Source organism: Myotis myotis, unplaced genomic scaffold (genome assembly GCF_014108235.1).
Source record: "Myotis myotis isolate mMyoMyo1 unplaced genomic scaffold, mMyoMyo1.p scaffold_m19_p_12, whole genome shotgun sequence".
Classification (NCBI taxonomy): domain Eukaryota; kingdom Metazoa; phylum Chordata; class Mammalia; order Chiroptera; family Vespertilionidae; genus Myotis; species Myotis myotis.
In genome coordinates, this window is record NW_023416316.1 from 25660257 (window position 1) to 25730684 (window position 70428).

The 70428-nt window shown below is 49.6% G+C and overlaps 2 protein-coding genes across 5 annotated transcripts; one reads left to right on the top strand and one right to left on the bottom strand.

Annotated features, from left to right (window-relative positions):
* Window positions 1-6713: 6713 nt before the first annotated feature.
* IGFBPL1 (insulin like growth factor binding protein like 1) lies at window positions 6714-21236 on the top strand. Its single transcript, XM_036329127.1, has 5 exons — window positions 6714-7155; window positions 16043-16152; window positions 17120-17236; window positions 19426-19579; window positions 21006-21236. The coding sequence occupies exons 1-4, from the start codon at window positions 6714-6716 to the stop codon at window positions 19573-19575; spliced, it is 819 nt and encodes a 272-aa protein (XP_036185020.1). The 3' UTR covers window positions 19576-19579; window positions 21006-21236.
* A 7449-nt stretch (window positions 21237-28685) lies between these two features.
* On the bottom strand, window positions 28686-33187 carry ALDH1B1 (aldehyde dehydrogenase 1 family member B1). 4 transcript variants are annotated; one of them, XM_036330309.1, is made up of 3 exons: window positions 33064-33187; window positions 31713-31775; window positions 28686-31023 (listed from the first exon to the last, which is right to left on the bottom strand). In XM_036330309.1, the coding sequence occupies exon 3, from the start codon at window positions 31011-31013 to the stop codon at window positions 29460-29462; it is 1554 nt and encodes a 517-aa protein (XP_036186202.1). In that variant the 5' UTR covers window positions 31014-31023; window positions 31713-31775; window positions 33064-33187; the 3' UTR covers window positions 28686-29459. The 4 variants fall into 4 exon arrangements, with proteins under 4 accessions (XP_036186202.1, XP_036186205.1, XP_036186203.1 ...); XM_036330312.1 differs by having other exon boundaries at window positions 31713-31767; window positions 33064-33119; XM_036330310.1 differs by lacking the exon at window positions 33064-33187 and adding an exon at window positions 32412-32559.
* Between the last annotated feature and the right edge of the window lie 37241 nt (window positions 33188-70428).

Consider the following 70428-nt stretch of genomic DNA (forward strand, 5'->3'; position numbering starts at 1 on the left):
GTTGTAGCTATGCCTTGGTTGCTGTAGGATCACTGGGAGGAATTGACCTCCAGGGCAACTGGCAGCGAGAATCAGCTGTGTCTGCAGTGGGAGAACTTCTGTGCTGGAGACACCCTTCTGGGGCAAGACTTGCTTCAGTGGGGCTTTGGTGCTCACTGAGACTGCACCCTGAGTGTGTCCCTTATGGATCTGAGGAGTTGTGATCTGGATGGTCCCCCTCTGACCACTGGGTACAGTGGCTCTTGGATCTAAGGAGGTGCTAATTTAGCCTCTGCCTGAGGTTACACAGCAGGAACTACAAAGAGAACTGCAGATTCCCCTTCCTTTTTTTGGAGTTTGGAAGTGCCCTGATGATGCTCAGCTGTGTAGCAATGCAAGCCGCTGTGGGGCCTTGGGCCTTCTCTTGGAAGCTCTGGGTCTATCTGGCCCGGCTGCGGTTAGGTAATTACAAGTTGCAAATGGCCGGGGCATTCATATGCAAAAGCCTCTGCCGCAGCCTGGGCGGGGCGGGGACTCAAGGAATCAAAGGGCGGAGAAAGCAGCTATGGTGGAGCCTCAGCCCCGCCCTAAGGAGTCGCAAGTCCCAGTGTCCCGGCAATGGCTGCAAGCACCTCTGAGGGAAAGCCACTCTCAAGCTCGCCCGCTGCCAGACAGTCCAGTTTCTCCCTGTATGAGTCCTGGGTCCCCAGAGACTTCCCGGAACCAGATTTCAGAGCCGTCGGGAGCTTGTGTCTCCCTCCGGATTCAAAAAGACAGCCGCGTCCTCAGGTGCCAGACCCTTTCCGCGCGCACAAGCCCCCGTACCTCTGCACTCCACCTCCGCAGCTCCTCCCGCTCGCAGTGTGCTTTTCTTTCCTTCTAGTTGTAGAATTTACACTCAGCCAGCCCTCCTGTAGTTCTGGATGATGTCCACCTTGTGTTTTTGATGCATTTATCGATTGTTGGGGGAAGCAGCCGGTGTTTATCTATGCCGCCATCTTAGTTTCTCCCTGATGGTTCTTATCCATCCATTTGTGCCAGAGGGCTCAGGGTGTGGGTATGTCTTGTTCACTTCCTCTTTTTCCTTCTGCCAGCATAGAGTTGGTGTTCAGAATGGTGGAGCCACAACCTGGAAGGAGCCTGGGTCCCTGAATCAACACTGAAGGAGAACAGGAATAGCCGTTTAGATTTTACATGAATAAGCAATAAAATTCTATGTTAGGACCATTATACACTTCGGAGTTGGCTATAGCACCTAGTCCTTATCCTAATCAATACACTATATTTTCCAACCACACTGCCTCTGCCCCAGATCCAGTCCTCTGCACCTCCTGTCTAGACTATGGTAAGAGCTGTCTAATGGCCTTGCAGCTTCTAGGCTCTAGGCTCGGTGCATACATACATACACCTCCCTGCAGCACAACTCAGGTCTGTCACACCCCTGCCAAGCATCGTCCCATACTCTGCACTCCCGACTCGAGCACTCCAATCCAAGCCTTTCAAGAAGTTGCTTTAACCCTCTTTTCCAGCCTAATCTCCACTGGTTTCCTACACACATCTACAGGGTTTTTTAAGTTGCTTATTCTGGATCTTCAGGGAGCAAGGAACAGAGATCCACTCAAATTTCCCTGAGTTAAAGGGGCTTCCTATTACTCTCCGGCAAGGGCTGGGATCCAACCTGGGAAGGTGTTGGAAACTGAGGTTCTTGGGAATAGTTCTTCCCCTCTCGTGGCCAATGGGGTTTCTCTTTCTCTCATCTCTCTCCCTCTTGGTATTTTGGCTTCAATCTATTCTCTCTGCAGTTCAGTCCCTTTGCTTCCTTATGATTTCCACTCTCCCCTGGTTTCAACTCAGCACTGTCCTGACTCTAGCTCACATCATCCTTTCACCTTCTACCCGCAAAATTCACTGGCTCCTTTCCAGGGTTTTCCCAGGTCTAACTACCGGGAGAAAAGATCTACCCCAGTTTATCTTTTCCCCCAGGTAGGACACAGGCTAGTCTATGCTCTTCTGTCTTTGGCTCAATCCCACACCCCTTATATTCATTTTCTTAGAGCTGCCATGACAAAATGCCACACACGGGGTGGCTTAAACAACAGACATTCATTATTTCACAGTTCTGGAAGCTGGAAGTCCAAAATTAAGGTGTCAGCAGGTTTGGTTTCTACTAAGACCTCTTTCCTTGGCTCGCAGAAGGCTGCCTTCTCACTGTGTCCACACATGGCCTTTCCTCTGTGCAGGTGCATCCCTGGTGTCTCTGTCTGTCCTAATCTTCTCTTCTTATGATGCCACCAGTCAGGTTGGATTAGGGCAGTGATGGCGAACCTTTTGGGCTCAGCGTGTCAGCATTTTAAAAAACCCTAACTTAACTCTGGTGCCGTGTCACATATAGAAATTTTTTGATATTTGCAACCATACTAAAACAAATATTTGTATTTTTGATATTTATTTTATATATTTAAATGCCATTTAACAAAGAAAAACCAACCAAAAAATGAGTTCATGTGTCACCTCTGACATAGGTTCGCCATCACTGGATTAGGGCCTACCCTAATGGCCTCATTTTAACTTAATTACCTCTTTAAAGGTCCTATCTCCAAATACAGTCCCATTCTAAGGTATTGGGGTTAGGGCTTCAATATATGAATTTGAGGAGGACACTACCCAATCCATAACACCCCTGGTCTAAGCAGCTCTGGTGGAGTGGGAGAGGGTCATGGAGGCAGTGAGCAGGCACCATCACTGACAAACTCAGGCCATTGGTGTTTGCCCACCTTGATCCCTTTACTCCCACCCAGAACATGCACTTCACCTCTGCTCCCCACCATTGTCTTTGTTCATTAAGTCCTACCTCAAGCATCATATCTGGCATGAAGTGTCTCCTGATCACCAGGTATAATCTTATTTCCCCTGGCTTGGTCTACATCTCTTTCACAGCATGTATTTAGGCCTTTATTTGTTTAATGCATTTAACGCATATTTATGGCGAAGCAGTCTGGTGCAGTGGTTCAGAGTGTGGACCGTGGGGCCAACTCCACCATTTACTAGCTGAGTAGCTCTGGGCAAGGTACCTGGTTAAGCTCGCTGAGCCTCAGTTTTACGTGAGATAAGGCACACCTGCTTGATGGACATGTGAAGCTGAAGTGACCTAATACACATACAACGCTCGGGGGGGCCTCACGCGCAGTAAGTGCTCAGTGGCATTAGCTGTTACTGGGCGCCTGCTCTCTGCCCGGTCCTGGCTGCATGCGACCACACAGTCACGTCCCAGTTCAGGCGTCCAGGTCTCAGCTCCCCTGCTAGATCACAGCGGCTAAGAGGCCACGACTCGACCTGACTCAGCATGACGTCTCTGGGGTACAGGGAAGGCCCCATAAGTGCTGGCTCTCAAAATTGAAAATAATGGAAGAAAAATGAAAAAGACAGAAATATAAAGATCACGTACAACATCACTGTCTTCCTCGATGCCTAGAAACAAAGAAACACTGCAAATGTGTTTTCTCTGGAGCCAGGCCCTCTCTGTTCCTGGAAGAAGCAGTTCCTGGTGCATCCACACCGCGTCGTTCCGGGAAAAGCCTTGCAACGTGCTGCTTCTTCCAGGCGCACGGAGATGCTATCCCTTTGGGGAGCGCCCACCTGCCAGATGCTTCCTGGCTCCACTGCTCAGGCTCAAATGGACATTCTAAACTCTGATCATGCTAGTTCTTCTCACAACTCCTCTCTTCACACCATTAAGGAAGAGTCATTTTGAACTGCACTGACCACCCTGGGGAGGTTGGGAAGGGAGCTACCTTCAAGGGGGAGAAACATTAAGACACTTGTTATGAAGTGTTTAAGTTCAGGAAAATTCCACCCATAGTAATAAGGACCCATTTCTAAGGGGTGACCATGCTGCAGACATGACCCCTTTTGAACCGGAAGTCAAACCTGTGTAATAGATTTCATTTTCCCTCTCCCATACTTTCTCAGTTTAGTGTTGAATCAAAACATAGAACTTACATGGATCCGGAAAATATGTCAATATTTGATTTATTTCTACCATTCTAATCTATTGCCTCTCTTATCCAATGTGCACTGATTCCTTTTTAAGGCTTTGGGGAATTTGAATACTTTTGCGGAATTCATCCAGGTTATTGATAAAAACCTGAATAGAACAGAGCCCTAGGGCACTCCACTAGAGACCTCTTTCCAGGAGCCAGGTAACGATGCTGCAGGCAGCTGGCAACGAGTGGGAAAGAGATGACTGACTACACCCGAACTCGGGTTAGGAAGGGTTACTGTGTTTAGCCCTGTGTTCAGCAGGGTTCAGAGTTCCGGAGACATGACGGAAGGAAAGTCAGTAGTTCATCACAAAGACAATGCTTGTCTCTCAAGTGCTGGGAGCTTATCACAGGACAGCCTCTATTTATTCTGTACACCTATGGCTTAATTATTAAGCTCAGAAACAAAGTAACCAACATATATGGAAGACCTAGTGCAATTTCTTTGCTAGTGATATTGACAGCTTTCTGGGGTGGGTATGACCTTTGACTAAGAACATTTTTCTCTCTTTGAAAAACAATGAAACTAACCTATATTCCTCTCCTGTCCCTTCTCTGTCGCAAACAGGGCTGGCTCCTCCTGCTGGCAGAAGGAAACTCCTTAGCTGGGTATTCAGTGACTTTTGTGATGTGACCTCAATTTATCGTCACAGACTAGACTCAACTCTGGGTAAGTCCACAGGAAAGCTGGACTGACCTCTCAGGTGCCACCCACCTCTCCTGCCCTCACTCATGTCACAAAGCACCCATGTGCCAAGAAGTATGCTAGTCCCTGAGGACAGACACACATCTTGTGCCTCCTTCCCAGGTCGGCCAAGATCCTGGCTTAAGCACAGTATCCTCTCTAGGGAGGTTTTGGTGCTTTTCAGTTTATCTCCGATGGAATACTGAGGAGGGGAGAGATTACTGCACCAGAAGGCAGGCTGGACGAACGGCCGAGGTGGTACTGCACAGGGACAGACAGGAGCAGCAGATCAGACCGAGCCATTTCTAGAGCCCCAGAAGGGGGACCCTTTAAAATGAAGGCCAACCAAACTGAAGCTGGGGTGACTATCTGTATGCATTTCTCTTCTCTCCTCTGGACTGAGAGCGCCTTGTCCCAGCACTTTGGCTCATTTGTATTATTAGAAAATGTTTATCAAACTAATGAATTAGGAACATCATTCCCAGATCTGTAACCCCTGGGTTGTCCACAAGATGGCGATTTGCACGGGTGGCACAACAAACTGCATTTTGGTGGAAGCCATAGGAAAAGATGCTGAAGGGAAGAATGGAGAAGCAGGAAAGACTTTCTGCAGACTTACCATCCTCTGCCCCGCCCCTGGCTGGAACATGCTATCCCCTCCATCCACATTTAAAGTATCTGCCTGTCAGACAGTAACGCCACCAGCACCAAGCCTGGATTCCACCGTACCGAGCAGGCCAGCAAAGGCCGATGATCTGGTCCTCTCCAGCCTCACCTCCTGCCTCCTGAGCTTCCACACCCCACACAGCTCTGCAGCTGGGCTGAGCTTTCTCCCCGCTTCCCACTGTACGGCGTTCTCTCAGCTCTTCCTGCCTTCAGACACACTGTTCCCTCTCTCTGCCCTCCTTCCAGACAACTCCTACTGTCTCCCCAAGACTCAGTTTAGGAAGCACCTTTTCCAGAAAGCCTCCTTAACCCTTGCCAGACAATAGACAAGCCTAAACTTCCTTCCATCCTCACTTTCCCCCATAATTCTATGGGCCCACAAGTGTTGCCCACAGTGTTAACTGGCTCTCGGGGAACCAGAGTTCACTGGGCTATAGGCCTTTGGGCAGTTTCAAAAAGGAAATGGATGCCAATCATCTTCAAAGCTTTGGAATGTTTTCTCCGCCCAGATATCACAGGCTCAGGGTTGGATAACTGCATTTTTTGTGCAATTAAACGCTGTGTGAAGTTTAAAAGCCTGAACCCAATCCCAAATATATCACCATATCTCATTATAACCCAAATCACTCCTGACCATGAGATGCACCACGACTTTATGTAGTATTAAGGGGGGAAAGCTAATTAAACGATGCTTCACTAATTGTAGGAGAGGCCTGAATTCAAGATGATAATAAGTGGGGAAACTGGGAAAAACCACAGGTGGAAAAACCAAGCACGGAATAATGTGCAGGGCATGCTGCTGCGTGTGTATGTGTTTAAAGAGAGGGGGCTGTGTGATGACACTTTATAGGCATACAAAATTCCCGGAAAGACACACCAACAACCTGATACGTGTGCCCTGTTGAAGCTGGTCTGGGGCATTGGGTGGAAGGGACACCCCCTTGACATCATTGCATCCATTTGTAAACTCTGACATTTTAAACCATATATTCCTTTTTAAAAATAAAACTTTGAAAAATGCAAAATAAAATGGCGCATCCTTATGAGAGGATTAAGGAGCATAATATTTGGAGCCGGCCTTGGATCTGGAAACCGTATGTACAATACAGACTACATAGACGACTTCGGGCAAGTTCCTGCCCCGCCTGCGTCCCAGTATCTCCGGGACCCGACTGCAGAGCGGCCAGGAGCCCCCCGCGCCGCACTGGTCCCCGGCCGCCCGGCCGTCTGCGGCGCCCCGCGGTGCGGGCCCGGCCAATCAGCAGCCGCGGGGCGGAGTGGCGGCGCCTCCCGCGCGGCGCGGAGAGCGAAGCAGAGGTGCCTCTGCCGTCCCGCAGCGGACGATGCCACGCTCACCCGTGCTCTCGCTGCTCCTGCTGCTGCCGCCGCTGGCCCTGGGCCTCGGGCTCCTCGGCGCGGGCGGCCGGCGCCCCGACTGTGGTCCGTGCCGGCCCGAGCGCTGTCCTGCGCCCGCGAGCTGCCCCGCGCCCGGCATCCCGGCGCGCGACGAGTGCGGCTGCTGCGCGCGCTGCCTGGGTGCCGAGGGCGCGAGCTGCGGGGGCCGGGCAGGCGCGCGCTGCGGCCCCGAGCTGGTGTGCGCGAGCCGCGCCGCCGGGGTGGCGCCCGAGGGCACCGGGCTCTGCGTGTGCGCGCAGCGCGGCGCGGTGTGCGGGTCCGACGGCCGCTCCTACCCCAGCGTTTGCGCACTGCGCCTGCGCGCTCGGCACGCTCCTGGAAGGCACCTTGGCCACCTGCACAAGGTGCGCGATGGCCCCTGCGAATTTGGTGAGTCCGGCTTCCGCCCCGCAGTATGTCCCTCCTTCCCCCCCCACACCACGATGGACAGCGGTGTCGAAGCCTCAGTTTTCCCTTCAGGATCAGTTTTTCTCGTCCGGCAGGGTGCTCAGGGAGACGGGCAGGAACTCACATCCTGCGCCCTCCCTTACCAAGCTCATAGCATGTTTTCCTCCACAAGACTGGGAGTTTGGGAGTGGCAGGTCCTCACTGTTTGGATGGAGAGGGAGGGGACGTGAAGATGCCAGAGGAGAAGGAGAGAACCTCCAGACCAGGACTCGGGAGCTACTCCGGGGAAGTAAGACCTTTGGAGCCTTAGGCTCTGAAAAGATTATAGTGCCCGCAGGGGCAGACCCAGGTTCTGTGGAGCTAAGGCTTAATACAATTTGGAAGGTCCCACTTTAAAGGAATTGAAAATTAATCATTGCTTGGAACCTAGAAACTTAAAGTTCATTAACATTACAATACAGTTGTTTATGGGTGCGCTTGCTGCTCACCCTCTCTATGTAATTTTTAAAAATCAAACAAAAATAAATCAAAACATTAGTAAAGGAATACCCAGAGATGCACTCTGCCAGCCCACTAGATTTTGGAGAACTGCCCCTTTCTACGCTGCCTGGAGGGGCCGGTGGAGAGTCTAGGGTGAGTCCCCAGGAGTCCAGCTTGGGGTTCTGGCTAAATGCCTAGGTCAGTGTAGTGACTTCAGCTCCAACAAGGAAGCTTTGGGGGTGGGGGAATGCCTCAACAGGCATTGGGAAGTTTCTATTATTATTTGCCCCAAAGCATTCCAAGTAGATGCATGTCCAGGAGACCAGTGTTGGAGATGGGGTGGGAAGGCTCCTGTCCCAGGAACATGAAAACAATGTTTCATGCACCTCCTTGGAGCACAGGAAAGTCACCAATGGCTATTCCTAGTTGGGGCTCCCACCAGGAGAGGGCTGGCCGGCACTTCCTGTACTGCTGGTTCCCTGAATGACCTTGGGCTGGTCCCTTCTCCTCCGTGGGCCGTGTCAGCCCTGTGGAGCCACTGTTGAGGTCCCTTTGTTTCTGCCCTGTGGCATTTAAACAGTCCTGTCTCCTTCCTTTTTCTAGTTCCTGTCACTCGTTTTTTACAATCTGCTTTCCTCAGCAGTTAATTCACAGGCAGTTCTCTTTGTCTCCAGACAGGTAACACTTTCACTCCACATGCAGGAGACATAAATGCTGACCAGGTCCCCGGAATGTACTGGTGTGGAAGGTCTCAGATGATTTTTCCCTGGAGTGGTATTCTGTTCCCAAGAGAGAGAGCGATGCCTTGAAAAATATTTAAGATGTTTAGACCAAATCTATTATGGGGAGGAGCCAGCGACAAGGGGTGGGGAGCAGGGGACCGGCCAGGGGGACCAGTAAAGCCTGACCAACTCCCAGGTCCCCTACACCCTGTTCTGTGCTCTTTCAGGACAGGACTTGATTGTGTGAAGTTAGGCAGGTGGTGGTTGCCATGGTTACCAGCGGGAGGCCAGATGGCAGATGGAAACCCCATACCCCTAATTCACTGAAAATTACCCAATGACAAGTAAATGTGACAGCCCCTCCACTCTGATCTATGGGCCCTGAGGCGCACCTCAGGCACCAGCCCCGGTGAAAAGGTGTTCGTGGAGCCAAATGGAGGCAACACAGAAGCTGCTTTTAATGATCCCATTAGTGACAGGCATCAGGCCTCCCCGGAATTTACTTCTCCTTTCCCACCAGTAATTGTCAGCCGCTACAGACCCGGCACTGTCTTCCCGTCGTTTCTTGTCCTGAGATGTAATGTGTGGCCCCTGCCCCTGTGTCCTGGTGGGGCCTGAAGGTGTGGACAGGCTCTTACCCCGCTAGACCAAGGCAGGGCGGCACCTCACTCTGTGCTGCCTAAAGCCACCCTCTATTCAGAGGATGCAGCAGGAGCACTTTTAACAATGCCCCCAGGGGACACTGGTTGAAGGGAAGCAGGCGCAGTCACTGCAGCAGCTGTTCTGCCTCAAAACTGGCAATAAAGCCACCCCTCCCCAGCTCCTCACCTACCCCTCACTATGCGAGCTTCCCACTTTAACAGAGTGAAGCCTCCGTAAATATGTATTAAGTTCTGCACGGCAGGGAGGTGTTCTTACACATGCCTCTCAGGAGCATTTGGAAACAGTTTTCAAGCTGAAATGCTTCCCTTTCCTCCTGTGCTCTGAAATGCCCCCAAATGCCTGATAATGAGGGTCATCCTCTGATTAACACACATTTATTGAAGACCCACTGTGCTCCCACCTCTGCATAATTATTTACTGTTGGAATATATTCAGTAAGTATATTTGCATCTCATCTTCTTAGTTTTTACCACTATCCTGGCCAGGACTCACTCCCATTTAATAGAAGGGAAAGCTGAGGCGCAGATTGGCTACTCTTGAGTCTTGAGGGTTTCTCAGTCTGGATCTACCCTCCTGTTTCCCCCCCAAGGCTTGTTGCTGGATCCTCTGTTTAATACTGGGTGACGGCTCCTGAGAGGAACAGGAGTAGCTTCACAGAAGAGGAAGCCTATGAGAGGAGCCTTGAAGGATGAGTAGAAAATTCCCAGGTTGAGGGGTGAGGGAGGCGGAGGTGCTGGGTGGGCAAAACGGTACCAAGGGACCATTGGTACCATTTTGCCCACCCAGAGTTTAGGGCCGGGTCATTGCCAGCCTGAATGCCAGGCTGAGGGGCGAAGCTTTGTTCTATACAGAACGATTGGTTCTGTTTCTCAGCCGTAAGGAGGCGTGGCATTCTGTGGTAATTGCTGTCGTTACGTTAAAAGGCTGTGTTGTTCCTCCCAGGTACGCGCTCTGATTAATGGCTAGCATTGGGAAGGGGTGGGCTCCTGCACACAGTAGGTTGACGTCCTGTTTCGAAAGCTACATTAGATAGGAGCAGTGTCCTGTGCCAGTGCCCACCAGGACACCAAGCCTCTGAAGCTTCAATAAGCTCTTAAGCTCCCGAGTCTTGGAAAATCTACCTCTGTTGGAAGTCCAGCTCCACTTAGACATATGTCTTTCGAGGCGTGTGTTACCAGGTAACCAGGAGAGGCAGCGAATGCCACTTTGTGAGAGGGACAAAGAAGGGGGGCCTCGTGCTCAAAAGCCTTTCAAGCGCAGGGAGGGGCTGGGGACGCAGGCTGAGGGGAGCGGGATTAAGCTGTTCCTCATTCTAGTGGTAAGGTGACTATTAGCATAAATTACAAGGGCTGTTCTGCGGGTTGATCATTAAACTCTTGGTGGGGCGCTTTTTCCTGCAGGCAGATGGGGTCCTGGGGGATGACTTTTGATATTCTTTCTTTCCCGAGCACCATTAGCTTGAAAGAAATCTCAGAGGCATTGGGAAGATCTTTCATTCCGGCCATCAAGGACACAGCTGACGGGGGGGGGGGGGGGGGGGGGGGCGGTGGACCACCACACGCTATAATAATAACATCGGTCCCTTTCATTTGCACAGATCCCACAGTTAGTGACACAGTCACATTCATTCTCTCCCTTCACCCTGGAGGACCAGGGCCAAAGTCATTGTCTTCATGTGCAGATAAGGAGGAAATGCTTCGCAACTCGCCGGAGCTCCTGTGCTGGGCATTTGAGAGTCCCTCGGTACCATTTTGCCCACCCACTGCTGCCTTTGTTGGGGCACACCTGGGTGACTATTTTCTGTTACCTGGTGGGTAGATTTGTGCTGTCCCAGCATTTCCAGGGCTGTTGCCGGCACGAACAGAAGAAAACAAGTATTGAGCAAGGAAGGGCTAGAAAGACAAAGCCAGCACGTTCAGACTGGACAGGCCAGGCACCATCCTCCCTCTTGAAAGCCATCTGACTCTTGTCAAAGGCAGGTAGGCGGGAAAGCCTGGCTCTTCCAGGAGTGTGGCAGCTCTGGCAGCGGTGAGGCTTTGACCCGGGCTCGCCCAAGGAAGGGCCATGGCCTCTGGGGCCTCCAGAGAGGACTCTCCGATAGGTCTGCTCACCAGAGCCCATTAGAGCAGTGATGGCGAACCTATGACACGCGTGTCAGAGGTGACAGGCAAACTCATTTTTTTGGTTGATTTTTCTTTGTTAAATGGCATTTAACTATATAAAATAAATGTCAAAAATATAAATCTTTGTTTTACTATGGTTGCAAATATCAAAACATTTCTATATGTGACACGGCACCAGAGTTAAGTTAGGGTTTTTCAAAATGCTGACACGCCGAGCTCAAAAGGTTCGCCATCACTGCATTAGAGGCATCTTTGAGGAGACCACCCTGGGGGAAGCGCCACCTGCCTCGTCCTCAGGTCCCTCCATGGAAGCCTTCACAGTTTGCAAGGAGTCTTGTAGTTGTTCCTCACAGCAGCATATAGGGATGGGAGGGAGAATCGACCCCGGTGCCCATTTTAAAGAAGAAGAAACTGAGGCCAAGTCACAGTACGGGGGTGTGGCCAAGACAGGATTTGAACTTGGTAACCTCCTGCCAGTGGTAGTCATGAGGTTGAGTATCCCAGTACCACACCTGAATGAGCCCTTGGGGACAGAAGTACTGGGGATGACCTGCTAGTGTTAAGGACACCATTACCCATTCAATGGTATCTTCACAAGAGCTGTTTCCTTGGGGCGATGCCCAGAGGGTTTTATTCCTGGGCAGAAAAGAGTCTGCAGAGCAGTGTATCCTTGGACAGGCCTGCTGGCAGGGAAGTCCCTGGCTGGTGTCTGGGAACTTGGATTTCAGGAGGATGCCAAGCTGAGAGCAGTGCTCACTGTGCTTAAACGGAAGGAAGGGGAGCTGCACCCCTGCTCTCCTCCTGGGAGCCTGGAACTTCAGTGTGTAGTCGGCAGACGGAGCCCAGGTGGCCGGCCCCCACTAAGGCACTGAGTGTCGAGTGAGCGTCCCTGGTAGGTGGCGTTTTGCATGTTGTCACAATTTGCTGCTGGGGAATTAAGCGTGTCCTGTGACTCGACTGGGAGGGGCTCTTGGAAGCTTGCACCTGGTTTTCCCAGTCTTTGCCCCGTGTGCCCTTTCCCTTTGCTGACTTGCTTTGTCTCCTTTCGCTGCAATCACAGCTGTAAGTAAAACCATGCTGACTTGTGTGGTCTTCCTAGAAAATCGTCAAGCTGAGGGGTTGTCTTGGGGACCCCCAACATAATCCCTAAGGAATTTTCTCGTACTGGAATGGCGTCCAAACAAAATAACGAATGTTTCACTTTAAAAATCAGTGTGGAGCCCAGCGGTGTGTCTCACTGGTTGAGCGTCGACCTATGAACCAGGAGGTCACGGCTGTGGGCCTCATCCCCAGTAGGGGGCGTGCAGGAGGCAGCCCATCAGCAATTCTCTCTCATCATTGATGTTTCTCTCTCCCTTTCTCCCTCTCCCTTCCGCTCTGAAATCAATAAAGGATATATATTTTTAAAAAATAAAAATCAGTGTTGGGTTAATAGATTCAGGGTCCCTGTTCTTCCAGACCCTTCACCTTTCCGAGCCTTGGTTTTCTCATTTGTAAAATAGGGATAAATGCAGGGCTGGTGTGAGGGTGAAAAGAGTAGTGTACCTGGATGTGTCATGTAAGGAGAGGGCAGAGCTTGGAGCCAGACCCCAGGCTCATAGCCTGGCCCCGCCTTTTACGGCTGGGTGACCCTGCCTAGCTCCCCCGGCTGGCAGCTGCTGAGAGCTGGAAAGGTCAAATGGGTTAATAATCCCCGTAAGCAGAAGAGTGCCTAGCACACAGCAAGCTCAGTGTTAGCTGGTGGCATTGTTGCCATTGTTACGGTGATGATGATGATGATGATGATGATGACTGATTGTAAAGAGCTGTTATGGATAAAAATGTTTTCAATGTAAAATCAGACAGGTTAACGTTAAAAACAGATTACTATGACAAAGAGACACGAGGACAATTTTCTAGATAACCGGACTGTCCGCTGACGTGGTTATGGCAGCGGTTACACAACTGTATGCATCTATCAGAACTTAGACCTGTACGCCAGAAAGGAGGCGTGTGCTGTGTGTAAATTTAAAAATAAAATTTTGAATGTCACTTTATCATCAAAAGCTCTTTTGTAAAAGAAATGGTATTTTCTGCCATGTGAAATCAGTGGCAAAGACAGCCTTTCCTAATTGCAGTTATTGAAAGAGAGGGAGAGGGAAATGCAAGGAGAAAAATAGGAAATGTGATTTACTGGTTTATTCATTTAGACCTGAAAGGGATTGATGAAATCTCATTTAAAATTTATGACTTTACATGAACGAAAGTAAAGCATGTTGATTGAGTGTCCCTTTGGAATCCATTGAGGGCTTTGGAGTAAGACGTGATTCTGGTTGTTCCCACAGCGAGCCGTTCCAGGACCGGTTTGGGCTCCGGGGGGGCGGGCGATGCGGGCAGGAGGATGTGAATACATCAGACTCTCTTTGTCATCTGTGCAGATGGGGCTCCTGCCAGAGAGCAGGGGCGTTGTGGTTCTTTGTGGCAGCCAGGCAGGTGGCTGGGTGCATCGGGCAGTGTCAGAAGCCTAGGACCTTGGTTCATCGAAGGGACGTTGAGCACACTCAGCGACGTGGGTAGAGGGCAGCGAGATGGCCACAACTGAAGGCGTGAGCTGATCAGACAGACTGAGGGGGAAGAAGGGCAGTGATGTATTCAATTCACTAGAGGCCCTTGGGGCACCCACGGGGCTGTAGGGTTCAGAGGGCAGCCTGGGATAAACAGGCGGGAGTTACAGGGAAGTGGGTTTTTAGCTCCAATGAGGACAAGCTTTCTTACCAGCAGAGCCCTTCAAGGATAGAAGGGCCTGGCTCCTTAGGTAGTGAGCTCTCTGTCACTAAAGGCATGCACTTGGAGGTTAAATGAGCACATCACAGATGGTCAGGCACAGGATCTTGGGGAGAGTCAGGACCTCTAGTTTTGATATTCTGTGGCTCTAAGATAGTTCCCCAGAGTTTTTTGGGCACCAGCTTGACGGGTGTGCTTCCTAGTCTGTCTGAAGGAGCCAGACCAGCCTCATTTCAGCATCCTTTCACTCCTCCCTGTAGAGAGCGCCTGGGAAGGCACATGGGCATTTCTTTAATTATTGTCAGCTGAATCCAGTGGCGTTGGCAGAGCCACGTCCTGGAAACACACCTTGCCAGAGGCAGGAGTGTTGTCAGCCTGACTTTCAGCCCAAGTGCCAGGGGATGGGTTTCGTTATCTAAATCCAGCCAAGCACCAGGAATGAGTACGACTCAGGCCCACCCAAGAATGCACATAATCTCCTTTGTCTTGACCTTTAGTAAAACTTCCTGGTTTTTGCTGTATAAAATAAACATGCTGTATTGGCTCTGGGTCCCTGTCTCTCCATCAGAGGACAGTGGTCCCATCCAGTCCCAGCTTTCCCTACTGTATGTATGTCTGTCTCTTTCATTTTCTCAATTCCCCGTTGCCCCTACTCAGGAACCGGACCGCTTTCTAGCCGCACTGGACTTGAAAAAGAGAGAAATATTTATACCTCCCCTCTCCCCTTTTCTCCCAGCCTTTTGTCTCCCTCCCTTTGTTCTTCTTTTCCTCTCTAAGGCTGGCTTGCCAGGCTGTCCTTGAGTCATCAGGAAAGCCCAGGAGTCTGTACACTCTGCAGTGGGAGAATGAATGTGTTTGCTCTTTTTGTTTCTTCATCCAGTCATCTGTTGACCAGACCTGCGTCTGACCCCCGCTTGCACATTGTGTTAACTGAAACCATCACTTTCACACTCATCACATAGTAAGATCAGCTCAACAACCCGTGATCAGCAAAACCCAGCAGAGAGCATTTTCCCGCCAGGGACCCACACTTCACCTGGCCCAGGACACCGTGGGGCCAGACGTGAGGGTGGGCCACACTTGCCTTCTTGTGCAGGTGAGACAGGTGGAGCACGTGGACTGCGCGGCAGGCTATGATTCAGCAGGTCAATGCGGTGCAGAGCCTCTGGTCCAGGACCAGAACACATGCCCTCTCAGCCCTGCATGGTGGGAGCCGTCGGCCTCTGGAGCGAGGGGGTGTATGCCATGCAGAGGCAGGAACAGTGAGGGGCCGATGGAGAACCTGAAGGCCAAGGCCCATGGACTTGATTCTTTTAGTCCCAGTGTGAGTAGAGCAGATGCCAGGCACACAGAGGAGGGCAGAGTATGGAGTATGAGTTAAGAATTTCTAACTCGGATACCCACATACTCTCCGGTGCCCTCCAATGAACCCACACCCTCCCTCTCCTTTCTGTAATGCTCCAGCAGCCTAGATCCACACTGCCCGACTCCCAGCCTCTACAGGGCTTCCAGGCCAGGCCAGCAGTTCTGCCATTGGGGATGGGGAGGTGTGCGGGGTGGGGGAGGCCAGGTGGAGTCTGTGAGTCTGTGATATGCAAATGAGCATCTTGAATGGACCGCGGGGGTCTCAGCTCCAGGGTGGATGCAGCTGTCTTAGGTGGCATTATTCTTCGAGGGCCCTCCATGTGGAAAGAGAAAAGCCCATCTGTTAGTAGACTCGGCTGTGGGTGAAGCGACACCAGCCCCTCCCGGAGCCCAACGCCCTGTCGTGCAGTTGAGCCAAAAGCAGATGGCACCCGGGGCCTGGGAGGGAGTGTGAGACCAAGCTCTGCCGCAGACAGGCTGGTAGCTTTAGGAAGCTGCCTTTTCTCTCTGAACCCGTTTTCCTGCTGGTGGGGCAAAGACAATGGGTGACGAAGCACGCAGGCATCCCTCCGGGCCTAAGGCAGACTCTCCTCCACGATGCCTTGCCTATGAGTTTGTTCTGTGTGTGTGGAGAGCTTTGGTCTGCAACTGCCCTCCCCATGTTCGACACAGGCTCACCACAGTCAGGGGATTCCGGAAGCGGGGTCCTGGGTCCGGGCAAGGTAAAGGTTGTGTTCCCTTGTCTTCTTCCAGCTCCAGTGGTTGTCATCCCACCCCGAAATGTTCACAACATCACTGGGGCCCAGGTGTACCTGTCCTGCGAGGTGAGGGCGGTGCCTCCCCCAGTCATCACGTGGAGGAAGGTATTTATATATCAGAACTCTCGTGTGTGTGTGTGTGTGTGTGTGTGTGTGTGTGTGTGCGCGTGTGTGTTTGGGGGGCAGATAAAGGCTTTTTATCCTTTTAAGTGTGTTTGTGTGCATATGTGGATCATCAGAGGACTTTATTTTTATTTTATTTATTTTTTATATATATTTTATTGATTTTAGAGAGGAAAGGAGTGGGGGAGAGAGAAACATCAATGATGAGAGAGAATCATTGATTGGCTGCCTCCTGCACGCCCCTCACTGGGGATCGAGCCTGCAACCCAGGCATGTGCCCTTGGCTGGAATTGAACCTGGGACCCCTTAGTCCGCAGGCGACGCTCTATCCATTGAGCCAAACCAGCCAGGGCAGATCAGAGGACTTTAAAAGTATATCTTATATACCATTCCTCTGCCTCCAGGTTTATGCCTGAAAACATTCACCCTAAAGCTCTCCCCAGAGAAGAGCCGTTGCCATCCTTCCTGTGGCATTTGCTCTCTTGGCCACTCAGCTGTCGAGAAAGTTCTGCTGTTTACCTAGCCTCGATCAGCTGGAATGAAGTAGGAGACTACGTCACTGGATTGGGTTTTAGAAAGACTTGGCTGGTGGCAGATAGTCCCATCCTGTTCCAAAACTAGATCTTCTTGCCGATCAATTTTTGAGCAACTAGCACGGATCCCAGCATAGGTTGTGCCTCGTCTCAACAGCCCTGAGAAGGGCCATGGACCTCTGACCTGCCTCTGCAAGATGGAGCTGGTGTCCGCATCTTTGCTGTCTACCAGAGTGTGCTGGCTGCATATGCATTTGGGTTTTTAAAGTGACTGACGAACATTTTAACAGGAACAGGAGCTGTCAGGGTTTTGGCCTTCCCGTCAGTGGGAAGATGATGACAGTGGGGATGTCTGTGGGAGGTAGTTTCCAGAAATGCTTTCTCTGAACCATTCCTGGCTTTCCTGTCCTCTTCAGGTCACACAGTCTCCTGAGGGCACCCAGGCGTTAGAGGACCTGCCTGGGGACCATGTCAATATCGCTGTCCAGGTGCGAGGGGGTCCTTCTGACCATGAGGCCACAGCCTGGATTTTGGTGAGTAGCTCATTTGTTTCAGATTACTGGCTACTATTGACTGGCCCTTGTAAAGCACCCTTTATATTTCTATAACATGTTACATGTTTCAAAGCTGATCTTATCCAGTTTTCATTGGCCCCCGGAAGAACTCTGAGGAAAGCAGGGCCGGCAGTATAACCCCTGCGAGCAGGTGATCTTTCGTGTTCGGCAGAATTATGGCCCCAGAAAGAGGTCCCTGTCCTAGTCCTTGGAGCCTATGGATGGTTTCTGTTATGTGGCAAGAGGGGAGTAAGGTTGCAGATGGAATTAAGGTTGCTAATTACCTGACTTTAATAAAGAAGTTACCCCACATTATCTGGGTGGGCCCAATGAAATCACAAGAGTCCCTTAAATGTGGAAGAGGGAGGCAGGAGAGAGGCAGACAGAGAGATGGCAGTGGGAGAAAGACATGACTCGCCATTGCTGGCTTTGAAGATGGAAGGAAGGGGCCACAAGCCAAGGAATGCAGGCAGCCTGTAGACTGGAAACGTATGTTCCCTTAGGGCAGTGGTTCTCAACCTGTGGGTTGCGACCCCTTTGGCGGTCAAATGACCCTTTCACAGGGGTCACCTAAGACCATCCTGCATATCAGATATTTACATTACAATTCATAACAGTAGCAACATTACAGTTATGAAGTAGCAACGAAAATAATTTTATGGTTGGGTCACAACATGAGGAACTGTATTTAAAGGGCCAGAAGGTTGAGAACCACTGCCCTAGGGTCTCTAGAAAGAAAGCAGCCCTGCCAACACCCTTGATTGTAGCCCACTGAGACACATTTGGACTCCAACCTCAGGAAGTGTAGATAATAAGTTTGTGTTGCATTAAGCCACTAGGTATGTGGTAATTTGTTACAGCAGCCATAGGAAACTAATACATTTGCCTGAGACCACATAGCTGATAAGGAGGGAAGGCTTACTTTCACATCTTCTCATAGCTTTTCTGTGCCACTTGCAGCAGTTTTGCTAAGATGAGGGAATGAATGCCATGTGTTTGAAGGAGCAATGAAGTGATGAGACAGGGGTTCATGTTAGCCAAGTTGCTCTAACTCTTTGAGCTTCAGTGTCCACAACTGTAAAAAGAGGGCTTTGGACTGGACAGCGCCCAAGGGCCGCTTGATTCTAACCATCTGTGACTTACCTGCGAGGCTCCTGTAGCATGAGGGTGATGATGCTCCCCCTTCACCCATGATCACCGAGTGTTCAAAACGAGATGGTGCGCATAAATCCTCCCCCGTCTGTAGAGTGACTCGCCATTGATAGAGGTTGTTCTAACAAGAGAAAGCAAGAGAGGAGAGCACTGCTGTGGATCTGCTCTGCAGGGGCCGGGGAACAGGGTGCCCTCGGGGGTGTCGCCCCCACTTCGCCACCATCTCTGCGAGGTTTGGCGAATCCTCGGCATCCAGCTCAGAAACTCAGAATGCAGTTGGGTCCGTGGCTTTTTCAAATCTGAGCCTCGGTGTCCACAATTGTAAAAAGAGGGCTTTAGGCTAGACAGCTTCCAGGGGCCCTGTGACCCTAACATTCCCAAACTTTCTTACAAAAAAGTGTGGAGGAAAGGTTTTCTCTGGAGTTAATTTGTGAAGGCTGCCTCCTTTGGGAGCCCCTGTGGGCCATTCCTTGGGCACTAGATTTTTGTTCTTTTCATTTGCAATATTTTCCTTATAATCTATAACCAGTGGTTCTCAACCTTCCTAATGCCACGACCTTTTAATACAGTTCCTCATGTTGTGGTGACCTCCAATTTCATTGTTACAAATTGAACATAATTAAAGCATAGGGATTAATCACAAAACCAATATGTAATTATATATGTGTTTTCTGATGGTCTTAGGTGACCCCTGTGAAAGGGTCGGTCGACCCCCAAAGGGGTCGCGACCCACAGGTTGAGAACTGCTGATCTATACCTCTCCCTTTCAATAAGAGGATGGGGTAGCTCACAGTAAAAGGCAGGGATGCAGAGGAAACATTAACATGAGAACCACGATAGAGGGTGCTGAGGAAGACATTTAAATTCTTCGTTGGCAGCCAAGGCAAGAAGAGAAACAGAGTGAGCTCAGGCTTATTTTGAAAAGGAATAAGTGCTCAGAGGTATCACCAAGACTCAATAAGGAAGTGATTTTGCTGTGCCACAAAGAACTATAAACTTGTTTGCTTTATTTCTAGATCAACCCTCTGAGAAAAGGAGACGAGGGAGTGTACCAGTGCCACTCGGCCAATGCGGTTGGGGAGGCCCAGTCCCACGGCAAGGTGACGGTTAGCGACCTGAGCCCGTACAAAGCCCCTCGCTTCCCAGCTCCACACGATCGCATGTGACAGAGTGAGTACATGTTCTAAGTCATTTTTTGTATTTTATACACCTGTGCCCCAAGAGATTGAGATGGTTTATAAAGATGTGCAATAAAAAGAAAAAAAACACACACATAAACGCAGGAAACCAGGATACAAAACAAGAGTAGGAACATACGACAGCAGGTAGAATCTCTAGTGTGTTCTATGCACATATCACTCTGGGCTTCCCACCTACCATGCACGTCAAGAGCTGTGAGCGTTACGGGCATGCACAGGGTAAAGAGGACCGGCCGTTTCTCTCTGTTTCTGAGGCTGAGTGGAGTGTTTCCTGCGGATCCCCCTAGAGAGGCACCAAGACAGCAGACACAGTCATGTGACAGCACCACGTGCCCACAGAGAAGACACATGAGCCTCATCGTCTGTGTCCCAGTTCCTCCCTGTGTCTCTTAGCAGCATATCTGCATATCTCCCTGGGCCAGGCGAGCCCTAGTCCTCAGTCACCCGGGTGAGAGCTGTCCCCACCAACAGGTGGACTGTGAACTTAGAAAACGAATCCCTTATTAGCCAACTTCTGCTTAACAACCCCCAAACCTCGCTGGTTCACAGGCACCAACATGTATCTCCTCCTCACATTCCATGTCGAGGTGGCAGGTTGGCGTGGCTCCCCGCCATGTGGGGACCCAGCTGGAGGAGCAGCCCCGCTGTGGAATATGTCCACTCTCATGGCAGAGGGGACGAGCAAGAGGCCAAGCCAAGCGCACAATCTCATTTAAAGTTTCTGCTCGGATTCAACGTTTGTCACATCTGCTTAACTCTGTATCCAGAGCAGGTCACAGGGCCACACCCAGCCTTAGAGGGGTGGCCGACGTCTGCTCCTCTCACAGAAGGAGGAGGGCAGGGAGGCATGATCTTATTTGTGTGTGTGTATGTGTTTTTAAATATGTTTTTTATTAATTTTTTTTTTTTAGAGGGAGAGGAAGGGAGAGGGAGAGAGAAATACCGATTGGCTGCCTCCTGCTTGCCCCCTACCAGGGATCTAGCCCACAACTCTGGCGTGTACCCTGGCCGGGAATCGAACCAGCAACTTCTAGGTGCATGGGATGATGCTCAACCAACCAAAAGGGAGGCATTATCTTACAGAACAGCAGGAATAGTTGTGAACAGGCACTATCACCAAGGCCTACTGACAATTTTTCAATAGCAGGAAAAATTAGAAACAATATGAAAAGCATTAGGATTTTGCTGTGGTTGTGATGTGTATGATTTAGCCACTATTGTTAGACACTTCCTGTGTACAAGGCCTTATGTCAGGTCCATAGGGATGCACAGAAAACCAAAAAGTGAACGTCAGGAAACTACCAGGAGTGCCATTTCCCGCACCTCCCAGCTAGCAGGAAGTTGACTGTGACAGAGCAGGCTTCTGTCCTCTAACTCTTTTCCCTCTCTTCTTCCAGGGTCTCAGAAGCATGATCACGGGATGATGGGAAAGTCAAGTTGTGGGTGGTTTTGCTGTGTGACAAGTTGGAAAAACTGTTTGTAGATGACCCCTTTCGTAGTTTTTTAAAAACTAGATGCAAACTAGATTCATATGCAGATGTAGTTTTTAGCAGGGCAAACACGGGGAAAATGTCTGGACTGCACGTGGTTTTTTTATACTTTTGAAATGAATTGCTCTGAGAGAATTCTTTTTTTAACTACTCCCTCGCGGGGGCGGGGTGGGGGGGGAGCATGTCGTGGTGTATTTGTAACTCTAAAGGGCTAGACGAGGGGTGTGCGCTGTGACGCTTCACCTCAGTTGTCTGCGGCTGATTGGTGGAGCCCTGTGACTTAGTGTGTGTGGTAGAGCCGAGGAGGAGGGTCCCTCTGTCCTTTGCCTGACCTCTCATTTGCTGTGTGACCTGGACAGGTCCCTACCCTCTCTGGGCCTTGGACTCTTCACCTGTGAATGTGGCATTTGGACTGGATGTTACCTGTGTCTCTTTGAGCCCTGTCATCCTAGAGTAAGATGGCCCTACAGAAAAAAATACAGGAAGTGTGGGCTTAGCGTCCTTTTTTAAATGGTATTTCCTCAAAAACAAACACCATTGCTTCACACTAGGGCAGTGATGGCGAACCTATGACACGCGTGTCAGAGGTGACACTTGAACTCATTTTTTTGGTTGATTTTTCTTTGTTAAATGGCATTTAAATATATAAAATAAATATCAAAAATATAAGTCTTTGTTTTACTATGGTTGCAAATATCAAAAAATTTCTATATGTGACACGGCACCAGAGTTAAGTTAGGGTTTTTCAAAATGCTGGCACGCCGAGCTCAAAAGGTTCGCCATCACTGGCCTAGGGTGAGGATAGCTGGCTGCAGCTCTTCTATTCCTGCCACTCTCCCATTTTAAAGAAACACTTTACCAGACTCAGGGGCCCCATGGCTGGGCGTTTGGGGACCGAGATGTCTACTTGTTCCCAAGCCCAGCGTTCTTGAACCAGGTGGGCAGTGGAGACCTGATTCCTAGACATCAGATTGTAAAAACAGGTCCCATGCTCTCTCTGGGCTGTGGAACGAGAGTGTAATAGAAGGTCTGACTTAGAGGTGTTTTGACTTCAGCCAGGAATGGGGCTTGCTTTCTTTATTTTAAATGAAGAAAGGAAGAAGGAGAATATTTAATATCTGGGCTAAGAAAAATAGATCTCCTCGGCAATTAAAACTTTTAAAATCGGCATCTCTCATGTGGATAGTCCTTGACGTTCATGAAGCCCTTTTCCGTCTGCAGTCACTTCCCCAGTGCAGGGCAGCAGGGTGCGGGTTAGTGTCCCTGCCCCTTTCCTGGGGAAGAACCAGGCTCTGAGAGCAGAGCAGGTGCCCAAGGTCTGACGGACTCAGGTGCCTGGCCCTCCTTGGCGCGCTCTCCCCTCCGTGGTGCTGCTTCTCGGGATCATCTCGAAACTTGTAGGAGAGGCTGCCAGTTCCCCAGGTTTCAGGGACTCTTCTCCAGGTTCACCTCAACACTGAAAACGCCACCTCGTGCTGCCCGTGGTGGGCGTGACATCTTGGGGTCCTTTTTGGAATTGCATTTTCTGCCTTTAAGGCTGGCCGTTTCACAACTGACATTTGGGGGTGGCAACACCGAGGCATGCTACACAGCAGTAGACGGGCCTGGGAACCCAGACACATGAGGCCCATGTGGGGCTTCACCCCTGGCTCGCTGCGTGCCCCGGAGCAAGTCCCCTTCACTTTCTGCACCTCCGTTTCCTCATTTGAATGAGAAGAGAATGAAACGGGATGGGTGGTTTCCAAACTTTAAGACATTGGAACCCCTTCTTTGAGTAAAATCAGAATTAAAACTGATCAAACTGGAAGCTCTCCTTGTCTGTTGGAGGTTGGCGCTGCTGGGGGACCTGCTCACATCCCCTCCCTACTCAGCACCTCCTAGCCTCTCCCACTGACCACCACTCGATTGTACCCGAGGTCTGCAGTTAATTCCTCTTGATTGGAAGGGGAGATAAGACACTCAGGAGGAACAGGAGGCTGAGGCCCTGGAGAAGGTGGTAGAACCGTACTGCTAATAAGCACACTTCACAAAATCAATGGAATCGCCTCAAATTTGCCCGAACAGAACTGGATATAGACCCAGAGAGCAGGGTGGACAGAGCCCTGTGATGAGGGAGCTGAGCAGGAAGACTGATGAGGCTGGGTTTACATCATAATTATGTGCAAAAAAATTAATACATGTTACACTGTCTGAAATTTTCACCAAAACCACAAAGGTAGAAGGAACATGAATGTCCCAACCTAACGGCTTCTCATTGGTGAGAGCCCACGGCCTCTGCAGAGGCTGAAGAACATGTGCTTCCTTTGGAAACATGATCTCCTAGAACCTGTGTTTTCTACCCTGTTTTCATAGATGTGATGATGTCACAGGACCCCTGCACCCTGAAAATAAATGTTTTTAAGGACAGTCTTTGGTCTCTTTGTCCTTGGAATGCTCCTGTGGGTGGCCCAAGGCCCACAGATCCTTCATCATCCCTATGCATCTTGCCCCTTTTTTCCTTGCCTGTATCCTCCTTACCTCTCACCTGGGCCGTAGTCACAGCCCCAGCTGAGCACCTTGCTTGCAGTTATTAACCAGTCCTAATCGTCTGCCGCTGGCCTGATTCTTCCAGTTCCCCCTGAACTTGGGTCTCCCACTATATAAACATTCTAGTATTTAATTCACTCACTTAGATCTGCCCTCTGCCGTCTTCCACATGCATGCAGGAGTGCCATTCTCCATAGGCCAGAAGAATGCAGACACTGACTCTGTGAAGGTGGGAGGGCCCTGGGCCCTGCACTCAGGTGAGACTGACTGGGGACGAGTGGGACAAGGTCACTGTCCTGCCAGGAAGCACAGATGTCCACTTTCTGATCAGAGCAGGAGATCAGGGAAGACTTCCTGGAAGAGAAGAGGAGGCATCTGAGCTGGGTTTGAGTGGCTGTGGGGGATTCCTGGCTAAGAAGAGAGCATGTGAAAGAAGCAGGGCTAGAGGAGTGCTGCCTCCTTTGTGAATGGGGAGTAGTGACCATTGCAGCTGCTTGGGAGCTGTGGTGGCAGGTGGGAGGACTGGGGCTTTGGTCACACCCCTAAATGCCTCCATAGGAGGTTGGACTTGATGCTGTAAGCAATAGGCAGCCTGGATCTCCGTCTGTCGTCAACTAAGTTATAACTGGGCTCGAGGAAGATTGTTTGAAAGCCAGTGTCCAATCCCAAATGTACCCACTTCCCACCTAAAATTTGAAAAGTCTGATTTTCAGTCAAAATTAATTTTTTTGGTCAGATTGCATGGTGAATTTAATCCTATGTTTTTAAGAAAACATCACCCTCGCCTCTCCCCCAGCGATGGATGACGCAGGTAAAATTAATAAGAATGAGCAAGTCAATCGACAGTGAACAGTCTCCTCTAATGAATTTCCTCACTCCCAGCCTTCGCCAGGGCCTCTGGGACATTAGATCAGAGAAAGATTATTATGCGGTATTTTAATTAATTAAGGGAAACTAAAGTGCCCTGGCGTCTGCAGCGCAATAATGAATTCAGAACTTAGGAACTCATCACACAGGGCAGAACTGGATGCTGGTACTTGCTCTCCCTGAGTGTGAGCTCCTCTTGTCAGGACGGGCTCTGAGTTCAGCCTCTGCCACCTCCAGGGCTGAGAAGTGTGTGGCACAGGAAGCAGTTATCTGCGTCTCTTCTTCCTCATGCCTACATCTCCCCCTGCCAGGCAGGTATTAGGGAGTGGCTGGTTGTACAGGGAAGAGTAAAAATCATTATTACTAGGAAGTGGGAGTGGGTGGAGGGAACAGAAGCCTCTCTCCATTCATGAATCCACCCACCACACACATCTGCAGAGCCCCTACGAGGCACCAGGCTTCCCTGGGTGCTGAGGGGTCCACCCAATAAAAAATGTTGAAGAAATGAATAAACCCCCCACCTTGTCCCCAAACCTGCTCCTGCAGCTAGGTCCCCTGTGGCAGTGCTGGCACCATCACCCACTCGGTACCCCAGCCAGCAACACGGGTCGCCTCCTGGCTCCCACACCTGGTTCACGTTAGCATCACTGGCATGGGCAGTACTGTCCTGAGTGGCCGTCAGCTTCAGGTGGCCGCCTCAACCTATCCTCCCACTGAAACAGCCAGCTTTAGAAACCAAAATATGCCCCTTTCACTTTCCTTTCAAAGCTCTCATGGTTTCCCATCACTGGACAACGCGTGGATTTTCCCACAGGACCCACAGCCCCTTCGCTACCCAGCCCCTGCCTCCTCCCAGGCCTTCCTGCCTCTCCTTCCTCACACCATTTCTTCAAACCCTCCATGCTTTTTCAAAAACTTCATGCCCTTCCCTCTCCCAGGAACACCCTTCCTGCGTCTCTCTGCCCGGTTACCTCCTCCTCATCCAGTAGGATCCTATCCCTCCCACCAGGCCTTTCCCTGAGGCTGAACTGTGCATCCTGGCTCCACTTAATATCTGAACATCTCTGGGTTCCATGGTTATTTATCGAGTGTGGAATATTAAGAGGTGCCTGATAAGGACATGGAGAAAAGGGAACCCTAGTGCCCTGTTGGTGGGGTTGTCAATTGATGCAGCCACTATGGAAAAATTAAAAATAGAACTACCATATGACCCATCAGTGTCACTTTGGGGTATTTATCTGAAGAAATCCAAAACACTAATTGGAAAAGACCTATGCACACCTATGTTCACTGCAGCATTATTTATAATAGCCAAGATATGGAACCAACCAAAGTGTACATAAGTAGAGGAATAGACAAGAAGCTGTGGTGCATATATACAAAGTAATATTAACCATACAAAAGAATTAAATCCTGCCATCTGTGACAGCATGGACGGACCTGGAGGCTATTATGCTAAGTGAAATAAGTCAGATAGAAAAATACAAATACTAAATGATTTCATGTACATGTGGAACTGAAAAATAAAATAAATGAACAAAACAGGAACAAACTCAGAGAACAAATTGGTGTTTGCTAGATGGGAGGGGGAATAGAGGGCTGGGTGAAAATGGGTAAGGGATTAAGATGCACACACTGGTAGCTACAAAATAATCATAGAGATATTAAGTACAGCGCAGGGAATATAATCAATAATCCTATATAATAAAAGGCTAATATACAAATTTACTGAATGGCAGAATGACCAGTGGAATGTCAGGTTGCTATGACATGCACTGACCACCAGGGGGCAGATGCTCAGCACAGAAGCTGCCCCCAGCCTGCAGGCCCCAGGCCAACCAAGGCGGGTACCAGCTGGGCCCCCCCACCATCGCCCTGCTGGTTGACCCACAGGGAGGCAACGACTGGTAGCGGCAGTGGCGGCGGGGGGTGGGGCTAGCAAGCAGGCGGCCAAGGCAGGTGCGGGGCGGGGGGCAGGGGGAGGGGCCCTGATCACCCTGCCGGTCACCCCACAGATTATCCCTGATCACGGGCCAGGCCTAGGGGCCCTACCCATGCACAAATTTCGTGCATTGGGCCTCTAGTATTGTAATAACTGTATGGTGTCAGATGTGTACTAGACTTATGGGGGGATTAGATTACTTTGTAAGTTATATAAACGTCTAATAATGTAGTACACCTGAAACTAAGATTGTATGTCAACTGTAATTAAAAAACTAAAAATATTTTTTTAAAAATAAAGTAATAAATCAGAAAAAAAAAGTGCTTGAGGGTAATTAGATGTAGTACATGAGATAAGTATTGTGGATGCCTATTACTATTTCTTCCTTCTGTGATCTCATGGCCTCTGTACTTCCATTTGTCACCGGTTCTGTAATTGTCTGCCTGCCAGACTGTGTGCTCCTGCAGGGCAGGGACTGCCTCATTCAATTCTCTGTCCCACAGCCTGCCTAGAGCCAGAAACTTAACCTTTTTTTTTGTAAACCAATGAATGATCTGAACAAATTAACCAGGTGGCCACCAGAGGTCAGCCTCACACCCAGAATAGAGCCAAACCAAATCAAAGTTCTTAACAGGCCTGGCATCTGGGGTCAGCTCAAGAGAAGCAGCATCACTGTGACAGAGCAGCAGCTCTGATGGATGCAGCAAAGAAGCGGGGCTCTTCAGAAGTCAAGTTTGACCCCTTGCCGGTTCCTGCTAAACCTCTCAGCTTCCACTTCCTCATCTTAAAAAAGTGGTAACCCCACTGCCTATTTTACAGGACGTGTGAGGCCCAGTGGCTTGCAAAGGCGCCTGGCATAGCATCCGGAAGAGCAGAGCTCGGTGTAAGTTGTTGGATGGTGGATGCCTCAAAACCACAACATCTATAACCAAGTGAAATCCTGCGGGCAGTGCCTGCATTAAATGATGCCCAGTTCCACCTCCCTGCCCTAGCGCCCTGCATCCAGAGCAGTGGGCGCGAGTGCGGAGGAGCCACGGGGGGCTGAGCCGACTAGAAATATGACCCGACTCCTCAGTCTCAGAATTTCAGGGACCAGAGCCCTCGAAGGTTGTCCTTTCCCAGCCCCACCCCATTCTGGGTCACCCTGGACCAAGTTTCTCTTGGTTGAGAAGTACTGAGAAGCAAATGAGCAACGGATTTGTTAAAACACTAGGATGCTGCTTGATAGTCATTCACCCACCTACTCACTGCTGTTTCCCTGTTTCATGAGAAATTCTCACTTCTATGCAAAGTACCAATAGGCTCTGAGAGAGGCAGATAAAAGGTACACTTCGGGGGACAGTCAGGGTCACCCCAGCCTTAGACAAACGGCATAGAAGGCAGGTCCTAGAAAGGAGAGATGAAGGAACCAAACAGACTCAGAATCCACAGAAAGCAGTTTCAGGTCAACTCCAAGGTCAGATACTGAACAAAATCATCTTGAAGCCTAGGTGAGACAACAGGATGTAAAGAGCCGGGGTGGGGGGGGGGGGTGCATTCACTAGACTGAGTGGATCTAAAAGTAGGGTGGTTCGTTATTAACGTGGTAGAAAGGAGGAAGACAGGGAGAGAGGGCTGGTGCTGTGCAGGCGTCGTGGCCTGCTGGCTGGGAGTTACTCCCATCCGCTGGGGAATTAAGACTAACAGTAAACATACTGAATTCTCAGGTTTGAACCTCTGGAAATCCCAGTATGTCGGGATGGCATGATATTGAGCTTGGCTTGAGGTGCGGTGTGTTTTGGTAGAGGTTGGGGGACAGTGCCAGTGGAAGGCCTGAAATGAGATCTGACATGGACTTGTTCCAAAACCAGAGCTTTTTTCCGTGGGTTGTAAAGTTGCACTTTGTCACCCAGCCAGCCAGGAGAAAACAAAACTCGAAATACTGTGGAAGGGACTTCTGTACCGGGCTGGGGGTTGACTAGATGACTACCTGGGTCTGTTCCATCCCCAAGATTCTGTAAAGCATTCAGTAATAAGAAAATATTGACACACATGTATTTGCAAACAGAAGGTGTGAGTTTATTTAACTTCTAATTGAAATAAATTCACATTAAATTCACCCTTTCAAAGTATGCAATCCAGGGCTTTTTAGTATATTCACAAAGTTGTGCAACCATCACCACTATCCAATTCCACAATATTTTAAAACCTCCCCCGGAAATTCTCATACCCATTAGCAGTTACTCCCCATTCCCCCTCCCCCACCCCCTCGCAACCACTAAACTACTTTCTGTCTCTATGGATTTGCCTATTCTGGGTGTTTCATATAAATGGCAACATACCCTATGTGGCCTTGTATGTCTGTTCTTTCACTCAGCATGTTTTCAAGGTTTATCCATGCTGCAGCGTGTGCCAGTACTTCATTCCTTTTTATGGCTGAAAAGTACAAGGACTATTCCATGGAAACATTTTGCTTATTCACTCAGTAGCTGATGGACATTTGGGTTGTTTTCACTTATTTTAAAGGAACGCTTATGTACATTCATTCTTTGCAAAATAGTAAAAAACTGGTACTTAGAAAAGGAAAAGGAAAAGCATCCTTGATTTTTAGGTTAAGCCAATGAAGAATGGGGCCAAAATCTGACACCTATCAAAACTCCCAATGCCTTCTAATCCCATGTCTGAGGGGAGCCCACCCACTAAGCCTGCAGGTTAACCATTAGAAAGCCCTGGGTCAGCAGGAAGAACTAAGGTCCAGATCAGTGGTTTTTAGTTTTTCTATCTTCCAGGGGTTCTTACGGTTTCATGGAAGCAACACAGGGCCTCCAAGGCGGCTGGGGTTGGGGCGCAGGTGGACAGGACTCTGAGCCCAGTCCCATCCCTGCTTTAACCAGAGCAGCTCTGATTCTAATTATTTCATTTGTTGAGGTTCTAAACATTCATTTGGAGCAAATAGAGGGGGTCCATGACGAAAAAGTTGTTGGCGACCACTGGGTAGACGGTGGTGGAATTCTTGGACTGGAGCTGGGTCTTCAGGGTGGACGTTCTTACGAATTCTTCTGTGGAACCTTGATGGTGACTGTCTTCACCTCTGTGTAGGCCTTAAGCCCGTCCTCCCCCAGCTCCCTCCCATTACCGGACTCCTTAAAGCCTCCAAACGGCGTGTGGCAAGTGACAATGTTGTAGGTGTTTACCCACACCGTCCCCGCTTGGAGTGCCTGTGTGAAGTACATGGCCTTGTCCAGGTCCCGTGTGAACACAGCGGCAGCCAAGCCGTACCTGGTGTTGTTGGCCCTCTCGATCACCTCCTCAATTTTCTTGAACTTGAACAGGGGCTGCACAGGCCCAAAGATCTCCTCCTTGGCAATCCTCATGTCATCTTGCACACCACCAAAGACGGTGGGCTTGATGAAGAAACCCCGCTCCCCAAAACGCTCCCCACCGCAGAGAAGTTTTGCCCCCTCCTTCTGGCCAACCCGGATGTAGCCCAGGATTCGCTCAAACTGCTCCTTGTCCACCTGGGGTCCCTGCTGGGTGTCCAGCTCAAAGGGGTTCCCAACTTTCCTCTGCTTAGCTTTCTCCACTGTTCTCTCGAGAAACTCATCATAGATGGACTCTTCGACGAAGGTCCGGGACCCTGCACAGCAGCACTGGCCCATGTTGAAGAAGAGGGCTTCGTGGCACTGCTCCACGGCGTGGCCCAGGTCAGCGTCCGCCAACACGATGCTGGGGCTCTTCCCGCCCAGCTCTAAGGTGACTCTCTTGAGGTTGGAATCTCCAGCTGCCTTCTGGATCAGGTGGCCCACCTCGGTCGAGCCAGTAAAAGCAACTTTGTCAATATCCATGTGCTGGGCCACGGCCGCTCCTGCTGTTGGGCCATAGCCTGTGATGATGTTCACCACCCCAGGGGGGAAGCCTGCCTCTTTGATGAGGGAGGCCAAGTACAGGGCAGAAAGGGGGGTCTGCTCTGCAACCTTCATGACCACGGTGTTGCCAGTGGCAAGTGCCGGGGCGAGTTTCCAGCCCTGCATGACCAAGGGGAAGTTCCACGGGATTATCTGGCCACAGACACCCACGGGCTCATGCCGGGTGAAGCAGAAATGCTCACCGTCCATGGGGATGGTCTTGCCGTGCCACTTGTCAGCCCAGCCGGCAAAGTACCGGTACACCTTGATGACCTCATCCAGGTCCAAGACGTAAGACTCCTGGAAAGGCTTCCCGTTGTCCAAGGTCTCTAGTGAGGCCAAGTAGACACGATCCCGCTCCACTAGGTCAGCCAGGCGGTTCAGCAGCCGGCCCCGCTCAGAGGCATCCATCCGGCGCCATGGAGACCCCAGGCGGAAGGCCTCGCGAGCTGCTTTCACTGCCCGATCCACATCGGCTCGGTCCCCTTCGGCCACATGGCCGATGACCTCTCCCGTAGAGGGGTTGACTGTTGGGAAGGTCTTCTTGCTGACTGCATCTTGCCACTCGTTGTTGATGAATAGCTGGTTGTAGCGAATGTCTGGGTTCTGGATGGGGCTAGGAAGGGCTGCTGCTGAGGAGTACGGGGCAGTCCTGCCTCGGAGGCAAAGCAGTCGGGGCACCAGGAAGCGCAGCATGCTGACTACTCTGGAGAGGGACAGGAGGAACCAGGGTGAACAGGTGAAAGGGGCCCAGGTGGTCCCCCAAAGGCCCACCAGCCCAGACGTCCCAGGATTCTAGCATAAGGGCTGTCACCTCAAGAAGCATGGAGTGCAAGGTGAACAATGGCCCTGAAGAACAATCTGGTCCAACTCTATCGTGTCCCACCTGTCCTTCGTCTTACTCCCTCCCCTCAAATGTCGCCTTCTCAGCAAGGCCTTCCGTGACCACCCTGTATAAACTGCAGCTTTCCCCACCCCTAGCACTCTCTATCCCCATACCATCTTTTTCTCCAGCTGACGTGCCAAATAGTAGCTTTACATGCGTATATGTTTATTGTCTGCCTCTCCCCAATAAAACATCAGCTCATTTTTTTTCCTGTTTGGTTCATTGCCTGGCCCTGCTACCTGGACTTATGCTTGCTACATACATTTCCACAAAGGCTATCTAATTGACCTAAGAACGGAGTAGAAACCAAAGAGACTCAGAGACAGACTGTTCTCTTAGAAACAGGCTTGCTTCACTTCACCTCCTTGCCTCAGTTGCCTCCCGTGTAAAATGCCCCAGGGGGCTTTGTTGAATGGGGTTGTGCATATAAAAGCCTGCCACTCTCCACCCAGGACATCAGAGCTGGCAGCACCCTCAGAAACCAGCCTGAGGTTCAGGTCTCAGCTTACCAGGGGTGCAGCAAGTCCGGCAGCAGCTGGGAAGAAGGACCTGTTAATTTCTTGCCTACAACTCTGAAAACAGTGTAGATTTGATTAAAACAGCAGCTGCAAAACTTAAACAGTATATAAAATGTATTCAATGAAATGTAAATGGTGTATAAAGTTCCTAGGTTCACTGAAGCAGTCACTCGCCAGCCAGGACCAATCCCTCTACCTTGACTCAATGGAGTCTTGTCCCATCCAACAGCAAAAAGTTATTGAACTTGCCCTACTCCCCAACCCCATACCCCTACCCTCTGCCACTGGGCATGGAGAGGAGCAAAGAACTCATCCAGAAAAACACCTCAACCAGGTCCTCAGCTCCATACAAATCAACGCTGCCCAGGAAAGCCCTCCCTTGGGGCTGGGGGGGGGGGGGGTTGTTGAGCCAGGAGACCTGTTAGGGGTGCACTCAGGTTCCACTCTGCTCAGGGCTCTGCCCCATGCAGGAGCAGCCTAGGGTCCAGCAGGCCTGGGTCTGAGAAGGGAGGGGTGCACCGGAATGGGTGTGAGGAGGAGCCACCCATCCATGGGGTGGGGGTGGAAGGGCTAAACAGATGAGAGAAGTGGTCACAGGCCAAGGTTGGGAAATCTTTATGCCAAGCCAAAACCGTTCCTACTCCAGGGGCCTGCCTGTATGGGGGCTGCCAGGCACCGCCATTTGCATACAGGAAGATCGCTGGTGCACCAGGTGTTGCAGTTTGCAGGCCATCTTCTCAGCAGTTAACTCAGAGAATCTCCTGGCGGCCCTGGGGTGATCAGAGCAGATGCTGACCCCATTCTGGAAGAAGGCTGGGGATCAGAGAGGTTCAGGGGCTCACCCAGGATACACAGCAAGTAAGAATAGGAGCCTCAGCCGGGGTTCCCACAGCCCTAGCTTTGCGTTTCCTCCTGACTACGGGCAGTTTCTTCGGTTCCTGTATTAGTGCCCCCTGTGCCGAGGACCAGACCTTCTGGGTCACCGAGCCGGACCAGGTGGCGCCCACCTCACCCTTTCTGCACGGAAGGGGCGCTCCCCTACGGCTACAGTGAGGGGCCCTCCTCTGGATTGGGTCTAGTGGGCAGGAGCACGGAGACCCAGCTAATCCGAGATGCTTGCAGGGGGTTAGGGGGGGCAGGTAGGGGGCTGCGTCCTCAGTGCCCTCAGGTGCCACCTGGGGACCTGGGACCTGGGCGCGGGAGAGGGTTGGAAAGCGTGGATAGGTCCTACAGCGCACGCCAGGCGGAAAGACGCCCCCAGATGGGTAAGCCGAGGCCAAAAGAGGAAGCTCCCATCACGGTGACGGGAGCTGAGGCCGCCCGGGAGAAGGGACCTTGTTACCTGCCGCAGGTCCGGGCGCACGCTCAGGCGCGGGTTCGGGCTCTCCCGGGTCGTCCTGCCTCCTGCCTGGGGTTCGCCACAGGCCCCGCCCCCGCGCAGCCCAGAGGCTCAGCGGCCAATGAGGCTCCGCCTGCGCCCGGGGCGCCGTGAATCATCGGCCCCAAGGCCCCGGGTTGCGGTTTCCGGTGGACTGGCCCAGCCCCCGCCCACCAGCCGGGCAGCCGCGCCGGGCCGCGCGCCCTCCTCGCAGCGCACTGTAGGAAGCTTGGAAAACAGAAGAAGATTAAGGGGGGAAATTACCTTCCATCCTTTCACACACAAGTGTCAATAATCTTGTGGTATTACCCTCCCCCCCCTGCATTTTTCAAAAATTCTTTTAGTTGAAATAAAATCATATGGTGACTTCTATTTTGCCACATGCTTTTTTTTTTTTAATTTAGGGATTTCTTATGAATCTTTTCTCATTTCACTAATTAATTACAAGATGACATCATCCTCTCCAAGGTGGCGTAGAATTCCACGCTAGGGAGGACTGTTGATGGACATCTAGCTTGTCTGCATCTTGTTGTCATATAAGGTGCTCAGATGGACATCCTGAACACGCACTTCTCACTCCGCGTCCACTGCACCTTCCTCCTGGTTGGAGAGGTTGGGAAGCTAGGAGCTCAGTTTCCCGGCCTTGTTTGCAGCTCGAGTTCTGGATGTGAACTCGCTGCTGCGGATTAGCAGCACCGCTGCCAGATGTGGAAGGTAGGGTGTAGAGTCCTGCCCCGTCGGGAGATCACTAGCATGGTGGCAGGAATGTGAGGATTGTCTGCATTAGCGCTCCTGTCCCTTCCTCGGCGTCCAGCTGCATCTGTGGCTGCAGGTCCACTCCAGCTACCTGCTCTTTGAATCTGGCTTCAGGGTGTGTCTTTGACCTAAATAACCCCAGGTGGCCTCAGATAGTAATGAGGCTAGTGGGCCAGGTCCATCTTGTTCCGGGAGTTGGTCCTGAAGGGCTACCTAACGTCTGCTCTCCCTCTGGCCCTTCAGCAACTCTGTCAGCCCCTGATTCTCTGTATTAAAGGCCTATCTCCCCATATTGTTCACAGTCTCTTGATTGAACCTGTTTCACATAGTCGTTTCTTAAGCAACACCTCTATGGAATCTTTTGTTACCATGTTATCCTTAGGATGTTCCCAGTCCTTGCTGCAAAGTTTAGTTCTTCACTAAAAGCACTGCGTCTTGCATCCTGCCATATCTGTGCTCCAGTTTCCTGGCAATCCTGTAGCCCTTGCAAAGCCCCTTCTCCCTCCCCCACAGCACATGGCCAGCCTAGAGCTCCTTGGGCACTTGGCAAGGCACTCCATGGTGGATTGACTCAATGATTATTTGATCAATCATTAACAGGCCTGGGCAAAGGCAGTGAGTCCATGACAAAGCAAGCGTCTTCATTTGGTCAGACCGAATTTGAAAGCTGTGGCAGGTGAGAGAGGCCAGTGGCAGCTAGGAAGTGGTCACCATGGGGAGAGGTTGGAGGCTGTGTTCTGTAAGGAGCAGCTGAAGAAATTGGGGGTGTCCACTCCTTAGAGCTCAAGGGACAAGGTTATACCTTCCAAATCTCTGAAGGGTGCAAGCAGATGTGGTCTGCAGGGTCCTAGAAGGCAAAGCCAGACCAGTGAGGGGAAGTTACAGAGGGCGGAGGAAGAACTGCTGACAGAGCACAATTGGCTAAGGACGGAAGGGAGGGAGCGCCTTGAAAGGCAGTGAGCCCCCACCTCTGGAGGAATACAAGGAGGAATAGACAACCATTTGGCAAAATCTTATGGAGGGGAGTGCCAGATAAGGAGTGAACTAGACTTAGCTGAGCATCAGAATTGCCTGAGAGCTTAAAAAAAAAAAAATCTCCTTGAATCTCACCTTCTAAGATTCTAAATTATTATATTTTGGTTGGGGCCCAGAAATTCTTTTAATTTCCTACATGCTTCTGATGTGCAACCATATTTGGGAATCACCAGCCTAAGTGGTCTTTGAGTATTCCATGACTCCAACATAGACAGTTTTCAGAAACAGACCTACCCAGTGAATGCTTTGTCTGTCTCTAGATTCCATTCAGCATGCCCAGCCTGGACACTTCCTAAGCCATGGCTGGCATCAGACCTCACCACAGTAATCCCGTCACAAGACATTTGTAAAAGCATCAAAAAAATTAAAAGACTAAAACTTTCCACGATGCTTGACCTTTATGGTTTGGAGACAAGGATGAATGTGCAGAGGCTGAGGGGGAAATCCACAAATTATTTTTGCAGAGGGGTTAACTATTTTTCAGGATTGTTTTGGATTCAGTTTTCTGGTTGTCAAACAAAGATCCAGGCCTCGGTAACGGATCTTGGGCCTGGAGCCACTGTGAGTGTTTGGACTAAAAGGATTGAAGGTGAAGGGGAAACGGTCAGATAACACAAGCCACAGTCAGGTCATTGTCAGCAAGGAATGTCACCCAGGGGTGTATTTACACTGGCCTGGTGGGGGAAGAGAAGCTATTTCTGGCCTTAAGCGTTTTGGAGCCTTATATGTCTAGGAAGTTACTGGAGAAGATTCCAGGCTCTGAGATAATGAACGGAACAGACAGATTCTAAACAAAAAGACATTCGAGCTGCACTGGGTGTTTGTTTATTCTGCACTGAGCGTAACAGGTGCCTCTGTTCTCGGCATCTGACCTGAACAGGGAAGACTGGCTCAGGACGCTGAGGGAATTACAGGGAATGGAAATTTTAAAATAAAGATGTTTATCAAAAGCAAAACAAGGTATCCCCTATACCCCCTCTTTTTCTCCTAAGTGCACCTCTAAGTAAAGTTTACACTCTGTGAACACAAAAATCTGAATGTTGTCAAACCAAACCAGACCTGAGTATTTTCCACAGCTCGTCTTCCCTTCTGCCTGCCTGGCTTCCTTGCTCTTTCCTTCCGTCTGCACCTCAGTGTACAGTTGAAGAGACTGAGCCCCAGAAGGGGAAAGGGACTTGCCCAAGGTCACACAGGGGATGGGTGTCTCAGTTCAGACTGCAACCAAGGCTCTCACAGAAGCACCCATCTAACCCTGGCGTGGAAGCAGAGTGTGTGGCAGCGAGTGGCATCTGCCGTCAAGGACCTGGATGTGGGGAGATAATCTGGATTGAGCCCAATGTAATGACTAGGGTCCTTGTCAAAGAGACACAGGAATGTCAGCATCAGAGGAGGAGATGCAAAGACAGAAGCAGAGGTTGCAGCGATGTAGCCACCAGCCACCAAATGCAAGCAGCTGGAAAAGGCAAGGATCCAAAATTCCCCCAGCCTTTCTGAAGAAACGCATCCCTGCCAACACCTTCATCTCAGCCCAGTGAGACACGTTTCAGACTTCTGAGCCCCCAGAACTGTAAGATGATAAATTTGTGATAATTTGCTACAGCTAACAAATACAATGATTAACTCATTTATAGCTTTTTATAGGCACTTGAGTTTATGGCCCCTAGAGCAGGCCAGATGGTCAACAGTATTCCGTGTGTAGAAATGCCATAACTATGGTGGACATCGTGTCTTCTGTTTACCCAGCATTCCTTTCTTTTGAATACAGCACTCCTTCTGCCCCCACCTCCACCCCAATCCTATTTTTGAGTCAGAACTGGTCAGCATAGCATCCTACATATTCTGGGGACCTTGTTAAACCTTCTTAACTAGGAGTGCCTTATATTCTGCATTTCTAACAAGTTCCCCAGTGATGCCAATCCTGCTAGTGCCAAGACCATGCTTTGGGTGGCAAGGGTAAAGAATGAGAGCTGAAGGACAAGCAAGGATCGACTAAATAAAGAGGCAGGAAAGGTACAGGTGAAAAGGGCAGGCATCTTCACAGGCCTTGAGGTGGGAGGGGTCAAAATGCATTCAAGGAACTGGGAGAAGACAAGCAGGTCAGAAGCAGGAAGCGTGAAGGGGTGAATGGCTCTGGAAGAGGCTGGAGGCATGGGCAGGGATCAGACCATGCAGGGCTGTGGAGGCCGAAGTAAGGAGTCTGGCCCCTGAGCCAGCACCCTGGATGAATCTAACACAGTGATTTTCAACCTTTTCAACTCATGGCACACACAAACCAATTACTAAAATTCTGCAGCACACCAAGTTACATATTCTATTTTTTGGCCAATCTGGTAAAAAAAACACACATATAATTTTAATTCATTCACACCAGATGGCTATTGTTACGTTGACTGTTATCATTTCATTATTTGACAATCTAAGGGAAACGAAGTCAATGCCCCTGACTAAATAGCAGGTATGGCATGTTTTAAAAATTCTTGTGGCACACCAGTGTGCCGTGGCGCTACAGCTGAAAATATCTGATCTAACATGGTCTCACCCTGGAGGAGCTCAGAGGACAACGACGAGATTGACCCAAACAAAACGAATGCAAGAAATTCCCTTTCTTTGTTATGGGGTACGGCCACAACATTAGTAACAAAGAAACAGAATTTCCGGAGGATGAGGCCCAGAAGTCAGGATTTTAAAAAGATTCCCAGGTGATTCTAATGTGCAGCCAAGGTTGAGAACCACTGCCCTAGAGTGTCTAAGGCAGCCGTGGGCAAACTACGGCTCGCGGGCCGGATCCGGCCCGTTTGAAATGAATAAAACTAAAAAAAAAAAAAGACCGTACCCTTTTATGTAATGATGTTTACTTTGAATTTATATTAGTTCACACAAACACTCCATCCCTGCTTTTGTTCCGGCCCTCCGGTCCAGTTTAAGAACCCATTGTGGCCCTCGAGTCAAAAAGTTTGCCCACCCCTGGTCTAAGAAGAAGGAGTCAAGGTGGACATGATCCAGTTTGCAACTTGAAAATCTCATTCTGGTTGGAGTGAGTGTCTCCTGTAGTTTCCTGGGGGGAAGACGATACCAAGCTATATTACCAAGAAAAACAAGTATTGGTAAGTACTTAAGCTGGCTGCTAATGGGCACAGACAATTTGTTATATCCTCTTTATTTCTTGTTTATATTTAAGCTTGTTATAATAAGTAAAAAAGAAGAAGAAGAAGAAGACAAGATTATGTTGCCAAATCAATAGAATATGTCCTCCTGGTTCAAAGGCTCTGTCATGGATCTGTCGCTTTGTGACCCTCATAACTGGGCTCAGTGTCTTTATCTAAATCCACAGTTAATTATTGGACGGCAATCACGGAACTAGGCAGGGGTGGTACAAAGGGCAGAGGGCGAGGTGTCAGAGCCTGGGTCCTGGTCCCTGCTCCAGCCTCACTGTGTGACCCTGGGCAACCTCCTCCCCCTGGGCCTCGGTCTCCCCCACTGAAAAGGAGGGGACTGAGATGGACAAAAGGGCCAATAGGGGCTCAGGGCCACAGAAAGTTGTAGTAAAGCTGGTAAATACTGTTCATTGTGAGCAGAGTCCTTGGGCCATAAACTTTGGACCCCGAACGCATGCTCTGTGAGAAAATCAGTCAATTGACTTTCCCATCCTGTTATCATCTCTGGTTATGGGCCATTATGAGGCAACGGTTGAAGTACAAGGTGTTGGCAGCGGCCAAGTGTACCGTGGCACATTTGCTGATTGAGCGAGCCTGAAATGCTGCCCACCATTAATGACACACCGTGCGGATTTGCCAACAAACGCACAAGGGCCCCTTGCATCCAGCAGTCTCCGACTCCTTACTGACCAGAGTAGGGGAACAGTGGCTCCGGATGCCCTTGTCTTTCACCTCTGTCTCCAGTCAGTCCTTTTTGATTCAACAACTACTTCCTAGGCCCACGCCTTTTGAGGTCGGCGTGTCAGCATTTTGAAAAACCCTAACTTAACTCTGGTGCCGTGTCACATATAGAAATTTTTGGATATTTGCAACCATAGTAAAACAAAGACTTGTAATTTTGATATTTACTTTATATATTTAAATGCCATTTAACAAAGAAAAATCAACCAAAAAAATGAGTTCACGTGTCACCTCTGACACGCGTGTCATAGGTTCGCCATCACTGTCCTAGGCACAGCCCTTTGCCAAGGCCCAGCAGTTCCCACATTAGCATTCCTCCCTCCACTCAGTTCCTGTTGCTGATGACCCTGCAGCAGAGGCCCTGGCAGCGCAGAGGTGAATGGGACAGCACCCCTGTCCTCAGGCTGCTCACTCACTGGGGAGGCAGACGGACGTGGAAACTGGTGTGTTTCTCTCACACAGCATGGAAAAGCCCCATGGTGCCAAGAGAGCAGAGAGAAACAGGAAACAGAACAAAACAAAGCCTGGGAAGGTCAGGGCAGCTTCCTGCGGGAGGTGACACTTGAGCTGAATCTTGGAAGCTGAAAAGGGCTGGGGCAGAAATGGCACTTTTGGAAGACAGAGTTGAGTGTGCAGATGGCCAGAGGTGAGAAGGGGCTTGTGGGCTTGGGGAGTTGTGAGTAACTCCTGCTGGCTGGTGCCCGGGGTATGATGGCAGGTTGGGGAGCAGTGAGAAAGCCAAGGCTAGAGCAGTAAGATGGGTACAGATCATGAAGGGCCTTACATGTCCTGCTGAGGAGTTTCAATGCTATCCTGAGGTGGTACAGAAGGACATTGAGGCAGGAGGGCGACTTGGTTAGATGAGAACCATTTAATGTCATCAGATCCCATGGCAGTGAGTGAGGATTCGGCTTCGCTCCGAGTGGCAGACTCTAGTAAAGGTGGCTTACACAGAACAGTGGTTGATTTCTCCCAATAAGTAAAAGAGGCCCAGAGGTAAGCAGTCCGGGGAGGTAACTGTATAGGATACACATCCTTTCCTGTTCGCCATTTGGTTATCCTGAGCAATGGACATCGTGTCCGTGGCCCAGAACGGCAGCTACCACGTCCACATTTCAGTTAGCAGGATAGAGGAGTGATGAGACAAAAAGGCAGAGTGTTCTCGCCAGATGCTTTTTATCTTCAGTTGACAGAAAAAGACACTGAGGGTCAGAGAGAGAAAATGATTCACTCCCAAGTGGCACAGCTGGAATTGCAAAGCTTGGCCTTGAATGCCACACTCTTCAGCTCGAGGCAAGCTACTGGAGGGGACTGGCCTGGGCTGAGTCTCTCCTCTGCATATCTGGTTCCAAAGATCTTGCCATGAGGGGCCATCCAGGAGGCAGCCCCTCCCTGAGAGAAATACCACGATGGCTGACCCCTGGCCTTACAGAATCAGGCACAGATCAGGGAGCAAGGGGGCCTTAGAGTTCCGGCCCAACACTGCCATTTTACAGATGGGGAGACTGAGACCCAGAGAGGCCTTGAACTAGCATCCATAAGGAGAAACCACATGTGGCACAGTCTTATTTATTGTTCCCCTGGTATCAGTGCGGTGTTTAAACAATCTTTTCAGATAGGCTGCATCCTGGTTAAGTTATCAGCTGCAGGTTGGTGAAATTGCCCCAGGGTTGGGATAAGAAAGGTGCTTCCCACTGCACTTCTGTTCACATGGATAATGGATCATGGAACCTTCCTTCCCAGAACAGACTGATGTACCTGCACGCCAGAGAGGGTGGACCCACAGAGGAGAGAGGACATGAGGTGTAGTGGGCAGATCTCCAGGCTGGGAGACCAGAGGCCTGGATCCCAGGCAGCCTGCCTCTGTGTGTCTTCTGGGCCTAACTGTCCGCACAGTGAGGGGATTGCGCTAGATCACAGACCCCAATGAAATCTTACGGAGAAGGCCAATGTGAAGCCCAGTGAAAGGGAGCTGCTTGCTGCATCCCCCCCTCCCCCTGGTAACCCCTTGAGGCAGCACCAGGGGTCTCTGGCTCTGGGTTCTTCCTAGCTCTGGGCCTGGGCTGAGAGGTCTGGGAATGTCCCCAAGGAAGGGCAGTGTAAAATGACTTAAGGGCAGGAACCAAGGAATGTGGCTTCCCCTTGTCCAGTAAGAATCCTTCACGGGGTCTAGGTGTCAGCTGGCCAGGTCTGTCCTCCCAGGGCCAAGTTCTTGAACCAGACGACCTGCTAGAAAGGCTGGTGAATGGACAGATCACAGGTCTCTGGCGGGCGATGGCTTCATTCCCAGTTGCACTCCTAGTTCTTCCATGAGCCGAGGCTCTGGTGTGTAAAGCGTGGGAGAGGCTCCTCAGAGAGCCGGTATCAACCCTGGGGAGTGCTTGCACCTATGGAGGGGCCCAGACCAGGCCCAGTAGTGCTATTCAAAACACTGACTAAAGGAAAGCCAGCAGTGACTAGTGAGCGTAGAGCCTGGCTCTAATTTTTCTGTATCTGGTCCTCGCATTTCCCTGCTGAGCTAGGCATTACTCCTTTAGACACTGAGTCATGGGAGATTTTAGGGGTCCTAGGGCAGGGGCTGGAGGCCAGGGTGGAGGTGGGCTCTCGGGGGCCCAGACATTGGCTGCCTACAAACTGAAAGGTGATCATTTTATGTTAAAGCATCTATATGATAGTCCTAGTGCTTTTCAGCTAAAAATGAGTCCTACGTTGTCATTTATGACTTGAGCCAAAGCGGGTGCCACTGTGGCAGGAAGAATATGAATTAATACTATTATTGTTACCCTGAATATACAGGACAGGACACTGAATCAGAGAGGGACAGGGGCTTGCCCCAAGACAGGCAGAGAGAGCCTGGCAGGGCAGGGCAGGGCAGGGCAGGGCGGGAGTAGAACCCCACGACATCTGTGGCCTTGGAGGTGCAGTTACTGCCTGCTGGAAACACACCAGTGCTTTGCACATGGATGTTTATTTAACAGGCTTCCTGACTTTCAACACCCAGAGAGGGGAAATAGATAATTTAATCTTATTTTCAAACAAAAAGAAAACCAAGAGGAGGGGTAATGAGGGGCCAGAATAATCCTCCCGCTGACCAAGGCCAGAATCTCAGCTCGCACTCCACTAAAGCCATCTCGGTGACTGTGGGATGGGAGGGGCTGTTTATTCACCCGACAGCATTGGCAAGCCCTGTTTAATCAATACCTTCTTAGAATCACCATCACCATTATCTGCTTCATAGAGCAGCGAAGTGTGAAAGTCTCTCCCTCCCCACCCATGTGCTGTGGCACACCACGAACTTGTGGTTTGAAACAACACACATTTATTCTATTACAGCTCTGGAAGCAGAAGTTGAAAATCAGTTTCCTTGGCCAAATCAGGGTTTCAGCGGGGCCGGACGCCCTCCTGAGGTTCTAGGGGAGGACTCATTTCTTTGCTCTTTCAGTTTCTAGAGCTGCTTTTCTTGCATTCCTTGGCTCGTGGTCCTTTCCTCCATCCTCAAAGCCAGGAGCGTAGTACCTGCTTCCTTGATCAGGGTGCCCCTGGTTGCATTTAGGGTCCACCTAGATAACCCAGGATAATCCCCCCAGTTTAAATCTTTAACTTAATCACAGCTGCAGAGATGCCTTTTCCAGACAAAATTATGCAGGTTCTGGGAATTAGGACCTGACTTACTTTGGGAACCATTATTCAGCTCACCACATAGAGGAAACAAGGAGATGCCCTCATCCGTGTTTCTGTTTGGGTTCCAAAGCCATCTGTCATCTGGCTGAAGGCAACTGGGCTAAAAACATGTTAATCTTAATTTGGTCTAAATGACAATTTGGTAAAAAAAACAACAACGTTATAACCAGGTTCCAAGATGGCCCCCAACACTCTGACTCCTAGTATTCACACCCACATTTTGTGGTCTCCTCCCACATTGTACCAGGAGGTTCGCCTGTGTGACAGCAGATGGTAGGAGTGATGGTGGTACCTCACATCGCAATTAGACTATGAAAGACGGAGGCTTCGTCTTGGGCCTTCCTCTCTGATCTCCTGCTCTGGGAAGAAAGCTGCTATGTGAGCTTTGGAGAGGCCCACTCGGGAGGAACTGAGACCTCCTTCCATGCTGCCAACCTGCCCATGAGTGCACTTGGAAATGGATCCTCCAGCCCCAGGCAAGTCTTCAGGGGGCTGCAGCCCTGGTGGGCAGCTTGATAACAATCCCATGAGAGGCTCTGAGCCAGGACCAACCAGCTAAACCCTTCATGGCATCCTTGCCTTCAGAAACTTGTTTAAAGGTGCTAAATTTTGGGACAATCTGTTATGCAGCAATCCTATATAATAAAAGGCTAATATGCAAATAGACCTAACGGTGGAATGACCGGTCGCTATGATGCACACTGACCACCGGGGGGCAGATGCTCAATGCAGAAGCTTCCCCCTGATGGTCAGTGCACTCTCACAGGGGGAGCACCGCTCAGCCAGAAGCCCTAAGCTGGGCTCACAGCAGGAGCCTCTCCCACCTCCACAGCAGCACTAAGGATGCCTGACTGCTGGCTTAGGCCCGCTCCCCACGGACATCCCCCGAGGGCTCCTAGACTGTGAGAGAGCGCAGGCCGGGCTGAGGGACCACCCCCTCCAGTGCACGAATGTCATGCGCTGGGCCTCTAGTAGATAATAAAGACAATGAATATTCTCAGTCGCTGTTTTTTCTAGTATAGACAATGTCTCAGTATCCATGGGGGATCGGTTCCAGACCCCAAGGATACCAAAGTCCAAAGATTCTCAAGTCTCTCATTAAAATGGCATAGTATTTGGTTATGGGCTACAGCAGAGTATACATATACACCACTTCATTCATGTGGAATCAGCAGAGTGCTCTGCATGTGGCAAATTCAAGTTTTTCTTTTTGGAATTTTCTGGGATTTTTTCCCCCCTGAATATTTTTTTTGATCTATGATAGGTTGAATTTGTGATATGAAATCCATGGACATGAAAGACTGACTATATTGGCAACTTTTAGTTTCTCCAATGGGGCATTTTGTAAACTTTTGGGTAACTTGACACACTTTTGTCCATTTTCCAGGAGTGTGCATGAATTCACTTTGCTGTTTTATAAACTTTCAGCTTATTTTCATCCATTACCCCTGCATGCTCATGTTATTTTGTTTGTTTAATGTATTTTATTGATTTCAGAGAGGAAGGGAGAGGGAGAGAGAGATAGAAACATCAATGATGAGCCCTAGCCAGTTTGGCTCAGGGGATAGAGCGTCGGCCTGCAGACAAAAGGGTCCCAGGTTTGATTCTGGTCAAGGGCATGTACCTTGGCTGCAGCTCCTCCAGGGCCTGGGCCCTGGGTAAGAGCTCCTGCAGGAGGCAACCAATAGATGTGTTTCTTTCACATCAATGTTTCTCTCGTTCTTTCCCTCTCTCTTCCACTCTCTTTAAAATCAATGGAAAAATATCCTGGGGTGAGGATTAACAACAACAACAACAACAACAAAATATCAATGATGAGAGAGGATCATTGATTGACTGCCTCCTGCATGACCCTTACAGGGATTGAGCAGGCACCTGGGGCACGTGCGCTGCTCTGCTTTGGCTCTCGACGTTATAAGAAAGGAGTGAGCCAAGGCAGGGCTGCGCTTAGTGCACTGGGAAGTCAGAGAAAAGGGGGCCTTGGAGACAGGATCAGGGGATGAGCCCGGGTCAAGCTGCTGCTGCCCGCTCTGCCCTGGTTGCAAGCCTCCTGGGGACCCTTAGAGTTTAGGAAGAAATGAAAAGTTCATGCCTGGGAAGGGGCATGGGTGTGCTCTAGAGCGAGCTTGCACTGAGTCTTTGTCATGAGGATTCTTATACCCCTTTTCTTCTTCTTTTTTTTCCTGCAGGCAAGAATCTCAGGGGAGGGTTTCAGTAGAATATTCATCAGCTTTCCGGGTGCGTTTTTAAATATGCTGATGCATCAAAATGAGCATATAGGGAAATTGGTGATTATTCTATGGTTTGTTGTATTTTTATCTTCCATCTGTCTGGCTTTAATGGGGTTTTTGTTATTTGTTCCCCAACTTCCTCTGTCCGTGGGTTTAACTCCACAAATGGTATTAATGGGGCCTTGCTCTCTATTTCCCAGGCCGGGGTGACTTAAGCCATGTCTTCTCTGGTTAGGGAGGAGTGTGTACACCATTTGTCCTTGGTTGGGGAAGATAAGGTCTTGTTCCCAAGCTGGCGCCAGCTGCCCAAACTGTTTGGCCTTGTCTACTTTTCTTGTCTCAGTTTCCCCATTCCACTTGCCCAGGAACTTTCCTAGCTTCTTACCATCCTGCCACGTGACCAGCACATCCACGGGCACAACCACGCCACAGCTGTGTTGGTTGTTGATGCATCTGAGCCGCAGAGGGGAGAAGAGGCAACAGCTCGAGGACCAGCTGGAGTCAAGGCCTGGAGGCAGGAGGAGGGCAGAAGTGGGTGGCAAGAGCTCAGATGACTGAGGGACTGTGGAGTTTGTGTCAGCTGGGCAGCATCTGCAGGTGTTTTTGAAGCAGTAAAGGGATCTGCCCTCTCTTGCAGGCCCACGCAGCTCCCACCCAGCCCCTGCCCCAGACCCTCCGCGCTGTGCCGTGTACTCGGCCGCCTCCTCCTGGTACCCTCCGAGAGGCACCGACTGCCTGGATCCCCTTCACGCCTCTCCTCTCCTCTCCATCAAAGTTTATCCCCCTTTTGTCCTCGTGCCATGTTTTCTCTGCTCTCCACTAAGGTCAGGCTGGAGGGGAACAATCCGGAGATCCATCAGGGTGAGGGTGTCTGGTCAGAGAGCGGCTCTCTGTTAAGGTTTGCTCCTCAGGTGTCCTTGGATGTGTTGCTTGTCCTCTCTGAGCAGCAGCTGTTCGTCTGCAAAGCCGAGAGGGTAGAGTAGGCCAGTGGTTTCCAATCCAAGGTCTTTTGCAGTGAAAGCATCCCAGAGGACACTATCGCCTGGAAACGCGTCCTCTCCCAGATAAGCATTCAGTAAACACTGTTTGAGAGGCAGGCACAATAGATCCCAGCCAGGAGCCAGAGGGGAGGGGAATGATGAGCCTCAGTTTCCACCTCTGTAAAAGGGTGTCACACCCTCTGCATCTGACTTGCAGTGATCTGCAAACAGGTGAGGCAGCAGAGGGGAAGGAATGCTGGGGTGGGGTGGGGTGTCTGGGGATGAGAAGGCTGAGAACTAGCAGAGCTGCCAGTAGGTGTCAGGTGCGGGATCTTTCTCCTTGCCTTCTTTCCACTGCTGGGCATGTTGGCTGTACGTGGGGTGGACCTGGGAAGGAGAGCCATGTCCCTTGGCCATCCAAGGTGGGAGGTGATGGGTGACCTCCTCCCAAAGTCTCTGGCCCCACATTCCTGACTAGGTGCACGTTTTGGACACTGAGGGTTGGCTGCAGGCCAGGCCTGGCTGCGGGGCTCCGGGGCCAGGCGGGGTGGAGTGGGAAGCAGCTTGCCTCAAGATGAATAGGCTCAGCCCACTGCTTTGTTTAGCTTTAATCATTCAACTTCTCTCTTCTATTTGAAAACCTGCATCTGATGTGATGGCCTGGCAGCTGGTGAGAAATGTGGGAAACTGGGCCACTCGAAGGTCTGGCTGTGTGTGTGACAGCCCAGTGCTCTCTGCCTGGATCTTGCTCACTCACTCACTCACGTACCCATCACACATCTACTAGGAGTTCACTACCTCCCAGGCTCAGTGCTAAATGCTGGGATCCAAGTGGTGAGTAAGACTCACATGGTCCCTGCCCTCTGAGGATGGGGAGACTGAGAAATTCAAATAAAGTCTGGAGTTTACTTCATCGTGATGTACCAAGACTCTGTAGTATCTGTACAACCTCCTTCTGCATCCAGATTTATTCCAAAATTAAAGTTTATTTTTGAAAAAAGGAAGCAGAAACATGTTACCACTAAAATAAAAGCATTTGTTTAAAAGGGAGGGAAGGATGAGTAATAGACAAAATACTTCTTAGAAAATGACATAGAAAGTTTTATTCTGTCCTAGTTGACGGGGTTATGATTTTTGATAGTTAACAAAATTCCTAAGGAAAAAATGTTAAACCCTGAGGATTTGTGTAAGGTGCTGTCTTATAATCTCATGCTTCAGCTCGGTGCTAAAATAGAAGGGTGTACAGTAAAAGTACAGGAGAAATCACCAATTCTAGAAAAATTGCAGAAGGCTTCCTAGAAGAGGGAGCATTTTGAAGAGGATTTTGAAGGATGTGTAGGAATTATATGCTAATGAGAAAGTACAGATAATACTCTATAATTATATTTACTAAATATTTATTGGTTATCCAGTAAGTGCCAGTCACCAGGATGGGCTCTGAGGATACAGCTATAAACAGAACCAAGAAATGTTCTCTGTCCTCATGGTGTTTTATTTCCTATTACTTTCTACAACATATGTCATGTTGTAATACGGGGAGGGGGAGTGTGTATGCTTTTGGTACGTATGGTATTCAACATACATCAACTACTACGTCTGCCCTGTCACCCATCCTGACTTGTAAGGGGCACCACTCCACCTGCAGCCTCTGCTGCCTGGGCCACTGTGTTCCTACCAGGCTGTTTTTATAGATATGCAATCTGTGTTGTTGCTCAGAGCATTTGGTTTTATGTTTTGCTGTCATTGTTTTGAAATGCTTAATAATTTCACCTTTGAACTTGTGTTTTGTAAGTGAAGTCTAATGAGATAATGGAGTGTATATGTGAGCAGAGGAGATATGCTGGTGGCAGAGCATGTGTATGCGGGCTCAGCCCCTCGGGGATGGTGGGCAGTAAGCCTGGCCACTTGATATGCACACACACTACATTTAGGGTGGTCCAGGGTGCTGAAGGACCCCAAGAGGGCAGCCAGGGCTGGGACCTGGGCACAGATTGGTGGTGGTGATGGTGACAGCAGCAGGAGAAGCAGCCATGCAGGCAGCAGCTAAGGCCCCAGGACAGAGGGACCTTCAGATCGCTGGTCTTGGTCCTTTACTGAATTTATTGGGGGACTACTTTGTGTCAGGCCCTGAGTTTGATAGGAAGTCTAGTTATGCCTCACTAGAAGTGGGAGGAAATGTTGTTTCTCTTAACAGTTTTCATTCCATTCAAAAATATATAGCCCAGCTGGCGTGGCTCAGTGGATTGAGCGTTGTCCCATGCACCAAGAGGTTCAATTCCCAGTCAGGGCATATGCCCGGGTTGTGGGCTCAATCCCCAGTAGGGGGCGTGCGGGAGGCAGCCCATTGATGTTTCTCTATAATGGATGTTTCTATCTTTTCTCCTTCTCTTTTCCTCTCTCTCTAAAAAAATCAAGAAAAATATAGTTTAAAATATATATATATATATATATATATATATATATACCCTGTCCAGTGTAGCTTAGTGGTTGAGCTTCGACCTATGAACCAGGAGGTCACAATTTGATCCGCAGTGAGGGCACATGCCCAGGTTGTGGGCTTGATCGCTAGTAGGGGCATGCAGGAGGCAGCTAATCAATGCGTCTCTCTCATCATTGATGTTTCTCTCTCTCTCCCTCGCCCTTTGTTTCTGAAATGAATAAAAATATATTTAAAAATACTATATAGCAAATTTGGAGGATATGAAAAGGAAGAAAAAAGGACTCTGTAGATTCAAAACCTCAACAAATAATTAGTATTAACATTTGGTGTACTTCTTTTTAGATGTTGCTATGCATATTTTCAGAGTGTTTAAGTAATACTCTATAATATATATTCTAGCCCTGGCCAGGTGGGTCAGTGGATTGGAGCATTGTCCCGATACGCTAAGGTTGTGGGTTTGCTCCCCCGTCAGGACACATACAAGAATCAACTAATGAATGCATAAATATGTAGAACAGCAAATCAATGTTTCTTTCTCTCTCTCCCCTTCCTCTCTCTTAAATCAATTTTTAAAAAGAATTAAATTAAAAATATATATTCCATTTAGTGACTATACCATATATTAACTTTCTTTAACATTTATGTGGTTTCCAATTTTTGATGACTTTGCTTTGCATCTTTGTGCATAATTGTACCTTTTAATAAACTGACTCATTTCAAAAAAGCATAAAGTTTTTCATGAATTTCACATTATTTCCTAACCCAGAATTTCTGCTCTTTGTCTGCAATGGTCTCCTTAGGCGAGTCATTCACTCATGGGTTATTTCAGCACTGGCTTCTCCTCAGCTTTATCACAATACAGTTAATAACTCTGAGGAAATGGACAAATTCCTTGGAAGACACAAACTATCAAAGCTTCACTCAGGAAGAAATAGATAACAAGAATAGCCCTGGGTCTGTTAAACAAATTGAATTCATCATTGAAAATCTCCCAACAAAGGAAACTCCAGACTCAGATGGCTTCCCTGGTGAATTCTAATACCAAGTTATCTAAGGAAGAAATAACACCAGTTCTACACAGACTCTCACAGAAAAGAGAAGAGGAGGACACGCTTCTAGTCATTTTTAAAGGCCAACATTTCCCTGATACCGAAAGCGGACAAAGACATTCCAATAAAAGAAAAGACTGTAGTCCAACATTCCTCATGAATAGAGATTCCCCTTCAACAAAATATTAGCCCAGCAAATCCCGCAGAACATACAAAGGATCATTCATAATTGCTTTGTTGGGAAGGTGGGCCATGGGCCAGGAATGCAGGTGCCTTCAGGAGCTGGAAAAGGGGAGGAAACAGATTCTCCCGGAGCCTCCAGAGGATACAGTCCTGAGCAGCCATGCTAGTCTTCTGATCTCCAGAACTCTCCCGTAATGGATGTGTTAGTTTAAGTTGCTAAGGTTGCACTGCTGTGTTACAACAGCAAGAGGAAGCTCAGAGCATCACAGGTGAAGGGCTCCTGTTTCCAGAACACTGGGACTCGGCGTGGGCCTGGCCAGGGCAATGGAGACTGCGGGGCCCCAGTGACTGTGAGCTCTCGGCAAGGTCCCTCCCCGTTGTGGCTGGATTGTGTGCCGGCTGCCTCCCTCCTGGCCCACTGACCCACCAAGCTCAGTGATCTTGCCTCCCCCCCCAGAGAATGAGCCCTTTCACCCCCACACTGTGAAGCTGGACCCCCACACTGAGGGCGGGACCCTGCACAGAGTCCCCTGTGCAGTGGGTGGCTGGCTTTTCCTGCCCTCTCAAGGTCCATCCTGGAAACTTTGCCCTGTATGTGGCCATGGACCAGTCTGGAATTGGAGGTGATTTGGATCCTGCTCGCCCCCCTCCCTCCTTTTTTTTTGTTTTGTTTGGGATGCTTTCTTCTCATGCCCACTAGAGGGTACTGTGTACATGTATATAGAAGGTTCTGAACACAAATCTGAGCCTTCCCTCCTGCAAACACTCAAGTAAAAAACTCGGACAAAGACATCCCCACACATGTGCCTACAGTCAGACACATGAACACAAACACACGACTCATCACACACATAGCACCTATGTATATATGTATCAGTACATGTACATAAAAACGTACATTCATGAACATAGATGTCATGTGGCCATAAAACACAGAGACACACAATGCACTTATCCACATACATTCAGATCCACACGGAATCATCTGTACACACACACTCACACACCATCACTCTAGACATACACACAGCCAATGACACGTTGGCAGACAAACACAGTCACGTGTACAGTGACATAACTACATACTGAGACTCCCAGACACAAGCATGAGAACAGACACGTGACACCAACACATCTAAACACCAACACACATGCACACCTAGCCCGGACCTTAGTTATCATCTGTAGAAAATGAAGTCCCTTGAGGGATGATTAACATGGTGGTGTTTTCTAAGAAAAACAATGGAAATGTCAACGTCATACTCTCGATGGAACTGTTTTATTCCTCAAATGTTAATGAAAGGCAGATCAGATAACACTGAGTTTTTAAAGAGTAAAATAGTTTTCTGCCTTGACAAAGCAGAAAACCCAAGCTACAGTTTTGTAAACAATGTGTTAACATATGGAGGCTCTGAGATACCCCAAAACAGATACTAGTTAAAACAAAATGCTACAGGAATTTCAATAAAAAAAAATCAAGATAACCCAAAATACTATGTAAAGATAAATAATAAGGCCAAGTAAGTCCTTCTTTCATAGAAAGAGTGATAAAGACTCATGGAGTCTTTGCAATGGTTATCAGATGGCCAGGCCTGGAAATTTGCCTTCGAGAAAACAAAGGCATTAAAATAAAGAAAAGATAAAAGAAGGAGAAAGGGAAAGGGAGCCTATAAAAATAGCTGATTTGATAACGCCTTGTATAGCTGAGAAAAGTCAGCTGTCAGAAATGCATCCTGCTCTGGCAGCCACGCCCTTGCATGAGACAAGTGTGTTCTCTGGGTGCTGGGCAGAGGATTGAGAGGGGGTGTGAGTGGCTCTGCACCAGTGTACACTGTCCATTGCTTGGCCTCTTTCCACAGAAGCCTTGAAGGCAGGGGAGAGGGGCCTGGTTCTGGGCCAGGACACCAGGTCCACATCTCGGCCACTTGCACATTGTGTGATCCCAGGACGCCGTGCTCCTCCCTGGGCCTCAGTCCCCCAGGTGAACAGTGAGGAAGTTGCCTTCTCTAATCTCTGAAGTTCCTTCTCTGACACCTTCTCATGATGAGCCCCCAGGAATCTTTCTGAGACCCCCATTGCATCAGTGGCCAGAACTGTTGCAAGTAGCTCTGTTTGTGCATTTAACAAAGTGCCCGTTCCAGCCCATCAGCTCGATCCCAGGGAACAATAGCTCAGGAATAGATAAAAGGCATTCATCAGGCAGCCAGGCCCAATTATCATGTCACACTGAATGAATGTATTTTAAAATCTTTTCTGACAAGAAAATGTTCCAAGTAGGTACCTTCAAATTAGCTGGAAAATCCAGAAAATTTGCCATTAGGGCGTCTTTGAAGAATCTTTATTCCCCCCTACTGTTCCGTAAGAATTCCTTGGATATTATTAATTCTTTCTAAGAGTCTGACCTTGTGCCCCTCCTCCCTCCACCCCCACTGGGACTAAACCTCCTTGTCTATCTGCCCAACTCCCCGGGAGCCATTGTAGAGATTATACACACCACAGCCCTAACAGGGTATCACCTGTCCATCAATTTCAAGTGTCAAGTGGATGCTGGTGGAAATTCAGTTCTATTCAATTCCACCAACATTTACTGAGCATCTTTTCTGTGTCTGTGAGCCCTGTGATAAGAGCTGAGTCTACCCAGCATTTGTCCTTGAAGGGACAGTCCACTAATGGGGACATGTTTATAAACAGATCAGTATCAGCAGGAAGGTCATGTAGCACCGTGAGAAGTCAGGCAGACTACATGTTAAAACCTGATTCAGCTACTGGCTGTGTGACCTTGGGCAGAGGACTTCACCTCTCTGAGCCTTGCTTCCCTCACCTCTAAAATGGGGGAAATGGCACCTACCTCCTGAAGCTGTAATGAGGAGGACCAGTTTCAGGATACACAGTCCTTGCCTCCCTTGGACTCACCTTGTGGCCAAGGCCTGGCATTCCATTGTCATCTCTGCCTCCCAGGTCGTTCCTGACCGCTTCTTCACAACAACACCACTGTCTTTCTGCTGCTTTATTTTCAGCTCCATGTCGCAGACCGCTCTGTTTGGTGGTTTGGGAGAACATTTCCGTAGCCTGATGAGAAACTGTATCACATGCTGAGATATCTGAAACGCGTGGCTCTGGTGTGCAGAGCTGGACCCTCAAGAGCAAGCATCTAGGGAAGGAGAGATGGATTCAGGGAATTCGTTTCCAAATGAATGGAGAACAGGCTGCTTTGGCTTCTTGCTGTGGGCTTGTGCAGGAGCAGAATGCTGACGAGGGGAGATGTCTTGTTGACCCACAGAATTTCAGGGCTAGAGGGGGACTCAGAGACCACGTAGTTCTTGTTTAGCAAGAGAGAAAACTGAGGCCCAGAGATGGGAAGAAACTTGCCCAAAAGCACACAGTGAACTGGGCTAGAGTCAGGCCTAGATCCCAGATGCTCTGCACCCCTCTGTCCCTCCCTTTGTCCCCCTGTTCACAGGTGACCACCCAGAGGACTGGGAATGGGCCCACCTGTCCAGCCTTCCTCGCCTGTTGGTGGAGCCCCAGCCCGACCCCCCAACTCTGACCTTCCTGTTGTCAGTGTGAGGTGTCTGGCTCCTGTGTACAGTGGTGTAGGGACCTGCCTCCACCAGCCTGCAGCCCTCCAGGCCTGGGGAGGAGCTCCACCGGCATCTCTTCAGTGGGATTACCCTGACTCCTCCAAGTAACATGCTGGGGCTGTTGTTACACAACTCATGCCACTGGTACCCGGAGCCTTCTGCTGGGTTTCCTTCTACAAAACACTTCTTCCTGCATGAATGGGTAGACTCATCTGTCCTGTTTTATAGATGGGGAAACTGAGGCTCTGAGAGTGCAGTGTTTCTCCAAAGGCCACCCAGTGACAGAGCCATAGCGCTAAGCCTTGACTCCAGGTCAGCCCCCGTGGAAGAGGAGGGTTGCACCAACAGAGGAGAGAGAGAGAGAGAGAGAGAGAGAGAGAGAGAGAGAGAGAGAGAGAGAGAAGAAAGAGAGAGGGAAACGTTGATGTGAGAGAGACACATCAATTGGTTGCCTCCCGTACATGCCTGACTGGAGCCAGGGATCCAACCTGCAACCTAGGTGTGTGCCCTTGACGGAGACTCGAACCCAGGACCCTTTGGTGCATGAGCTAACGCGCTAACCACGGAGCACACTGGCCAGGGCTTAAGGAGAGTTTTTTAATAAAGAACAGGGCATCTTAGCCTGGGTTTTCCAGAAAGCCGAGCAAAAAGAGTGCAACCCTAGAGAACAGGTGTGAGGGACGAGGGAGGGGGAGAGGGAGAGCCAGGCAGGTTCTCTGGCTGATGGGATTGTGTCCTGTGCCCACTGCTGGGACTGCACCTCCGATGGGCCATGTATATGAGGTCTGTCTGCACTGCTCGCTATTGGTTTTATCTGAAAGCACTTGCAACTGTTGTGGAAAAGGGAAACACACTCAAGCGAGAGAGATTTTTTCTCCTCCTCCCTCTCCCCTATCATCCCACCATGATAAGTGCTGGCCTGAAAGGTTTCTCAGAGAGGAGGCGCCAATTTTATCTTCCTGGGCAGGGAAGAGGAAGAGTCTTAAAGGACAGGCAGCAAAGGGTAGGGAAGGGCATGCTAACCAGAGGGAACAGCATGGGCAAATGCCAGAAGGAAAGAAGGGACGTGTGTTTGAGAATAAGAACTTTGATCTGGGCTCGGCATGGAATGCCTGAGAGTTTGAGGAGGAGAGATGAGGCTGGTGAGGTGGGCCATAGTGAAGGGCCTTAACTATGAACTTAATGTGATCTAGGAGATGGGAAATGGCGGGATTATGAAATGTTCTGATCTCTCTGTATGCTGAGTGTTGGATGGAACAGAACAGAAATACTAAGATGAAATCCACCCATTAAACAACCACTCAGTAGGCAGCAAGTCCATGCCTGATCCTGCACAGGGTGGGCTGCTCCCTAACCCCCCACCAAGATGGGAGACCAGAAGGAAGAAACCCACACTGCACTCCGGGCCAGGCTCCAGGCTGTCCCCGCTGGATATCTTCACCTCAAACTATGTCTTTTGAGGCAACACCTTCATAAGGCAGCCTCAGAGGCCCACAGCTGCCAGATTCCTGCTTATCTCTCTTGTAAACACAGATGTTTTACTCTCTTGTCAAAGGAATGCTCTTACAGCTTGCCTTGGGGAAAACAGAAATTTCAACCCCTCCAGCCTCCTGAAAAAATGCCATTGTGAGGTCTCTGGCTCAAATGCAAAATTGTGCAAATCTCTTCTTTGAAAGCAGAGGAGGGCCTCCCTCCCGCCCCCCTCTCTGTGCCTCCGCTCCTTCATGTGGTAAAGGCAGGAGTTGGCTAAGAAAGCCCCTTACTTATATGTTTACTAGTTTATCTCCCCACTAGGAGGGTGAAGGCCGCGTCTCACACACACATGGAACCCCTGGCACCATTTTCAAGAAATGTTTGTGGAATGAATGAATGAATGAATGAATGAACGAACAAATATGGGCAAATATGGGAGGGTGCCTTCTTGCTGTGTTGTCCTAGGATTTCAAGCAGTCGGTGAAACACAACTGTGAAACATTCGTCTGCTTTCAGCAAGCCCTCGACTTCACTAGAGCTAAAATTTAGTGGCTGCTTCAGGGTGTAAGGCGATTCTCTTTGCCACCAGGTTTAGGGTTGGACATGGATTTCCCATTAGTCACCTCGGATCAGGGGACAGAAAGTGCTGGGAGTCGCTCCCAGAGGACCCACATTTCTCAAGGACAATTGAGTCACTCAATTCACACGACAGCTGTTGTCTGGTTAAATGCCCACTTCTCATCACATTTTAAACAATGACCCAGAAGACCCTGTTCCTGGGACACAACAAAGAATGACTGCCAAGGTCAGAGGGTAGCTTTAACTTGACCTCTTCATAGCTGCCTCAGAAGGGCAGCTGGAATGTGGGAGAGAGCTGGACCCTGAGGTAGATGGATTAGGGTCTCTCCAGCCCCACCACTCAGTAGCTTTGTGATGAGGTGTAGGGGGGTTCACTTGACACCCCCCCACACACACACACACACCTCAGTTTCCTCTTCTGTAAGGTCTGAGCATTAATGCCTGGGATCCCGGAAGCTGTGGGCCGAGACGGCAAGATGTGCTCAGGTAAGTTGGTTCCTATCTTTGGGTTTCAGCTCTGCCCACTGCCTCCGAGACACCTCTGCCAAACCTTCGGTTCCTCACCTGTAGAATAACCCTCTCATGACTTGCATAGGGTTAAATGAGAAAACTGCATGAAAAGGTTCATAAACGGAGAAATGCTGCGGGATGCAATGAGGCTAGTATTCTATTTATTATTTTTTTAATTCTTCAAACCAGATGACGATGTGTTTTACCAAAGGTCAAGTGCATTGGCCTAGATATTGTGGTTTGAGTCCAGCTCTGTGAGGTAGGTCACATCTCACTGTGATCGAGGCCGTGGGCTAGGGCTGTGATGATAGGAGCTGATGCTAGAACAACGACGAATCTAATGATTTCAGGTTTTATCGAGCAGGCGATGAGGAGCATGGAAATTTTTTAAGCAGGAATAAGAGAGGATCAGAACTGTCCATTAGAAAGAACATTCTGGTTGTGTGGGGGATGGCTTGGGAGGGTGACGCTGGGGCAGGGAAACCGATGCACAGTGGTCCTGAGACCCAAATAGGGCTGGCAAAGCCAGAACAAGGTCTGTGTGACTCCAAGGTCTAGGCCCATGGTTATAGCATGTTAATGCCTTACTGATTAATAGAAAATACGATGAGAGACTTTTTGCTAAGAGCAAGGCCCATGATGAGAGCATTAACCTTTCATAGGAGGGGTTAAATGTCACAAGCAGGTGGTGAGAACTGGTTGGACACAGCCTCATCCCCCACCCCAAGCTTCCCAAATGGCCCATTTTAGATTGGGAACGATTTCTTTGAAGTCATTAAACGGGAGAAAAGGGAGGGAGGCATGAACTTTGCTGTACTTATTTGAATGAATGTTTTCATTGAAGGCAACCAAAGTTCTGCCACCCCCAAACTTGTGCCTTTGGGATATTGATTTTAAGTTGATTATTAGCAACAAAAGACTCAGAAAGAACCTCCCCTCAATGCTTTTTTTGCATAAGGAGATTCGGAGGGAAAAATCCGCTTTAGAAAGGACCGTAACATAATTGCCTTCGCATTAGGCAGGAAGACTCCAAGCAGGAGCCTGTCTCATTTCTGGGCGTCTTAGCAAAACTTTACTTGCCATGTGTGTTCTACTCTTCCTCAATTACTTGTCAATCACCCACACTCACTTCGGAGATCTAAGATCTCATTTCCCGCCTTTCTCCTTTGTCCAAAATGACATATACACCCAATTTTGCCTCACTGTCTTCAGAATTTTCATGCTTAGGTGAATTCCTCATGTGCATTTATTAAATGTTGATTTTTTTCCCCTGTTAATCTGTGTGGCTTATTTGATTATTAAACCAGCTAAAAGAATTTAGAAGGTGGCAGAAAAAGTATTATTATTTTTAGCCCTGATATTCTCTAGGCCTTTATTTTTAAGGCCACTTTCTTCCACTTAAGGAGGACGACCATGCAGGTAATGGAGGAGCATTATCCATCATGAAAATCTTGCAGCCCTTTGCATGATGGAGTTTCCCCGCCGGATGGTTAGGGCAATGGAATGACACAATGATGTCCATGGAGACCAAGACTGACCCCAGCCTCACTTTTGTCAATACATTCCCCCTGGTGTCCCCAGCTCTGGCACTATGACAACTGGAGTCAATATCTGCTCTAATATGTTTTGGTCTCATTAACATGGACTGGATTAAGCAGCTCACATGGGCTTTTCAATTAGGAAGACAAGTTTCTGACAGTGTTTACAAAGGGATTAGATCCCTGCTTAGCATGTAATTGGCCTGCCCGTGTGTCCTTTCTTCCTTCCCTTCCTTCCTTCTCCCTTCCTTCCCTCCCTCCCTCCCTATTTCCTTCCTTCCTCCCTTTTTTCTTTCTTTCCTTCCCTGTGTTCCATGAACAAATGGGTTTACCCTGTTTCTCTCTGGGGGATGCCTGGCCCGATATGCTGGTATGAGTAGGCATGCGATTAGTATCATTTAACCATCCATCCTAGATGACATCTAACCCAGCTACCTATCCGGGCTTGACTCTACTCTAGCCTTTGCTTGCATACCTCCAGCCCTTGGGGGCTCACTACCTCAAGAGCCAGCCCATGTGCCTGTTAGAAGGCCCTGCTCACAAGAAGGTTCTTCCTGGAGCTGAACTGGCCCCCGGAAGAGTATCCCTCACAGCCAGGCCTGTCAGAGCCCTGCTGCTGCTGCTGCTGCTGCTCTGAGGTGACCCTTTGTGACCGAGAGACAGAAACCTCAGGCTGCAGGGCAGTCTCCTTTGTGCGAACCCCCTCTTCTCTCACGGCTCCTCCTCTGCATGGGGCAGTCCTCGCCTCCCACAGGCACTATGTGCACATAGTTCTAGTAAACAGCCTTCTCTCTCTTTCTCTTTTCAAGTTAAAAATCTACCATAAACATTATTCCACATAACACGTCCACTCTTCAAAACACAGCTACCTTTAAGCACTTCAGAGTGTTTCGTGTGGTGGCATCATGGCTCCCTTCACCACCCACCCGGCTTTTTCACAGATTTCCACAGCATCTTTGTTCATTCGGCTTTTTACCTCTATTGAGTCATTTCCCCCGGAGAAAAACACATGAATGAGATTCCTGGATCATTTGTCTTGATTTGACTTCCGGTACACATTGGTAGATGACCTTAAGACGTCCACCCGCTGCAGGTTGCCACCGCAGTAGCTGGGGTTTCCCTTTCACAGGAAACTTCACCTGGATCAGCTACCAGCTCTCCTCTTTTTCATACTTTCTCCTATTTTATGGGAACAAAGCCATCTTGAGGTTGTTTTAATTTGATGTCTTTCCCTAATGATTAAAGAAGAAAGAGGAGGGAACGTCTTCCCTCTGGTTTAATTGATATTTGTCTTTCTCGGGTGGCGACGGTCTATTTTTGCCCTTTGCTCATTTCCATATTGGGATATTGATGTTCTCTTACAAATTCCAGTGAGCTCTCATATCCTAAAGAGTCCGTCCTCAGTCAGACATTTCCTGCAGACATTTTACTTCTATTTTAATCACATTGTTCTTGTTTTCTCCAAGGAGGAACTCACTATTGGGGAGCAGGGAACAACCCTGGGCACTGACTGCCCAACCCCACAACGGGCACCTCTGAGGTCCAAAAATAATATTAATGAAAGCTTTGTACTAGGTGCTCTGAGTGTATCTTCTCTACTCCTCAAAGCCACCGTGGCAGAAATCATGCCTATTTTACAGATGATAAACTGAGGCTCAGAGAGGTGAAGAGAGGTGACCTCATTCCAGGTCACACAGCATGCACGTAGGTGGTGACGAAGGCAAGCATTGTCTCCGGGTCACCTTGCCCTTTTCCACAATAACAGCAGCCTGCAGAGAAGGAGAAAAACATCTGCCACCAACATCTCCAGGTTTGTGACTTCAAGCTCCCCTGGCAGAGGAGAGAATTACCATATTTGGGGGCAATTTGCATCAAATTACCATGCACCAGCCAACAGCTGCGCCTGGAGCGGGAGGCTGGCTGCAGGGAGATGATCACATTGGTACACATGATAATGAAAACCCACGCCCGGGCCTCCACATTCTCCCATAAATATGGTCATTATGATCTTGTTGGCATTGCTTGTTGAATTCCATCTTGCAAATTGTTTTCCAGGTGCCTGGGGGAGCTGACTTGGGCTCTTCTCATTTTCTTTTTCTCTAGGAGGTGACAGGGCTTGGGCTTGTGCACTCCCGACTGTTCTCTCTCATAAGACTAAGGGTTCTCAGGATGGCTTCTACCCCATCCTGCGAACATTCGTCAGGTGCCTCGGGTGTGCATGGTGTAGGGGAGCGGGCAGGGCTCTCCGGTGGGCCTCTCCTTCATTGTACAGAGGGACAAGTGCTGCCCAGATCCGAGCGGGCAAGAGGCAGGAGTGGGGGTTAAAATCCAAGATAGAAAAGGACCCTTTGGATCCCCTGCTCTGCACACGGACCTCCCTGTGGCACCTGGATGGGGACAGGCAGGTCATGGGTTCCGAGTCCTGGCAGCTCCATTTCTAGTAGCTAAGGCTTCCTGATGGTAAATAATTGAAGTCCTCTTTGGCTAACTGGAGGATAGGGGTGGGGAGCAAGGGGGTTATGCATAAGAATACAAAGAATCTCATGAAATCCAAGGGCTAGATCAGGTCACATGCCAGAAGGACTGGAAACAGGAAGTGTAAAGCTAATAGGGACCTGGGGTGCCCTTTCTCCAGCTCTTGTCTGGTTTCTGCAGATGCTCTGATCATCTCTACCTAAAACATGCACCCCTGCTCCTCAGTGCGTTGTTTATATGCTACAAGTCCAGCTTTCCAAAAGGTGTCCCAATTCTAGGTTATACCAGAAAACACAGGAGTGGCTCTAACCAGCTCAGCTTGGGCCAGATGCCCACTCCTCGCCCAGGCACCTGTACCCAAGAGGGTAAGCTCGCCTCCTAACCCATGGCTGCTGAGAGCCCACCCTGTGGGCAAGACTGGGAGATGCCTAGTTCCTTGAGGGGCATTTGAGTTGTTGCATGTATCAGTAAAACATAGTTCATTCCCTTGTATTGCTGAGTAGTACTACATGGTATGGATATAAGTCTAGCACTTTATAATGTCTGCATATTTTATCTTTATTACAAGGTCTAATTAGAGATAGTTTGATAATTGTCTCTTTGGGCCGAGGACTGATTGGAAAGGTGGGCAGACACCATGGTGGCGGTGACGCTGACTAAGGAGGACAGGGCGCTCCTGACAACGCCCACCTTGCAGGGGCACCTCCGTGTAGCTGGCCTGCTCTGAGCACTTCTCAGTCAGCACCTCAGCCTCTCTGAAGCAGGTGCTGCTGCCTCCATTTTCAGTGAGAAACTGAAGCTCTGAGGGGTGAAGGGGCCTGCCCAAGGATACGTGGCAAGAAGAGGCAGAGATGGGCGTGGAACCTGGTCTGTCCCTCGGGTTGGGCTTCGTGGACAGAGTCACAGGGGTTGAGGATGAAAGAAGATGGATTGGCCCCAGCTGGTTGGGCTCAGTGGATAGAGCATCGGCCTGTGGACTGAAGGGTCCTGGGTTTGATTCCCGCCAAGGGTACATGTCCAGGTTGCAGGCTCGATCCCCAGTAGGGGGTGTGCAGGAGGCAGCCAATTAATGATTCCCTCTTATCATTGATATTTCTATCTCTCTCTCTCCCTCTCCCTTCCTCTCTAAAATAAATAAAATTTCTTTTTTAAAAAAAGAAAATGGATTGGATGGATTGGCTCAGACAAGCGAAGGGACTGGGATGCCCAGGAGGAGGGCATGGGCTTTAACCTGTGCTGGGTGGTGGCATCCTTGGTGAGGAAAGCCCTAGGAAAGGGGCAGGCTGGGAGAGGTGGGGGTGATTCAGGGGTTGTCTGAAGAGAAGGAGCCAGCCCAGAGGGAAAGGCAAGAGAGCAGGGCAGGCAGGAGGAGCAGGAAGCAGGACCCACAGAGGCCTCTGCGCTCTAGGCAGGTACTTGAACCCCAGGGGGTCTTTCTAGGCACCCACCGTTCTTCAGGTCCCCCCTTGAAGGAAGGGAGCTCGCCGAGGCTCCTTCTGTGAGTTGTCCCTACCCCGGCCCCTTTGCCTGGCTGGGAGTACCCCGGGGATTCTGAACAAAGGCGTCAGGAAACCAGAACAAGAGTGAATGGATCCTAAACCATCCCCCGTGGCTGCCAAGTCCTCCTCTCCCGTCCACACACCCCGGGCACGTGCAAACACTCCCTTGGCCTGGGCCCAGCACTGGGCCTTCTGGTGAGAACTCCTCCCTGAGCGCAGCCTTCTGGGCCGCTTTCTGCTTTCTTCTCGGGCACTGAGCCGTCTGGCGCCTCCAAGAGATTTCAGGACGGCTCCCCTCCCCCAAGGGACGCCTTTGTCTTTGTCTCCAAGCAGAGGCAGCAGCAGGGGGCAGAGGCTGGAAGAGAGGGAGGTGAGGCTGATCCTTGCCCCCAGGGGCTGAGGGGTAATAGACAGGGATGCCTTTCATCCCTTTAATGCAGAACCTTTGGGAGCACCGAGGGCTGAGAGTTCACTGCCTGGGCTGTCCTGGAAGGATGGTCCGGTTACTTGAGTAGAGATGAGGAGGAAGGGTCATGGACGAGGGAAGCACCAGGGGCCCTGGGGAACAGGAGGTGGTCCAACGAGAGGGTCCTCAGGAGTGTGGATAGAAATGATGGGGAAATGGGAGAGGAGGCCAGAGAAGCTCCTAGGGCCAGCCAGACTGTGGCACAACATTTCTCAGGCAATGGGGAGCCTCTGAAAGTTTTTGAGTGAGGGTGTGACTTGATGAGTCACTTGAGCGAAGAAGAAATGAGTAGGGTGAAGTGGAGGCAAGAAGAGCAACCAGGAGGGGACCCTTGGTGGCCTGGACAGGCAGTGGCCATTGGAGTGGAGAAAGTGGGGCACATGCAAAGACTGCTTTCAACAGAAGGTAGAACTTAGGGAACAAGGGACTGATTGGAGGAAGACTGAGGAAGAAGAGGGGGTCTGGGATGACTTCTGGGCATCTGAGTGACCCTCAGAGGGGCAACGGAGTCAGGCAGAGATTGGGGTAGAGTGGGGAGGCATCATCTGAGCACAAATGTCTGTCCTGCCTGGATATCTATGACCCCACATATGTGGTCTGGGAAGGTGGCTTTGCTCTGGGCAGGACTTTGTTGCCTTCTGCTCCCCTGTCCCCCAAATGGGTGTGGGAGGCTTAGAGCAGGTGCTTGGGGGAAACATGTGGTTTGGGGCAGGGCTAGGATGCTGTACCCAGGCAGGCCTGCCTCAATACAGGTTATCTAAGGACGGGGGTTGGGTTGGGGTGGGGGCAGCCACTGGCCACACATGGAATGGGTAAAGGGAGAACAGGAATTTTCTATCCACTCAAAGGTGATTCTGACCTCGACTTTTTCCATCATTTTAATGTTGACTGAGCACGTCCTGTGCACAGTGAATTCCAGCCCCAGCTCTTACCTCTAAGGAAGTCCAAGTCTAATGGGGGGGAGGGAGTTTGGGGGGAGGAGGGTAGCATGGACATAACGGACTCAAATATGAAGGCTCACAGTGCTTGGTGCCATGAGAGAGGGACAGAGAGAGGCAAGTCTGGGAAGAAGTCCTCAAGGAGGTTTCATCCCTGGGACATGGGGCAAAGGACAGTCCCTGGAGAGGAAACAGCTGAGCAGCATCATGGAGATAGGAGTCTATTCACATAGCCTGGAGCTTAGAGGATTTGAGAAGGGAGACAGGAGATGGGAGGACAGGGAAGCAGTTCTAGAAAGGCAAGTTCAGGTGGATGCTAGTAGCCTAGGTCCTGGCTGTGCTGGGAGACGGCAGTGCAGGCCACAAGAAGGGGCAGTGGGGGTAGGCTGAAGGAATGGATGATGGAAGGTTTTCATAAAGGCAGAGGCTGTGATGGTTGCTGGGCCGAGAGGTCACTGGGCCCTGGCTGCCTGCCTCTCCAGGACCTCTCAGCTTACATTACGGTCTGGGTCATGACTCCTTTATATTACATTTCCGGATCACCCACCCATAAATTCTTATCCAGCCTGGGGCCGGGAGCCCTCGAACAGAGAGCAGCTTTGATTTAAAGACAGGAATGGCAGTAAAGGGGAAGAAAAACTATCTGGAGAAGAACACAGGCTTCCCTGGGGGCGACAATGTAATTAAAATGGAGCCGGCTCTTTTCCTGGGATGGAGAGGTCTGGCCCAGGCTCATCATGGTTCTGAGAGGCCTCCTAGAGCACAGAAGAGGGAAGATCACCACCTGCCACCTCTGTCCACAGGTCAGCACATTCTCAGGTCCAGGAGGATGGCCAAACTCAAAGCTGCATACCTGGGCTCTGGCCCAGCCCCTGCTGTGTTAAGCAAACATTCTAAGATGGCCTCTAAACCCCCATCTGCTAGTAGCCATGCCTTTGTGGAACTCCCTCCCGAGGGGTAGGAGTCTGGAGTAGACCTAGTGACTTGTTTCTGATAGAATGCAGCCAACGTGTGGGCATGTCCATGATTAGGTTACAAGACTTCCTTTTTGCTAGCAGACTCTATTGCCTTCTTGGCTTGCACACTTGATAAAGCAAGCTGCCACAATGGAGAGGTCCCCATGACAAGAAACTGAGGGTTGTCTCAGGTCTACAGCCAGTGAAGAAAGTAGACCTCAGCATGACAAAACACAAAAAAGTTAAATTCTGCCAGCAATCATGTGAATAAGCTTGAAAGCAGAGCCTTCCCCAGTTGAGCTGTCAGATGAGACCGCCATCCAGGACCAACATCTGGATTATAGCCTCATGAGAGACCATGAGGCAGAAGATACAGCTAACTCTTCCCAGGATCCCCAACCCACAGATACTGTGAGATAATAAATGTGTACTGTTTTAAGCTACCAAGTTTTGGAGTTATTTGTTACACGGCAATAAATAATTCATACACCCACTGATTTGAGCCAATCAATTCCTTGCTCTAAACCTCAATGTTCTAAATGTTGTGAAGATCAGAGACAAGGGCAGATGGCAAAGAACTCTATACACTGTAAAATGCTATGTATGTGGGATGCACTTTTTGTGAATATGATTATATCAGTGAGGGGTTAGGGAGAATATGGTCTCAGCTCAGCTCAACTTACAGGCCAGGTGACCTTGTGTAAGTCAGTTAGCCTCTCTGTCCTCTGTTTCCTCCTCTGTAAAATGGGGCTGTTATGAGGACTACAGGGAAATGCAGGGAAAGCACCCAAACCTATGCCTGGCACATAGTAGGCAGTAAAAAAAGAAAATCATGGTTCTGATTCAAGTTGTTATTATCATCAATGTGATTCTGGATGATATCAATAAGATGGGCACTGTGAACAATGGCTCAGCCTTCTTCGAGAGGCCAGTGCCTGTCATCCATAAGAGCTCTGGGCCACCAGCTTGATCGCCTCTGACTGCAGAGTGAGCCTCTCCAGGGGAACCGAGGACAGAGGGCAGAGTGATCCTGCCCTGGGACTCACCCTCTGCAAGTTAGGCCTGCATTACGAAGAAATCAGCCAGCGGAGAAACATCTGAGATGCAGGATGCTGAGGTGGAGCCTGGGCCTATGGCCCATTTCATAGTGAACTGGCCCCTGTTTAGTTTTTGACACCAACCCCAGAGTATTCTGAGGATACCCCTGAAATCCTTTGTGAGACAGTCAGGCTTTCTGAATCTGGCCTGCAGGAGAGGGGCTCTCTACACCCTCCTGGGCTAGAGTTAACTGGCCCAGAAAGACACAGTGTTTTACTTGCTCAGGGCCACTCAGCAACACGGTGGAAGAGTAGGGAACAGGAAGTGGATCTGTCTGACCTCATGGCCCATGGGGGAAAAAAAGATTCTTTAGGAGCTGAGGTTCTAAGGCTGGATTCATTCCTGTTCCTTGAAGAGAGAGGACAAAATTGCAGAATTTAGTGCATTTTAATCCTGAAGATTTGGGTGCAAAGGATAACCTTCGTGTAGTGTCAGAGCCTGAATGTATATTGTCATGTACAATGGCAGAGGTGATGATACAGATGCTATTCAGGAGAAAAATTAGGTTCCAAGGGAGAGACAATGATATGGCAGACCTAATTGGGGTAAGTGAGAGGTGCCAAAGAAGGCTTCTCTGAAAAGGGTTGAGATCTAAAGCAGGAATCAGCCAGGGGAAGGATGAAAAAAGAGAGTCACAAGAAGAGTAAATAGCATGTGCAAAGGCCCAGAGGCAGGAAGGTAAATAGTATGTTCTGGTGCTGGAAAGGAGGCCAAACCTCTTGGAATTCAATGAACAAGAGGATAGTAGTTTGAGGCCAGAGTGTATAGGACCCTGAAAGCCTCGATAAGAAGTTTGGCCACTTGATATGCTTTGATAAGAAGTGGCTCAGTTGGTTGGAGTTTCATCCCATACACCAAAAGGTTGCTGGTTCGATTCCTGGTCGGGGCACATACCCAATATGCAGGTTTGATTCCCCATTGGGGCATGTGTGGGAGGCAACCAATCGATGTTTCTCTCTCTTTCTTACCCTTCCTCTTTCTAAAATAAAATAAATAAATAAATAAATAAACAAAAACTTAACCTGCTCTTTAAAAAACAAAAGAAAAGAAAACCTTTGGATTTATTCTAAGTGATTCAATTCACATTATAAACAGGCAAGACTTCTGGGTATGTGGGTAGGGGAAGTGGTTGTAAGGGTTGGTTGGAAATCCTGTGTCCTAAGATTGGATGAGGCCTGGGTCTGGGAAGTGAATGAAGAGATGAATAAGATGAGGGAAATTTCTTGGCAAGTGCCAAATGCCTTTGAACAGGATGGCCTCAGTTTCCCTGGGCAGCTTGGCTATGGGGAACTTGCTTCAGATTATAAAGGGTTGGGACTGTCAGAATCCATGGCACCCATCCATGAGCTCTCCAAGGTCCTGCAGGTAATGACATTATAATTGCCGTGAAATATCTATACAGCCCAACATGTCACAGGAGCAACAGGAAACTACTACAGCCCCCTTCCTCCCCAATAGCAATCCCAAGGCATGTGGGCACCGCCTCTATGTGGATGGGCAGCTTAAGTCACCTTTTCCAAACTGGGGCACAGTGGAAAGAGCCTGGAAACCTGGATTCAGTCATCATGGCTTTGGTGTGAAAGCGTGGGCAGGTCCCCTCTCTTCTCTGGTCTGGAATGGAGCTAATTCCCACACCCTTACTTCACCTTGCAGGGGGACAGCGCTCTGAGAACCATAAGGTGGCTGCACTTGTGTAAAGGATGTTCATTATGGTACAAGGATGAGAGGCAAGGAAAGGAGTTTGCAGTCTTAAAAGACCGAACATTCAAATAAGGGGGGGAAAAACATGGCCACATGTAAAGGCGAGCTAAAGTAGAAAAGCAACAGGGTGATATTCCTGGAAGGCACCAAAGCCAAGACTGGAGGTGGGACAGCACAAGAGTTCAGGGAATGGCAAGTTGCTGGGCAGGACCCATGCCAGGGGCCACATGGGCATGAGGATGGAGAGGCAAGCTGGAGCCTGTCCTTGCAGGGCATCAAATTCCAGGCCGAATAGCCCAGACTTTATCCTGAAGAAAGACCCTGGGGAGCTCTACTGGGAACCCAGTGGCTTATTGGAAGGCCACACAGGAGCTGGGTCACAGGACCCCCTAGGAGACTGACATAAGAATCTTGGCTCTGGGTGGTGAGTGGGGAGGTCCTTGGACATGTGTTTAGGCCCTTTCTCATTCACAACTATGCCCTTAGCAGCTGGCTGACCTTGGCAAATCACTTACCCTTTAAAGTCTCAGTCTTTCCTCCTGTAAAATGGGGCTGGTAATACTAACCCCATTAAAATGTTGTTGTGAAGATCACACACAAAACACTTGATGTGAATAAATGCTACCCAAACCACCAGACTGCCTTCTCACTATCCCGGGACCTCCACCTCATTTAGGCGGATACTTTGCACCACCACCCACCACAAAAGCAACTCTTCTTTTCAGTTTTCTGTGTAATCCTTTCCCAGCAAGGGGTTTGGATATTTGTGCAGAGCGTCCCCACATTCTTCAAAAGATGTGTTTGGAAACAAGAAATTGCTAGAGAGATGATTCAGTCTTTGGCCTCAGCTTGTGTCTGGACATAAGCAGGCCCATCTGCAGAGCCTGCACTGCCAAATTCTGTCACTCGTGCTCCATATGGCCTGTGCTGCCCCATCTTCCCTCGCAGAAGCTGCAGTCTGCACCTGTCTCTCACTCCACATTGGTGGCTACACAGAATACTCAGCGAGGGGTGTCTCAGCTCCAGTCGGTCGGGCATCTTTGCTTCTATGAGACAGCGACAGAAGCCGAAAACCAGGGTGGGGGCTGGGCTCCTGTGAGCCCTCTCACTTCATGTCCACATAGAGCCACAATGGGGAGTCCCAGAACTAAGAGGGGCCCAGGGAGGCTGTCAGCTCCTGCTTTGGAGGCAGAGCTCGGTTCCTCAGGAAAGTAAATGCCATTCGCCAGTCCAGTCCCCTGTCCTAAAGCAGAAACGATGTCAGAAGGCCTCTTTAAACCACATTCTTGCCTGCAGGCAGCTTGACTTGGCATTTTAAGTCCCCACTTCGTGCCAAACTGTGTGGCCTTGGGTCATCACATAACCTCTCTGAGTCTCCCTTTCCTCATTTGTGACCTGCAAGTGGTGATTCCTGCCCTGTTCATGTCCTAGGTTGGTCGTTGGGGTCTAATGAGATGATGGATATCAGAGAGCGTGGAAATTATAGAGCAGCAGATCTCAAAGTCCCCACCTCATCATCGGTTTGGCTTTGGAAGTCACCTTAAGTGCACCAAGGTCTGTGCCAATTGGGCTGTATAGATATTTCACTGCAAATGGTCTAAGGTTTTAAAGATCTTCATGATTTTTCAGCTGGGCAAATCCATTTCACAATAAGTTCATGATGTTCACGGTCAGATTGAAAAAGCAATTTCCCAGGGAGATTTTAAACCTGAGATGGCACACTCAAAGGCTTCAGGAGCTAGGCGGGTGATGCGGATGGGGAAGAAGCTGGGGTGAGGTAGGAAGAGGCAGAGAGCTGGGCTGTCCTGCAGTGTTCAGACCCTACCTAAAAAGGCATTTAAAATAAACCCCTATGCTGAACAAATACAACACATATGTTACACAGATCTGGTTCAACACCTGCCAGTTTATAACTGGTATAAATGTAAATATATATATATATATATAGTCTTAACCAAGCTATGCATTGGCCACAGCTTAACTGCCCTGGAAAAAAAAAGTATTTGGCACACAGCTATATTCCCAGATCAGCCTGGGCTAAAAATGGCATGGTTTCATTAATTTACTCACTTATTCACTCCACAAATACTGTTTTCCAGGTCCTGTGCTAGGTTTTGTGGACCCAAAGCTGAATCTTCCAAAGGGGCTGGACATGGCTGTGAACGCCTCCATGGCATAGTTTGCAAGCATTTGGGGGGACTCTACTTACTCAGTGAGATAATGGGCATTCCATGAGAAAAGTTCAGGAATTATTCAAGCATGAAAAGCATGGAGTTAAACAAGTTAAACGTATTATTTCGCTGCAGGACTTCTCAGAATCTTTACTATGCCAATGCGTATTGCACATTAAATGACCTGGGTCTGTCGGGGGTCCTTAAAGGGCCTGGACTTCCAACCTATATTTGGGTCAGTGAGTGAGCAGATGTGCTCCCCTGCCCCCGGCATGGCTGGGTCAGGGACTTGGCTGCACTTAGGCTTCGGGGGGGGGGGGGGGGGGGAGTTCCTGATGAAGGGTTGGGCTGAGAAGACACCCACTCCCCTCAGGGTTCTGCAGTGGAGTGCTGAGGGAACAGTCCTCAAGGGGTAGATTGTACTTTCTATGGCAGCAGGAGAGCCTCGGAAGGTTGACTCCAGGGGTCCCGGGTCCCATTGGCATTTAAGGAATATGACTGTGCTGGGAGAACAGCCAGTGTCCTGTGCACAGGAATGCTGAAGGCTGCCCATGCCAGTTTCTGGGTTTTATTACCCAGAAAGGGGGAGAAAGCAACGAGCTTTGAGCTCCCTCCAGCAGCATAGCCGCTGCTCTGCCAACCAGTATGATGAAGCCTCAGAGCCTACAGTTACATTGATTGTAGCTAATGAGGGTCCACCTTCAGTTTTCAACCAGGGCTAGCTCTGACTTCTATGAACAAAACGGAGAGGTTTAGGACAGATCTGAAAACCAAGCTCCCGTTCTCTTCTCAGCCCTCCCCACTCATTGTCTATGGCATTCTTCTCTCTCTCTCTCTCTCTCTCTCTCTCTCTCTCTCTCTCCTCTCTCCCTATCTTCCTCATTTCCCCCTCCTTTTCTTCCTCACTCCCTCTCTCTCTTTGCAGTATAATAGATATAAAGTCAGTCCAGTCTTGGATTTGATACCTCTTTGCTCTGAAAATCCCCACAGTGAAGGTAGAATGAATTGCACTTGGTCCAGGATAATCTTTCACAGAATTAGGATGGAAACATGTTCATGGGAAAACACAAATAAAACAAACAAAAAGACCTCAATCTCCTTTGAGAACATATTTCATGAAGATTATCCCCTAAGGGTCAACTTCTTGATTCAATTAAAATTTATCCTAAACTGTCCATTGTGACTTCCTTTATGTTTGTTTAGTTTCAGGTACAAAGTCTTATACCCATGCCAGAAAGGGTGAGAAAACCCCTCTTTCTTGTAAGTCAAGTCTTATTTAAGAAAAAGACTTGGAGGTAGAAAAGTTTACATGGGAAGAATCAGAAAAAGCTGGAAGCAAGGAAGGGAGGGCTCCAATGTATACATATGATATATGTTCCCCAAGGTGTACTCATGCGGTTCTCTCACTCATTGCATAGCCCATGTTCTCTGTGGTCCAGGGAGTCAAAGGGGCTCTCCCAGGGCCACATGGGCATAAAAGGCAGCTCGAGGGCACAAATCTACTTCTTTTAGGGCCAGTCTATTCTGTGTCTGAGATGGACCTCAGACGATCTGGATATCTGGGGGGAGGAGGCAGCAGGAAAAAGAGGTTGGATTTGAAGGAACAGCAGGAGGTGCCTGCTGCTGCCTGTCTTTGTGGCAGAAGGAAGAGGGATTCTCCCCACAGATGGGCCTCAGGGATCTCTTTCCTTCACTCTGTCCTCAGCCCGTCTCGTTGGCAGCCCCCGGCCTATCAATCTGTAGGGGATAGTCAGCCAGCAATCCAAGAAAAACAAAGCTGGAGCCTTCCTCCCAAACACTCTGCAGGACAGGTCCCCCAGACTTCAGCAGTCCCACAGGAATCTGCTTGTGCCCATCAGTCATAGTCAGCAACAGCCTGCTCGGTCATGTGATTCAAAAGCAGGGCTCACATTTCTCAGGGACTTGGAGGGGGTTACAATCCACAGGAACTCTGGCTTCGACCTGGCCAAGACCATGGAGAGCTTCTCTTCCTGGGATTCCATGGATGTCTCCTGTTTCCATTCCCATCCTGTCTTTGATCGGTGGGCTGAAGGCAGGTTTGAACCCATGGGAGCCTCCAACAGGAAGCCTTA

What these genes read in the sequence shown, in the direction of transcription:
- IGFBPL1 (XM_036329127.1), top strand. Translation starts at nt 6,714, where the DNA reads ATGCCACGCTCACCCGTGCTCTCGCTGCTCCTGCTGCTGCCGCCGCTG. An exon ending in CAGTCATCACGTGGAGGAAG is followed by an intron (nt 16,153 to 17,119) that starts GTATTTATATAT and finishes TGTCCTCTTCAG; the next exon opens with GTCACACAGTCTCCTGAGGG. An exon ending in AGGCCACAGCCTGGATTTTG is followed by an intron (nt 17,237 to 19,425) that starts GTGAGTAGCTCA and finishes CTTTATTTCTAG; the next exon opens with ATCAACCCTCTGAGAAAAGG.
- ALDH1B1 (XM_036330309.1), bottom strand. Translation starts at nt 31,013, where the DNA reads ATGCTGCGCTTCCTGGTGCCCCGACTGCTTTGCCTCCGAGGCAGGACT.